This window comes from Nicotiana tomentosiformis, chromosome 2 (assembly GCF_000390325.3).
Source record: "Nicotiana tomentosiformis chromosome 2, ASM39032v3, whole genome shotgun sequence".
In the NCBI taxonomy this organism is placed as follows: Eukaryota; Viridiplantae; Streptophyta; class Magnoliopsida; order Solanales; family Solanaceae; genus Nicotiana; species Nicotiana tomentosiformis.
Window position 1 is genome coordinate 47,785,029 of NC_090813.1, and position 72,089 is coordinate 47,857,117.

The 72,089-nt window shown below is 39.3% G+C and overlaps 3 protein-coding genes across 6 annotated transcripts; 2 read left to right on the forward strand and 1 right to left on the reverse strand.

Moving 5' to 3' along the window:
* Nucleotides 1–894: 894 nt before the first annotated feature.
* On the forward strand, nucleotides 895–3,868 carry LOC104099768 (G-type lectin S-receptor-like serine/threonine-protein kinase CES101). 4 transcript variants are annotated; one of them, XM_009606865.4, is made up of 7 exons: nucleotides 895–2,075; nucleotides 2,166–2,273; nucleotides 2,364–2,560; nucleotides 2,651–2,861; nucleotides 2,942–3,179; nucleotides 3,273–3,423; nucleotides 3,502–3,868. In XM_009606865.4, exons 1-7 carry the CDS (start codon nucleotides 905–907, stop codon nucleotides 3,808–3,810), a joined length of 2,385 nt encoding a protein of 794 aa, XP_009605160.2. In that variant the 5' UTR covers nucleotides 895–904; the 3' UTR covers nucleotides 3,811–3,868. The 4 variants fall into 4 exon arrangements, with proteins under 4 accessions (XP_009605160.2, XP_018627502.2, XP_018627503.2 ...); XM_018771986.3 differs by having other exon boundaries at nucleotides 895–2,273; XM_018771987.3 differs by having other exon boundaries at nucleotides 895–2,273; nucleotides 3,273–3,360.
* A 3,134-nt stretch (nucleotides 3,869–7,002) lies between these two features.
* LOC138904739 (uncharacterized) lies at nucleotides 7,003–7,503 on the forward strand. The gene has a single exon (XM_070193244.1). The coding sequence runs from the start codon at nucleotides 7,003–7,005 to the stop codon at nucleotides 7,501–7,503; it is 501 nt and encodes a 166-aa protein (XP_070049345.1).
* Nucleotides 7,504–23,930: 16,427 nt separating this feature from the next.
* LOC138904740 (uncharacterized) lies at nucleotides 23,931–27,365 on the reverse strand. The gene is made up of 3 exons (XM_070193245.1): nucleotides 26,857–27,365; nucleotides 26,352–26,461; nucleotides 23,931–25,144 (listed from the first exon to the last, which is right to left on the reverse strand). Exons 1-3 carry the CDS (start codon nucleotides 27,363–27,365, stop codon nucleotides 23,931–23,933), a joined length of 1,833 nt encoding a protein of 610 aa, XP_070049346.1.
* Nucleotides 27,366–72,089: the final 44,724 nt, after the last annotated feature.

The following is a 72,089-nucleotide window of genomic DNA, read 5'->3' on the forward strand; positions in this document are numbered from 1 at the left end:
TTATAGATTTTTGTAGGGTTATGTAGGTTACTATAGCCTAACAAAGCAGTAGATTTTTATAGGTTACTATAGCCTAACAAAGCTATAAATTTGCCATAAAGCTTTGTGTTATGTGATGTTTTCTATCTTATACCATATTTGAAACTTATTTACTAAAATTATCCATAATTAGTATATTACCTGTCCTAAACAAGTTTTTCTTACAATTTATATACAATCCATTATTAACGCCTTAAATAGGGTATTTAGTTACACAATTTTCCTTATTTTTTTTTCTCGTCTCCCCTCAATTTCCCTAAAGAATATAAAACAAGTGTTTTCTTTGTATACACCTTCACTTTAAAGCTGGGCATTCATCAGATTAAGATTTGAGGTTTTTTGCATTTCTGGACTTATGTTAAACTACATTCATTAGAAAGCAACCTTAGGATTTTAAATCCTCGTCATTTATTGACTCTTGTCTGTTTTTAAAATTTGACCTTTTGCTTAATCATGGTACTACAGCTTAGGAGGTCTTGATCTAGTCTTCCCCCGCGAATTGTTTGTTCACTTTTTGGTGTTATCAATAAAAATCAACTACTTCCTGGTGGTTTTATTTGAAAAAGCAGGAAAGAATAAAATAAAATAGAAAAGTCGAAGAAAAAATAACAAGACACCAAATATAAATTGGTCAAAATTGTTGCTATGAAAAGTCATGATAGTCTCTTTCCACAAGCTTTCCTACAAGAAACATGTCCAGATATCATTTGTACTCAGAAAAAACTTTGAAAAAATCTTACTGAAAAATGTTTCAAATCATTGACTATTCTGAGTTGCACTTTTGGCTTTGAACAACCGAAAAGAGATGATCATACTATTATTATCTGCAGCAACTGTTTTTTTTTTTTGGTCTCTAGCTGCCAAAATGGAATCTTTAGCCAATTACATCTTCTTCCTCATCTTGACCTTATTCTGCCGCAAAAAATGTATCATTAACCTTTCATCTGTAGCTGCAATAACCTCAATGAAGCCTGGTGATGAACTCAATCACTCACAAGTACTTGATTCAGAAGGTGGAAAGTTCAAGTTAGGATTTTTCTCTATCCCACAAACGAATAAAAATTATCTTGGAATATGGTATGCAGGTGATCCACAAGATAAGAAATTATGGATAGCCAATCCGAATACACCTATATTGAACAACTCAGGATTGCTCACCATAGATTCTACAGGAATATTGAAAATCACCAGTGGAGGGAAGACAGTTGTGAATATTGCCCCTCCTTTATTGACAGGAAGTTTAATAGCTAGGCTTCAAGATTCTGGAAATTTTGTGCTTCAGGATGAAACTCGGAATAGTACTTTATGGCAAAGCTTTGATCATCCTACCGATTGTCTTTTGCCTGGTATGAAGCTTGGTTATAACCTTACAACAAAGCAGAATTGGACTTTAACTTCTTGGTTGAGTAGTTATATTCCGGCCTCGGGGGCTTTTACTTTAAGTTTGGAGTCCATTCAAGATGCATTTCAGTTGGTTATACGTCGAAGGGGCGGGGTTTATTGGACTAGTGGATCTTGGAGAAATCAAGGTTTTCCATTCTTAACTGCTTTGAATGATTCTTTTAACAGATATCAGTATAATCTCAGCTTGGTGTCTGAAAAAGATGGCGTGTTCTTCCAATTTGATGCTCCAGAAGGAAGTTTCCCAAGTCTTGAGTTCTCTTCAAATGGGGCTATTATTGGCGGTGGTGAAGACGGTCGTATATACGCGCTTTATAATGAATTCTGTTATGGTTATGAAAGTGACGATGGTTGTGTCTCTACTCAGTTGCCTGAGTGCCGAAAGGATGGAGATAAATTTGAGCAAAAGAGTGGAGACTTTATTGATAGATCTTATAATAACTATTATGATAATGCAAGCATTAGTCTTGGTGATTGTATGCAGAAGTGCTGGGAGGACTGCAGTTGTGTTGGCTTCACCACCAGCAGCGCTGAAACAGGATGCGTGATTTGGAGCGGAAATGGAGAGTTTCAAGTCGATGAGAGTGGTAACACAGTGAAAAAATATGTTCTGGTTTCATCAAAATCATCTAAAAGTAAATCTTTATATCAGGAATACACCTTATTTATTAACTTATATAGATTGTATTGGTCAAGGGTCAACCATATAACATTCAATAATGCAGGAAAACAAAAAACTTGGATATGGATAGTGATTGTTGTAGCTGTTGTTATCCCTTTGCTTATATCTGGTTTCATCTTCTACATTATAATGAGAAGACGCAAACTACAAGGTAAATCTCCAAAAAGTGATTTAGCAACTAGTATGTTGTTTATCAATTATGTGGATCATGTATTTAAATCTACAAACTTCTCTTTCACAGATGAGAAAGAAAAGGAGGAAGAGTATATACGTGAGTTGAAAGCGTCAGACAGCTTCAACAACACAAATTTGAGAGAAGAAGATGGAAGGGAAGTACATAATTTGAAGATATTTAGCTTTGGATTCATATTGGCAGCCACAAACAACTTCTCGATTGAAAACAAGCTCGGAGAGGGTGGTTTTGGACCTGTTTATAAGGTATATTTACACCATGTTATATGTGCCCGAAAAACTTTCTTAGTACCATCACTGCATAACTGAATTACCTTTAAAAAAAATCTATGACAGGGAAAATTTCCAGATGGGAGAGAGGTTGCAGTCAAGAGACTTTCAAGGACATCAGGTCAAGGGATTGAGGAGTTCAAGAATGAGCTTATACTAATTGCCAAAGTTCAGCACACAAATCTAGTTCGAGTTATAGGATGTTGTATTCACGGAGATGAAAAAATGTTGCTATATGAGTACATGCCCAACAAGAGCTTGGACTTCTTCCTCTTTGGTTTGTTATTATTCCAAAAAAAGACGAAATCATCAAGTAGTTTTCAAAAATTTTGATGAAATACTTTCTGTCGTTGGCAGATCCTGAAAGAAAGAAGCTACTGGATTGGCAGAAACGTTTTGACATTATTGAAGGAATTGCTCAAGGATTGCTCTATCTTCACAAATACTCAAGAATGAAAGTGATACATAGGGATCTTAAAGCTAGTAATGTGCTGTTGGATGAAAACATGAATCCCAAGATAGCTGATTTTGGTTTGGCAAGAATTTTCAAACAGAACGAGACGGAGGCAGTGACTCGCAGGGTTGTAGGAACATAGTGAGTTGAGCTTGTGTTATTTCTTGATATCAATTCACAAAACATGTAGAATATTCATACTGATTTGAGTAGGAAATTTCTGTCTTTACACAGTGGTTACATGGCTCCCGAGTTCGCCATGGAAGGAGCATTCTCAAGCAAGTCTGATGTCTTCAGTTTTGGAGTCTTAATGCTTGAAATTGTGAGTGGTCATAGAACTACTAGGTTAAAACAATTTGATCGCCCACTCAACTTAATAGGTTATGTAAGTTTTCTTGACACCCTTTTTAAGTTTTAAGTATTAAAATTACGAAATTTGAGATAATTGATCATTCTGGATTAGGCATGGGAACTATGGAAGGAAGGGTGTGCATTGGAATTGAAGGATCCAGCTCTTGGAGATCTGTGTGACACTAAACTGTTATTACGAGTTATTCATGTCGGACTGTTATGTGTACAAGAAGGTGCAACAGATAGGCCAACAATGTCTGATGTTATCTCAATGCTTGGTAATGAAAGTATGGCAATGCCTCCTGCGAAACAACCAGCATTTTTCACAGGAAGAAATGAAGCTGAATCAAATTCATCTGGAACCAAAGCAGAACAATGTTCGGTTAATGATTTGTCCATCATTGTCCTTGAAGCAAGATAAGACTTCTGACACATTCTGTTGCTGTAATTGGATTGCAGATAGATCATCACTTAAGTTTCATCTGCTCATTGTGCAGAGCACAGTAACTATACAAGAAAAACATGTGTCCTTGTGGTATGAATCAGTTAACTTTTATTGTTGTTTACACTTAAAATTGGATAACAATTAAATTTATAAGGAGGTTCTAAGGATACGCAATTTCACTTAATACCTATAGACAAATATGAAGATTAATAACAGAAATGAACTATAAAATAAAGCGAACCAGTATTGAAACGAAATTCAATCCTCTAGAGTGCCCTCGAACTGACTGATACCAAAATAGTTAAAAATAAAGCAAAATTGATGAACAATCGTATCAACAAGAAAGAAAATTGTATTGTTTTTTTATGTGAGAAATGTTTCTTACAAATGGTTAACACTCCCCTTTATATAGTAGATGAGTTCTACTTATGGTATAACTCTAATTACATAAGGAAATCCCATGATTAGCTAATTAACCGTTTCTGATTTGATTCATTCCGAGTTACGCCATGATCCTCGACCAGTCACCGAAATTTACGCCGTGATCCTCGACCAGTCACGGAGATTTACGCCGTGATCCTCGACTAGTCACAGATATCTCGCCTTTCTGTTATTGTGCTATCTTCGATCTTGCTCGATGTCTGTCTCGTTTGGCTTCGATCGCTACTAGCCTCGATCTTGAAAGGTACCTCGGTCCTGAACTCGGTACTCTATCCTCGTAATATGGCCTATTCTGTTACGAGGCCATCCTTCGATGCAATCTCCCGGTCTCGGTCAAATAGTAAAATCGGGTGGGCCCGATTTTAACCGTATACAAATAGTCCCCTCATTTTCTGGAGTATAACGACAAGGAACGAACTGAGTCTTCTATTCTCTAGCTTGACCTATCATGACGTCATCATTGTCACTCCTCTTAAATGACCGAAAAAATCCCGTCAGTACGGTTCCCCAAGTCATTAATGAGCGTCAGTTGGTGGTTGGCCACTAGTGCTTTTGAACCGTCGCTGTAAATCCCATAAATATGCCCTCTCTTCATTGACTCAAATTTTACTTTCACTTTCTTCTCCAAAGCCTTTACCTCTTTCGAGTTTCTCCATTTTGCGAAATCCTCAAGTTTTGTTGTTAACCTTTTCTCAAAAATACCAAGTCCTACTACTTCCTTCTTTCTTCAAACTCATACGAAAAATGGCAAAAACATCAAAACGGTACCACAAAAAGAAGCTGCTTCATCTTCTCAACCGGCCGACGGGAAAATGCCGGTGGAACCCCGTATTGAGGAGTGTATTCCCGGGGGGTGTGCGTTAAACTCCGATTTCAAAACCGATAAGGCTTCATCGGTTCCAGGTCGATGCGAGCCTGTGTCAAGATATTTATGCTCGATAACAGAGAAATACCTCGAGCAGGTAAAGAAAGACTGTAACTGGGGGGATAAAGAGGTGGTGATCTCGACCACAGAAGAAGACATAACTACCTATGTAGAAGGGTTTCTAAGTGTTTATACTTACCTTTTCATGCTGGCCCCCCTCGACCCCGTCGTCGTTGATTTTTGTCGTCAGTATCATATAACCCTAGGCCAAATCCATCCTTCCTTTTGGCGAATTGTTATTCTGCTCTGATTCTTCGTGAGCAAAGCCGAGGGGATGCCTTTCACCCTCGACCACCTCATCAGGTTATACAGCCCCCGCCTCGAACGCCGGGCCACCAAAGTGCTATTCTCGAGCATAAACGAGGACAAGGACCAAGGCTGGATGGGCCGGTTCGTTCGAGTGAGGAATTCCGACCTAATCCCGGCTGAGAAGATGCCATTTCCTAAGAGATGTAATATGAAGCGTAAGTATAATCCCACCGTTAGTTCTTATTTATTGTTTGGCCCATTTACTTCTTCTTATCGACATCCCTTTCCATGATGTAGCGGTTGCTTGGATGCATCGTGCAATTCCTAATCTCGAGAACTGGGTTCGGGACTTGGCTTCGACCTCTACGTACGCCGAGCGCTCATGGAGCGAATTATCAAAGGGCCGATGGGAGGCCAAAAATTATGGTAAGCCTCCTTTTCATATATCTGATGATTTGATCAAAATGTCTTTCTTATACTTAACCAATTTTCTTGCGTGTAGGCCTGGGCAAAGATGCGGTCATGAGGCCCCCGTTTGGCGAGGAAAATACTTCGGCCCCGGTTCCGAAACCGGCGAAGGACAACAAGAGAAAAAGGGCCTCGGCTTCCGAGGATCCAAAACTTAAGAAAAGGACGTCCCGTAAGCTGAGAAAGAACATCATCCCTCTGACCGAAGAATGTGTTCGGCATCTAAGGGATGAAGACGAAGAAGAAAACGATGGCTCCGTACTGGTGGCCTGAGTGAAGAAAACCATCGATGCCCCAAGGGCAGCTGGATCGATGGCGGTTGATGAGGCTCCGCCTCGAACTGAGGGGATATCGGAGAAGGACTCAGGAAAAGTCCCCGAGTCATTGGAGATCGAAGATGCCTCTCACCAAAGTGAACAAACGGTGGGTATATCTGAAGGGACCGACCCTGAAGCCCTTCGAACTGAGGAGAACGCCCCAAGTGATTCACTTGGGGCAATAGTAATCAGAGACTCGCCCACTCTCCCTGCTTTTTCCGAAGGGGCTATTTGGGAAGCCCGAGCTTTGGGGACCCTCGAGGTAGACAGAGCTCATGAGGGAGAGGACCCATTCCATGATTTGTTTATAGGTATCGAGGATGCTGCCGGCCCGAGTGATGCATCAAGTCTTTTCTAGGTCTCGATTCCCTTTGTTGATGTCATATTCTTCCATTTTCTTCCTAACTTTGTCTCTTTTTCATTTAGGCTTTAGCTCTTTATCAGGAGGCATTTTCCAAGTCTCGGGCAGAGCTGAGCCGATGTGAGGCTGACTTCCGAGGGCTTTCGGAGGAGAGAAATGCCCTCAAACTTCTTAGTGGGCAAAAAGAGAAAGAGATCGAGGATCTTCAAGCCGAGTTGGACAAGGCTCACCAAGATCAGACAGACCTGATCGGGCAGGTAATGACAATTTTAAAAACCCATGGGCTCGATTCAGGAACGGTGGCTAATATTTCAGTCTCTCAGCTGCAGCAGAAGATTGAGAGGATCGAGTAGTTCCGCGAGGAGATTAGTACGATAAAGGCGAAGTCCTTGGGGTGGAAAGAAGGTATGGACCGCCTTGCTGCAGAAAAAGATTCTGTTCGGGCCCAATTGTCATCGGCTGAAAGTCAGCTTCAAGGACTGAAGGAGAATAGTTCAGCTCAGGAAAAGAAGATAGGAGAGCTCGAGGCTCAGTTGGCTTCCGAACTTGCAAGGGCCAAAACTGAAGCCGAAAAAGCAAAGGCCGAGGCTGAGGCGATCGTGGCCGTCTACCGGGCTGATGCTGAAGCTGCTCAAGCCCAAGCGAGAGAGGATACTGAGATCGCTCAAACTCAAGCATATTGGATTGCTGAACTCGCCAAATACCAATCTCGGAGGGAAACCCTCGAGGAGATCCACGCTCGAGGTTTCGATCTTACCAATGAGATAGTAAAGGCTAGAGAGCATGAAGCCAAAGCTGGAGCGCTGGCCACTTCCGATGATGATGATGATGGCATCAAGAGCGGGTCCGAGAATGGGGAGCACCTCGATGGAGAAGAATCTGCCCCCGGAGGAGATCATGAACCTTAGGATTTTTTACTTTTTGATCTTTTGTATAGGATCCTGATCGGACCTTGTAAATATTCTCATATATATAAAGATCTCTTTCCTTTCCAACTTGTCTTTATTTCATTTATACCTTGTGAAAGTTTTATTTTATTTATGCTTTATGAAAGTTTTGTTCATAAGTTCGAGGCTTAGGAAATTTGATCGAAACTGAACTAGTGTAGTTTTTATAATTGAGTGAGTACTTGCTCGAACTCGGAGTAGGGTGACCCTTAGGTTTTAATTGAGTGAGGATGATTTCTTCGAACTCAAAATAAACTTTCCCTTTAGGCTCTTGAATTAGGTCGATACGACAATAGCAAAAATAATGGCTTTCTCCTACTTTTCGGCTTGAAACATTTATCGTTTAATCATATAAATTATGTTGTGTCTTAACACGAAATAAAGGATTTGCTCGAGAGTTCGAACGGTTCCGTACCCATTAGGATTTTCAAGGGTCGATATTATCGAGACCCTTTGTTTCGTAATGCCTTAGCATAAAATAAAGAATTTGTTCGAGAGTTCGAACGCCTTTGTATCAATTAGGGTTTTCGAGGGTCAATATTATCGAGACCCTTAGAAATTTAGCCGAGGGTAGTCTTTTTTAACCGGTTTGTGCAAAATATTCGAAGGCCTGTTTAATGATGGAAATCGGACGTCTCCGAACCGTGTTGATTTGGCCATAGCCTTTAACTTGGGATTCGCCTTTTGGGCTTGTTCCCCTGTTATACTTCGAACTTGTTTGAAGTATCAGTCCCTGAGTGGGGTGGCCGTGGCCTATATAGCCGAGGATTGCCTTTTTAAGGTCTTACGATCTCGAGGTTTAGTATTTCGATTGTGTCAAGTTTTTGGATGGCAGTCCCCGAGTATTAGGTAAATTGTTTGAATTTCAGTTGTGATCGGCCCTTAAGCCAGTTTTCACCATAGATCATAAGTATGAAATTGTAAAGTATAAATATTTCTAAAGCATGGAGCATCTGGTAAGGAAAAATACTTCTTCCAATAGATTATACATGCGTACATGTCTTGCCATTAGGGATCGAGTAATCTACATGGACATGTTTCATTTGACCGTTTGGTCCTCTACAAAATTTACCTATCGAGACCCTGTCGATATTAAGTATTTTCCTTATAACTATCTGAGAGTGATGCCCCCCAGTATTCGAGGTTGATTGTAAAGGAGCCTCAGATACTGTTGAATTGCTCTAAGTTAGCACGAACAATGGTTGCCTCATTAAAAACCTCGCCGGAAAAACCCATTTGGGATAAAATCCGGTCTAAGGGAAAAAGAGTGCAACGCGTGCTTTCAGACGTAAGGAATGCGTTTGAAGAATCCTTTGATGTCTTCGATTAAACACCTGCAAATGGTTAGTATAAATTATAAATGAAAATGGAGAAGGTCATACCTTAGCAGTAATATCGTTTGAGGAGTGATATATTCCAATTGTTTGGTAATTGTTTGTCGTTTGCCATGCCAAGTTTGTAGGATCCTTTTCCGATGATATCGAGGACCTGGTATGGTCCCTCCCAGTTTAGACCGAGTTTTCCTTCGTTTGGGTCTCGAGTATTGAGGGTGACCTTCCTCATAACCAAGTCCCCGATTTTGAAGTGTCGAAGATTGGCTCTTCGATTGTAGTATTTTTTGATCCGCTGTTTCTATGCGGCCATTCGAACGAAGGCGGCCTCCCATTTTTTATCTAGAAATTTGAAGCTTGTATTCATAGCCTCGTGATTTGACTCTTCCGTTGCATATCGAAACCTGATGCTGGGTTCCCCGACTTCAACCGGGATCAGAGCTTCGGCGCCATATGCTAAAGGAAATGGTGTTGCCCCAGTACTGATTTTTGACGTCATTCGATATGCCCAAAGGACTTCGGGCAATATTTCTCTCCATTTTCCCTTTGCGTCGTTCAATATTTTCTTTAGATTTTGAATGATGGTTTTATTTGTCGATTCAGCCTGTCCGTTCCCGCTAAGATGATATGGCGTCGACAGGATCCTCTTTATTTTGTGATCTTCGAGAAATTTGGTCACTTTGCCGCCGACGAATTGCTTTCCATTGTTGCATACGATCTCGGCAGACATCCCCAATCGGCATATAATGTGGTCCTAGATGAAGTCTATGACTTCTTTCTCTCTAATTTTCTCGAAAGCCTGCGCTTCAATCCACTTAGAGAAATAGTTAGTCATAAACAAAATAAATTTAGCTTTACCTGGGGCCGATGGCAGAGGGCCGACGATATTCATTCCCCACTTCATGAATGGCCATGGGGATAAGACTGAGTGGAGTTGCTCTCTGGGATGGTGAATCATCGGTGCATATCTTTGACATTTGTCGCATTTCGAACAAACTCTTTTGTATCCTTCTCCATATCGGCCCAATAGTATCCTGCTCTGATGACTTTGTGAACCAATGATTCGGCACCAGAATGATTTACGCAGGTGCCTTCGTGGATTTCTCGTAGGACGTAGTCGGTATCTCCTGGTCCCAAACATATTGCCAATGGTCCATCGAACATCCTTCTTTATAGGGTTCCATCTTCGTCCAACGTGAATTGTGCGGCCTTCGTACGTAGATTCCTCGATTTTTTAGGATCTGATGGAAGCTTACCGTTCTTTAGGTACTCGATATATTTGTCCCTCCAATCCCAAGTCAAACTTGTGGAGTTTATTTCGGCGTGGCCTTCTTCGATTACTGACCTTGAAAGTTGTACGACAGTCCCCGAGCTAATCTCGCCATCTTCGACTGATGACCCCAAAATTGCAAGGGCATCGGCCTCACTGTTTTGTTCTCGAGGCACATGATGTAAGGTCCATTCTTTAAATCGATGTAGAGTCACTTGTAATATGTCCAAGTACCTCTGCATTCGATCTTCTCGGACCTTGAAAGTTCTGTTGACTTGGTTTACCATGAGCAGGGAGTCACATTTGGCCTCGATGACTTCTGCTCCCAAACCTTTAGCTAGCTCGAGACCTGCAATCATGGCCTCATACTCGGCCTCATTGTTAGTTAACTTGGAAGTTTTGATAGCTTGCCTAATTGTATTACCCGTGGGCGGCTTCTAGCCTGGACCCCTTCACGTTCGAAGCACCATCAGTGAAGAGGGTCCACACCCCCGATGATGTACCCGATTTTAATAATAGTTCCTTTTCGACCTCGGGTACGAGGGTTGATGTAAAGTCGGCCACGAAGTCCGCTAAGATTTGAGACTTGATGGCCAGTCGGCCCAAAAATTCGGGTTTATGCAAAATATTGCGAAGAGGATAAGTAGTTACCACACAGATCGGGTGACACTGCAAATATGGTTTTAATTTCCTAGAGGTGCTTATTAGGGCCAGCGCTAATTTTTCTAAGTATGGGTACCGGGTTTCAGCCTCGCCTAGAGTTTGACTAACATAGTAAATAGGAAATTGCATACCTTTCTCTTCTCGAACTAGGACTCCACTTACTGCGATCTCCGAGACTGCTAAGTACAAGTAGAGTTGCTCGTCTGCTTTAGAGTTGCTCGTCTTCTTTAGAGTTGCTCGTCTGCTTTCGGAGTATAAAGCAGTGGCGAGCTCAAGAGGTACCACTTTAATTCTTCCAATGCTTGTTGGTATTCCGGGGTCCATGAAAAATTATTCTTCTTTTTGAGCAACGAGAAAAACTTGTGACTTCTATCTGAAGACCTTGAGATGAATTGGCCTAGGGTGGCTATGCGCCCTGTTAATTTTTGTACGACCTTAACATTATTCACGACTGTGATGTCTTTGATCGCCTTGATCTTATCGGAGTTGATTTTGATACCCCGATTTGATACCATAAAGCCGAGGAACTTGCCTGAGCCGACCCCGAATGCACATTTCTCCGGGTCGAGTTTCATGTTGTATTTCCTTAGTATATTGAAGGTCTCCTGGAAATGTGTCAAATGGTCCTCTGCTAGCAGGAAAATAACGAGCATATCGTCAATATAAACTTCCATTGACTTACCTATTTGTTCTTCAAACATTCAATTTACTAAGCGTTGATAAGTGGCACCCACATTTTTTAGTCCAAACGACATTACATTATAACAATAGGTGCCGTACTTAGTGATGAACGAAGTCTTTTCCTGATCCTCCGGGTTCATTTTTATTTGATTGTACCCAAAGTAGGCATCGAGAAAACTATGGATCTCGTGGCCGGCCATGGCATCGATCATGCGATCGATATTCGGCAGAGGAAAAGAGTCTTTAAGACATGCTTGTTTAAATCTTTGTAGTCTACGCACATTCTAAATTTATTTTCCTTTTTAGGGACTACGACTATGTTTGCTAACCATTCGGGATATTTTACCTCCCGAATGGATCCTATTTTGAGAAGTTTGGTTACCTCGTCCTTGATGAATGCATGTTTTACCTCAGACTAGGGTCTTCTCTTTTGTTTTATCGGGCGGAACTTCGGGTCCAAGCTCAGTCGATGTGTAGCAATTTTCGGCGGGATCCCTATCATATCTAAATGGGACCAAGCAAAACAATCCATATTATTGATAAGAAATTTAATGAGTTTGTCACTCCTCCTTTTTCCCGAAGGGGATAGGGATAAGGGAATTTTTCCAATAGAAGTGACATTAATCGAAATGAGATTATTTATTTAATTTCAGAGTTGCCACTTGGGATAATTTTATGGTGTCCCAAGTCACCGGTTTATTTTAAATCCCAACTCGAGGAACATGACTCTATTTTTGGTCCGCGAACACAGAAGACCACGTAAGGAATTCTGTTAACCCGGGAGAAGGTGTGAGGCACTCTCGGATTCTGTGATTTTAGCATGGTCGATTTTAATCATACCTGGCTTAATTGATTGAATTACTTATTTCAGAACCTTTTTTTATTTTTATATTTTTACCGCTTTTAATTATGTCGTTATGGATTTATCTTTGAAACAGATCACATGTGTGTAAATCCGTTTATTTGGGGCGCTAGAATCATGTCACGCGTACGTGTACACAATTAGTCCCGCTTTATTAATATTAAGATTGTTTGGCCAAAGTCGCGCAAACGCGTACTTTGATTTATTCTGGGTATCGTAATCATGTCACGCGAATGTGTACACAATTACAATAGTAGATTTAATGCGCGCCTAAAGCAAACTACAATATTCGAAGACTGTTTGTCCTAAAACTAGTTTAAGATTGTTGCAAGGCCAAGAGTTTACAAATATAGAATTTAACAAAAAAATGAAGCAAATCAGCTTGGCATAAGCTTCTAATATGAGAAAGCTCATCTCATAGATTCCTATATGAGTTTTCCTTTCATTGAGTGATTGAGTTGACTAGAGTATGATCGGTTATTCTATTAGATTAGTTTGATATTATTTCAGTCAATGAATGGTCTATGGGTGAGATCTCACACAAATCGGTTATGAGAAGACATGTGGTAAGCGTGAAGCTCATAACATTAAGCTTTATACATAACAAGGTTTGTCACTTAGCCAATAAGTAAAATACTGCACCGATGGATGATGTCCAAATGGGCTTTCATGTGAAGCCCAGTCATATTAGGCCTTCAGCTTTCTGATTTCCACTTGAAGTCTGGACCTTGCAGCTGTAGAGTCCAATTAATTAGAACCTTAGACAAAGGCTAGCTATGCCCATAACTAGTCACACAGATGAAAAGTATTTCAAACGAGTTTAACACCAGCTCAAATTGAATCACGTATACAATATCATACTTAAACTAACATTCATGTCTCCTCTTGTCAATAAACTATGAATAATAAAGCTATTTTGAGTAAGAGGGACTCGTGCTAAACTGTTGTACAATGGTATTCCATAATTTATATTTCTTGAACATTAACCATCAATCTACTGAATCTATATAACTACATTCACTGATAATGAACATGAGTTATTACAACTTTATATCAAGAATCATATTAATAACCATACTAACTGGGATTAGGTAATTACAATAGATGACCACTTTCAATTGATAAAGCTTTAAAATCTGGCCAAGCACTGGTCATATTTCTGAGCTCATCTCCAACATTTCTGACATCTCACTTCTTAGGCCACAAATCTAACAGGAAATTTCCAGAACTTCACATGTATGAACCCAACAACAGCAAACCAAATCTCAGCAGTCAAAAATCAGAGAATAGAACTGATAATTGTTTTATCACTCATGTTACCAACATGTATGAAGATTTATCCAACCATTTTTTCTTCAATTTAAACTCAAATTTGCAGTCAAACATAGAGAAATATCTAGTATACATGTAAACTAGCAAACAACAAAAATTTCAAAGCAATGTGGTATTCAAATAACAACTACATTATTTGAAGATATCAGCACATATCTCAACAGCAACAAAGAAAGCGAAGAAGAAAATAAATCTCTGAAATTGAGAAGTGCAGCAAGAACACAGCTTAACAGCAACAACAAATATCAGCAGATAAATAACACATGATATCTTTAATTTTCAACCCAGAAATCCTTGAAAACATTCCAGTAAAAGAAGCAGCAGAAGGTGAGGCTACCTCCTAAGTCTTCATTGTTTTTTTTATTATTATGTTTTTATCAAAAATGAAATCTTAGAGTGTTATTGGCAGAGAAGATCGGTATGGGAGTAAAAAATGGAAAAACTCTCGAGTGGATTTTGTGCCAAAATGAATCTCCCCCTAATGAATGAAAAAGGGTCATTTTGTAGAAGATTTCTAGGGCAACAAAACCTGATTTTCCTAATTTATTTACACCCTTTAAACTTTTGTTATTGACTCCTAGACCCTAAAATATGAGCTGTTTCTGTTTTCTTTTGCAGAGACCAGCCCTTTTCTTTCTTCTAGAAACTTCTTTTTGTTGTAACAGAAAAGACTCCTCAAGCTAAAGACCTAAACTAACCCCCTAATACCCCTGTATTTGCAATACCAACAACATGGGTCATCCGGCCAAAAAGGCCCAATACAGGCCCAGTCCAGCTTTAATAAAGAAAGATCCCAAAACACAACAAATACCATATTTTTGCATTCCAATTATAAACAGGGATTTTACTAAATATTTAACTTTTAATTAATCTAAATAAGTTTATAAGTTAAATTAATTGAGCATGCAATTAATAGTGAAATTTAATTAACTAACTGAAAAGAAAAGAAAGGGAGAAATAAAAACAGAGCAAGAACAAATGAGGAAAAAGAATACTAATTTAAAACCTAAAGAAATGAATGAACGAAACAAACCGCGAGCAACGAGAGTGGTGAACTCTGGCCGCGAACGAAGAGTAGACCGGACTCTGGTAGCTTCGAAATGGGTTGAAACTAACCTAAAATGATTGCTCTCATCAAGAGCACTCGATTCATGTGAGTCTCGAACCAAAACGAACAAAAATACCAAAGCGATTTGGAACAGGCCGGACTAGGGTTTTTCTGGAATTTTGGATCTAAAATTCGCTAAATTTGGTGGGATTTTGGGGAAAACTGATGGTCGATGATGTGAGGAGTGTGGGGTGTGCATTTGGGCGGATTTGGAGGTCTTTTGGTGGTGCTAGGGTGGCGGCCGCAGGTGGGGGTCTGTGAGAATTTGGGGCTGCTAGGGTTAGGGATTTGAGAGAGATAAAGAGAGTGAAAGGGGGGTAGGGCATCTCTAAGGGTCTTGGGGGGGGAGGGGGGTTCCGACACTTATAAGGGAAGGGGTGGGGGAGTTCGGAGCCGTTGGATGGGGAGGAGATCAACGGTTGAGATAGGGCATCACCAAAACGGCGTCGTTTGGTTATCTTAGTGAAGGGAACGAACTGGACGGGTAATTGGTGTGAGTTTAAAGGGAAATTGGGCCACTGAAATGGTTATGGCCCAATTCTGAACCAAACAACCTTTCATTCATTTGTTTTTTGAATTTTTAAATCCTAACAACATTAATTAAAAACCTAAGTTAAGTTCTAAAACAATCTAATTTGTGAAATTGAATTAATTATCTATTTCTAACATAAAAATAATTAATTAACTTAAAATTAATGAAAGAAAAATACTAATTTTAAAACTAAAAACTAAATTTGTAAAAATGACCATTTTTTGTGATTTTTATTTAATAATGCAATTAACTCACGTAATTAAATCCTAAATACAATTAAGGCCTAAAATGTTATGCAATGAATATTTTAGATATTTTTTGGTATTTGTCTATGATTTTAAAAATATTAAACATGCAAACAACAATTAACAGCAGATTCATAAAAATTCTATAAAAACTAGAATAATTAAAAAACATCTATTTTCGTGGATTTTTTAGGAGTATTTTAGTCGGCCAAAAATCACGAGCTCACAGCTGGCCCTCTTTGCTTGGAAAGATGAAGAGTTTTCGGGAAAATATAGAGTGAGCAAATATGAGCAATATTTGCCCGTTTGGATACTCCACGGGAAGCGTTTTAAAAAAGTTTGACCGAACCTTGCTTCGGAGGTTGCCTACATATCCCTGGCTATAAAGAAATCAGGTCGGTGTAGTTCTGGAAGTTTTGGTAGCTGGGACTACCGAGAAGCTGTGATATCACTGCTGTTGTTGCTGTTACTGCTGCTGAGCTCCTTATTACACCAAAGTCAAAATGAAAAAGACTAACTAAATCTATCAGCTACGAGTTACAAGACTCCTATCTATAAATATTCTGAAGTTTGATCTTGAATCTTGGCTGGTTCTTCATGCAGACTCTTATCTGAATCTTGATGCTTGCTAGTTACAGGTGCTAGTTCATTCTTCTTCAGCTTTTCAGATCAGTATGGGACAAGCTTGTGGAATGATTCATGTTTTGGGCGGTCCAGATCGTTTCTCTGCCTCTGCACTTTGGTTTTAACTCTTTTCTTTTCCTTCTTTTATTCTGGACTGAGACTTCTTATTTTGGTCGTCTCGAATCCTGTGCCTCGAGGTATAACCTGCTCAGGCATCAAAACAAACGAACGAATTTTTTCTACCCCTGTTTTCACTAGGAAAATTTCGTGAGTTATTATAATGAAATCCTATACTACTTCATTATTGAAAGCGATAAAAGGGCGGGAATGGTGTACCCGGAGGAAACGTAGGCTAGAGAGTGGAGACCCTATGTATAAAATAAAATCAACTAGGGATTGGAGACCCTATGCTGGCATCCGGTTATGCTGACATCAACTAGGGAGTGGAGACCCTACATTGGCATCAACTAGGGAGTGGAGACCCTATGTTAGCATCAGGTTATGCTGGCATCAACTAGGGAGTGGAAACCCTATATTGGTATCAACTAGGGAGTGTAGACCCTATGTTGGCATCAGGTTATGCTGGCATCAACTAGGGAGTAGAGACCCTATATTGGCATCAACTAGAGAGTGGAGACCCTATGTTGGCGTCAGGTTATGCTAGCATCAATTAGGGAGTGGAGACCCTATGTTGGCATCAACTAGGGAGTGTAGACCCTATGTTGGCGTCAGGTTATGCTGGCATCAACTAGGGAGTGGAGACCCTATATTGACATCACCGAGGGAGTGGAGACCCTATATTGGCATCAACTAGGGAGTGGAGACCCTATATTGGCATAAACTATGGAGTGGAGACCCTATGTTGGCGTCAAGTTATGCTGGCATCAACTAGGGAGTGGAGACCCTATATTAGAATTAGGTTATGCTGGCATCAACTAGGGAGTGGAGACCCTAAGTTGGAAAATCATCAACTAGGGAGTGAAGACCCTATGCTGACATCAGGTTATGCTGGCATCAACTAGGGAGTGGATACCCTACGTTGGAAAATCATCAACTAAGGAGTGGAGACCTTATGTTGGCATCAGGTTATGATGGAATCAACTAGGGATTGGATACCTTATATTGGCATCAACTAGGGAGTGGAGACCCTATACTGACATCAGGTTATGCTGGCATTAACTAAGGAGTGGAGACCCTACGTTGGAAAATCATCAACTAAGGAGTGGAGACCCTATGGTGGCATCAGGTTATGCTGGCATCAACTAGGGAGTGGAGACCCTATGTTGGCATCAACTAGAGAGTGGAGACCCTACATTAGCATCAGGTTATGCTGAAACCAACTAGGGAGTGGAGACCATACGTTGAAAAATCATCAACTAAGGATTGGAGACCCTATGTTGGCATCAGGTTATGCTGGCATCAACTAGGGAGTGAAGACCCTATATTGGCATCAACTAGGGAGTGGACACCCTATATTGGCATCAGGTTATGCTGGCATCAAGTAGGGAGTGAGGACCCTATATTGGCATTAACTAGGGAGTGAAGACCCTTTATTGACATCACGTTATGTTTGCATCAACTAGGAAGTGGAGACCCTACATTGGAAAATCATCAACTAAGGAGGGTAGACCCTATGTTGATATCAACTAGGGAGTATAGACCCTATATTGGCATCAACTAGGGAGTAGAGACCCTATATTGGCATCAGGTTATGCTGGAATCAACTAGGGAATGGAGATACTACGTTAGAAAATTATCAACTAAGGAGTGGAGACCCTATGGTGGCATCAGGTTATGCTGGCATCAACTAGGGAGTGGAGACCCTATGTTGGCATCAACTAGAGAGTGGAGACCCTACATTAGCATCAGGTTATGCTGACATCAACTAGGGAGTGGAGACCACACGTTGAAAAATCATCAACTAAGGATTGGAGACCCTATGTTGGCATCAGGTTATGCTGGCATCAACTAGGGAGTGAAGACCCTATATTGGCATCAACTAGGGAGTGGACACCCTATATTGGCATCAGGTTATGCTGGCATCAAGTAGGGAGTGAGGACCCTATATTGGCATCAACTAGGGAGTGAAGACCCTTTATTGACATCAGGTTATGTTGGCATCACCTAGGAAGTGGAGACCCTACGTTGGAAAATCATCAACTAAGGAGGGGAGACCCTATGTTGACATCAACTAGGGAGTGTAGACCCTATATTCGCATCAACTAGGGAGTAGAGACCCTATATTGGCATCAGGTTATGCTGGAATCAACTAGGGAGTGGAGATACTACGTTGGAAAATCATAAACTAAGGAGTGGAGACCCTATGTTGGCATCAGGTTATGCTGGCATCAACTAGGGGGTGGAGAAAATCATCAACTAAAGAGTGGAGACCCTATGTTGGCATCAGGTTATGCTGGCATTGACTAGGGAGTGAAGACCCTATATTGGCATCAACTAAGGAGTGGAGACCTATGTTGGCATTAACTAGGGAGTGGAGACCCTACATTGGAAAATCATCAACTAAGGAGTGGAGACCCTATGCTGGCATCAGGTTATGCTGGTATCAACTAGGGAGTAGAGACCCTATATTGGCATTAACTATGGAGTGGAGACCCTATATTAGCATCAGGTTATACTGGCATCAACTAGGGAGTGGAGATCCTATGTTGGAAAATCATTAACTAAGGAGTGGAGATCCTATGTTGGCATCAGGTTATGCTGGTATCAATTAGGGAGTGGAGACCCTATATTGGCATCAGGTTATGCTAGCATCAACTAGAGAGTGGAGATCCTGCGTTGGAAAATCATCAACTAAGGAGTGGAGACCCTATGTTGGCATTAGGTTATGCTGGCATCAACTAGGGAGTGGAGACCCTATATTGGCATTAGGTTATGTTGGCATCAACTAGAGAGTAGAGACCCTACATTGGAAAATCATCAACTAAGTAGTGGAGATCCTATGTTGGCATCAGGTTATGATGGCATCAACTGGGGGTGGAGACCCTATGTTGGAAAATTATCAACTAAGGAGTGGAGACCCTATGTTGGCATCAGGTTATGTTGGCATCAACTAGGGAGTGGAGACCCTATATTGGCATCGGTTATACTGGCATCAACTAGGGAGCGGAGACCCTACGTTGGAAAATCATCAACTAAAGAGTGGAGACCCTATGCTGGCATCAGGTTATGCTGGCATCAACTAGGGAGTGGAGACCCTATATTAGCATCAACTAAGGAGTGGAGACCTTATATTGGCATCAGGTTATGCTGGCATCAACTAGAGAGTGGAGACACTACGTTGGAAAATCATTAACTAAGGAGGGGAGACCCTATGTTGGCATCAGGTTATGCTGGCATCAACTAGGGAGTGGAGACCTTATATTGGCATCAACTAGGGAGTGGAGACCCTATATTGGCATCAGGTTATGATGGAATCAGCTAATGAGTGGAAATCCTACGTTGGAAAATCATCAACTAAGGAGTGAAGACCCTATGTTGGCATCAGGTTATGCTGACATCAACTAGGGGGTGGAGACCCTACGTTAGAAAACCATCAACTAAGGAGTGGAGACCCTATGTTGGCATCAGGTTATGCTGGCATCAACTCGGGAGTGGAGACCTTATATTGGCATCAACTAGGGAGTGAAGACCCTATGTTGGTGTCAGGTTATGCTTGCATCAACTAGGGAGTAGAGACCCTACGTTGGAACATCATTAACTAAGGATTGGAGACCCTATGTTGGCATCAGTTTATGCTGGTATCAACTAGGGAGTGGAGACCCTATTTTGGCATCAACTAGGGATTGGAGACCCTATATTGGCATCAGGTTATGCTGGCATCAACTATAGAGTGGAGATCCTACGTTGGAAAATCATCAACTAAGGAGTGGAGACCCTATGTTGGCATCAGGTTATGCTGGCATCAACTAGGGAGTGGAGACCTTTTATTGACATCAACTAGGGAGTGGAGACCTTATATTGGCATCAGGTTATGCTAGCATCAACTAGGGTGTGGAGACCCTACGTTAGAAATCATTAACTAAGGAGTGGAGATCCTATGTTGGCATCATGTTATGCTGGCATTAACTAGGGGTGGAGACCATACGTTGGAAAATGATCAACTAAGGAGTGGAGAACCTATGTTGGAATCAGGTTATGCTGGCATCAACTAGAGAGTGGAGACCCTATTTTGGCATCAACTATGGAGTGGAGACCCTATGTTGGCATCAGGTTATGCTGGCATCAACTAAAAGTGGAGATCCTACATTGGAAAATCATCAACTAAGGAGTGGAGACCCTATGTTGGCATTAAGTTATGCTGGCATCAACTAGGGAGTGTAGACCCTATATCGGCATCAACTAGGGAGTGGAGACCCAATGTTGGAGAATCATCAACTAAGGAGTGGAGATCCTATGTTGGCATCAAGTTATGCTGGCATCTACTGGGGTGGAGACCTTACGTTGGAAAATCATCAACTTAGGAGTGGAGACCCTATGTTGGCATCAGGTTATGCTGGTATCAACTAGGGAGTGGAGACCCTATATTGGCATCAGGTTATTCTGGCATCAACTAGGGAGTGGAGACCCTACGTTGGAAAATCATTAACTAAGGAGTGGAGACCCTATGCTGGCATCAGGTTAAACTGGTATCAACTAGGGAGTGGAGACCCTATATTGGCATCATCTAAGGAGTGGAGACCCTATATTGGCATCGGGTTATGCTGGCATCAACTCGAGATTGGAGACCCTACGTTGGAAAATCATCAACTAAGGAGGGGAGACCCTATGTTAGCATCAGGTTATGCTGGCATCAATTAGGTAGTGGAGACCCTATATTGTCATCAACTAGGGAGTGGAGACCTTATATTGGCATTAGGTTATGCTGGCATCAACTAGGGAGTGGAGATCCTACGTTGGAAAATCATCAACTAAGGAGTGGAGACCCTATGTTGGCATCAGGTTATGCTGACATCAACTAGGGGGTGGAGACCCTACGTTGGAAAATCATCAACTAAGGAGTGGAGAACCTATGTTGGTATCAGGTTATTTTGGCATTGAGTAGGTAGTGGAGACCCTATATTGACATCAACTAGGGAGTGGAGACCCTATATTGGCATCAACTAGGGAGTGGAGACCCTATGTTGGCGTCAGGTTATGCTGGCATCAACTAGGGAGTGAAGACCCTACGTCAGAAAATCATCAACTAAGGAGTGGAGACCCTATGTTGGCTTCAGGTTATGCTGTCATCAACTAGGGAGTAGAGTCCTTATATTGGCATCAATTAGGGAATGGAGACCCCATGTTGGAAAAAACGCAGTTAGGGATTGGAGACCCTATACTACCATGATTTTGAATTTTTTTTCCCATCATTTTCATCATCATTTCTTATTTCTTTTCTTTTTACTATTTCAAAGAATGGGTAAATGAATAGAATTTTGGAGAAAACCTCCCTTTTTGAGTTGTTGCTGTAAAGTTGTTTCTAACCCTTGCGCAGTTTCATTTTGGTTACACCTGCTTCTTGCAAGGTTGCTTTTGGATTGCACCTGTTTCCTGTTTTTCAAACAAAGAACAATTTGTTAGTTTGAAACAGTGGTTGGTTTTATGGCCTTGGGCGTTTCGGTCACTTGATCTCGGCCTGACTTCGTTGATGAAGATCTCAATTGCTTGCTTGTTCCCTGAGGACTGATTCATTCCTGGCCCTAGAGAACCTCTGGCTTTTCCATACTTTGCCATGACGGTTAATCACGTGGGACTTAAACTTTCAATTTTATTTTGCCTTTGTGGGCATTTGACTTTGATTTCCTTTATTTTTAGGAGTTTTTGGTTTTGAAACATCGGCCACCATGGGCAGACGAAGTCGACTTGATCCCCCTGCCGAGGCTGAGTGCCTTTTGAATATTTGCTTTACCATACAAAAGCCCTGTAAATCAATCTTGCCGTCATTTCTTTGTCTTGGTTTCAGAACAGAATTAGACCGAAAGGGATTCAAAGAAAAGCAAACAATGAAACAGACAAATGGATTTGGACGAGATGTATCCCTTTCGAGGAAAATGAAGAAGGACTTATCTGGAATGCATGCGGACTTCAATGAACATGACATGCCTCTTGGACTGGATGCTGATCTGTGTAAACCGTCCAGCTTTCAGAAATTCATCACAACTTTTGCCTCGAAACCGTGAAACCTTGCCCAGGACTATGTCGATGATTGTGAGAATCCTCTTTTGATCAATGGTGCCCTTTGCGGGTTTTCACCAGCCAACCTCTCTCATTTCTTTTCTCACCGTCATTTTATAGTGCTCTTTGCGAGTTTTCACTAACAAGACTCTATCATTTTCAATTTCTCTACTTATCATTGCCTTATAGTGCCCATGATGGTTTTCACCGACAATACTCTCTCATTTTATTTCTCTCATTTGGTGGCAACAGGTCCAAGTAAAATTCTCGCTGATTGATCAGAAGGACTTAAAAAGGATTTAGATAAAAGGTTTTGGATCGGGTTACAACTTCAGAACCTTCAGGCGGAACCATCGCCGAACCGTTATAACTTCAACCCAGTTTCAACTTTGGGGAAATGTGGATTTTTATTTTGGTATGACAAAACCCCAGGGAGAGGCTGCCTACGTATCCTTTCGGAATCAAGTCGAACGTAGTTCAAGGAAACTATTTTTTTTTTTGTATATGAGTTTCAGGTTCCGAAGACGGTGATCAAAGAAAAGTAAGCGGCTCAAAGGGTTTGCAAAGGGTTGATAGTGTTTGGGTAGCGAGAATGAAATCCTTCGTCATCCCAATCGGAGAGTATTAAGACCGCGAAAGGGGTTAAACATAATACCTTTTATTCGCATCCACAATGACAACTGTTTCGGGATCATTTCCTTCAATGTCTCCCAAGAACAATGCCCCTTTCAGCAACAAGTTTCTTATAATGTACAGACCTTTCCAATTTGGAGCGAACTTTCCTTTTGCTTCCTCATGATCCGGGAGAATACGCCTTAGAACGAGTTGCCCCACTTCAAAGTTTCTAGGCCGCACTTTCTTGTTGTAGGCGCGGACCATTCTTTGTTGGTACAACTGCCCGTGACAAACCGTGGCCATCCGCTTTTCATCAATCATAGTTAATTGTTCCAGCCGGGTCTTGACCCATTCATCATCGTCGATCTCTGCTTCAACAATGATTCGAAGAGAGGGAATTTCAACCTCTACAGGTATTACAGCTTCAGTGCCATAAGCCAATAAGTAAGGCATGACCCCAACTGATATGCGCACAGTTGTGCGATATCCCAATAATGCAAAAGGCAGCTTCTCATGCCACTGTCTAGAACTTTGAATCATTTTCCTGAGGATCTTCTTGATGTTCTTATTTGCCGTTTCAACAACGCCATTGGCTTTGGGCCGGTAAGGGGTAGAGTTGCGATGTGTAATTTTAAACTGTTCGCATACCTCCCTCGTCAAGTGACTATTCAGATTTGTAGCATTGTCTGTAATGATAGTGTTTGGAATACCAAAACGACAAATAATGTTGGAATGCACGAAGTCCACCACTGCTTTCTTGGTGACGGCTTTGAAAGTGACTGCTTCAACCCACTTTGTGAAATGATAAATGGCAACCAGGATGAATCTGTGCCCATTTGAAGCTTTCGGCTCGATTGGCCCAATGACATCCATACCCCAAGTGACAAACGACCAAGGTGCTGACATTGGATGCAACTCTGAAGGCGGTGCATGAATCAGGTTACTGTGTATCTAACACTGATGACACCTTCGGACAAAACTGAAGCAATCATTTTCCATGGTCATCCAGTAATACCCTGCCCGCAGGATTTTCTTTGCGAGGACATATCCGTTCATGTGGCCCCCACACATTCTTGAATGCACTTTGTTCATGATCTTTTCAGCTTCTTTGGCATCTACACACCTTAAAAGATTCAGATCTGGAGTTCTTTTGTACAAAACTTCTCCGCTTAGGAAGAAACTGTTGGCAAGCCTTCTGATGGTTCTCTTTTGGTCTTCGCTGGCTTGCTCGGGGTATTCCTTTATTTTTAAGAACTTTTTGATATCATGGTACCATGGTTGAACATCTGGTTCTATTTCAACTGCATTGCAATAACCATGTCTTTCTCGAATTTGGATCTCCAATGGGTTAATATGGACATTGCCCGGATACGACAGCATTGCAGCCAAGGTAGCTAGTGCATCAGCTAGCTCATTATGGAATCGAGGAATATACCTGAATTTAACGGACTTGAACCATTTGCTAAGATCTTCCACATGCTGCTTGTATGGGATAAGCTTGATGTCTCGAGTTTCCCACTCACCCTGGGCTTGCCGAATGATCAAATTAGAATCTCCCATGATCAATAATTCTTCCACATCCAGATCAACTGCCATGTTCATGCCCATAATGCACGCTTCATACTCGGCAGTGTTGTTCGTACAGAAGAACCGAAGCCGGGCTGTGGCCGGATAGTGCTGAACAGTGGGCGAAATCAAAATTGCACCAATCCCATCACCTTTTGCATTTACAGCTCCATCTAAGAACATTTTCCAAGCACTGGTGTGCTCAGGAATTATTTCAACTGAGTTTACTTTCTCATCCAGAAAGTATGTACTTAGGGGTTGGTATTCATCATTAACCGGGTTCTCAGCTAGATGATCTGCCAAGGCTTGAGCTTTCATCGTTGTGCGAGTGACATAGACAATGTCGAACTCAGTGAGCAGGATTTGCCATTTTGCAAACCTTCCCATAGGCATTGGTTTCTGGAATATGTACTTCAGAGGATCTATTCTGGTTATGAGATATGTGGTGTAGGTCAAAAGATAATGTCTGAGCTTCTGGGCGACCCAAGTTAGGGCGCAACAAGTTCTTTCCAACAAAGTATACTTGGCTTCATAACGGGTAAACATCTTGCTCAAGTAGTATATGGCCTGCTCTCTCTTCCCGGTCACTTTATGTTGCCCTAGGACACAGCCAAAAGAATTTTCCAGGACTGTCAGGTACAAAAACAAAGGTCTCCCGGGCTCGGGTGGAACCAACACTGGCGGATTTGACAGATATTCTTTGATCTTATCAAAAGCCTCTTGATATTCATCTGTCTATTTGATCGCTGCATCTTTCTTCAGCAACTTAAATATGGGCTCACACGTGGTAGTAAGCTAAGCAATGAACCTGCTAATGTAATTCAATCTTCCCAGTAGACTCATGACCTCTTTCTTGGTTCTCGAAGGTGAAAAATCCCGAATAGCCTTTATCTTTTTTGGATCTAGCTCGATACCCCTCCGGCTAACTATAAACCCCAGAAGTTTCCCAAATGGAACTCCGAATGCTCATTTAGCTGGATTCAATTTCAAGTCATACTCGCGCAGACGCTCAAAGAACTTTCTCAAATCCCGCACATGGTGTTCCTGCGTTTTGGACTTAATGATTATATCATCCATATATACCTAAATTTCCTGGTGCATCATGTCGTGGAAAATGGCAGTCATGGCTCTCATGTAGGTTGCCTCGGCATTTCAGACCAAATGGCATGACCCTGTAACAGTAAGTGTCCCAAGGTGTGGTGAAAGTCGTCTTTTTTGCCTCTTCTTCATCCATTAGAACCTGGTGATACCTAGCATAACAATCCATGAAAGACTGTATCTCATGTTTCGCACAGTTGTCAACAAGAATATGGATGTTTGGCAATGGGAAGTTGTCCTTAGGGCTTGCTTAGTTCAGATCCCGATAATCAACACACATTCAGGTTTTCCCGTCCTTCTTTGGCACTGGGACCATATTAGCCAACCATGTGGTGTATCAGACCACTCGGATTACACCAACTTTCAATTGTTTAGTGACTTCTTCTTTGATCTTATCACTGATGTCTATTTTAAATTTTCTTTGCTTTTGTTTGACGGGTGGGTAACCGGGATAAGTTGGCAATTTATGTACCACCAAATCGACACTCAGCCCTGGCATATCATCATAGGACCGTGTGAACAAGTCTTTGAATTCAAACAAAACTTGGATCAATGCATCTCTAGTTCTTTCATCGGCATGAATGCTTATCATGGTTTTCCGGACCTCTTATGAACTGCCTAGAATAAATGGCTTGGTTTCATTTAAGTTTAGCTTAGGCTTATTCTCGAATTGTTCCAATTCTTGATTTATTTTCCTAAAAGCCTCACCTTCATCATATTCTGGTTCTTGATTCATTATTTCACAGTTAGACATCATTTTAGGATCTGGGCATGAAGTCCGCAAGCATGTCATGTTATTTAAGTCCGCATTATTAGAACTGAAAAGAAAAAGATAAGAAAATAGAAAAAATCAGAAAGAATAAAAAAGATTCATAGACGATGAAATATTGATTTCATTTCATTGAATTTGAAGATAGGAGGGTTTGCAATGAAATGAAAAGACAACAAGATAAAAACATTCGAGTTACACCCTGAAATAACTCGGAATACAGAAAAGATAGCAAGACTGAACTACGGGGATTCCCGCCTGACAGGGAATGGAGTAGCCTTCAATTTTTGAAGTTTAGCATTTGGCCATATGTACTTCACCTCATCAGTGCTTGAGCCTTCCCCCGGTTTGACCATGTGAACCTCGTACAACATTTGTCTCATTGCCTCACAAATGTCCTCAATTTCTTCGGCTGTGAAGGCCTCTTATTCTTCTTCTATATACTTTGGCTTAACAAATGACTTGGCGAGATGCGGGACTGGCTGAGGCAAGACCCATCCATTTTTCTTACGCTTATCGGCCCATTTTATGTCGGCATTGCTACCTTGGAAACCTTTGCCAAAGAACTTCTCATTGGCAGTCAAAGTGACGGGCTCTGTGATTCCTTGTAAGGATACCCCGAGCCCTTTACCGGGCTTGTACCCATGTTTGATCATTTTATTGGTCACCATGATTGATGCATTTGATAAGCAGGGTTGAGGAAACGGGGTTCCTTCTTCGCACTGGTCAGCAACCATAATTTCAAAGGCTTGATAGACAATGTGCTCACTTCCCTCTCTACCCTCGAGACACGAGACTGACGGGTCCCTATAAATAGACTGTTCATCCTCCCCGTGGATGATAATTTCTTGGTTTTCATGTTCAAACTTGACCATTTGATGGAGAGTAGACGGCACAGCTCTTGCGGTATGGATCCATGGTCTTCCTAGGAGAGAGTTATATGAAGTATCCATGTCCAAAACTTGGAACATTACTTCAAAGTCCACATGGGCCAATGGTTAGAATCAAGTCAATTTCCCCTATCGTATCTCTCTTGATGCCATCAAAAGAGCGCACACAGACATTGTTTGGTCTAATCCTTTCTGTCCCGATTTCCATCCTCTGTAGCGTTGAGAGAGGGCAAATGCCGACTTCGGACCCACCGTCTAGCACAACCCTATTCACATAATATCCTTCACACTTGATAGTCAAATGAAGGGCTTTGTTGTGAGAGGCTCCCTCTGGAGGCAAGTCATTGCGGCTGAAGGAGATCCAGTTGAATTCAAAAAATCGCTCAGCCATTCTTTCCAATTATTCAACTGAAGTTTCAATCGGGACATATGCCTCATTCAATGTTTTTAGAATCACCTTCTGATGTTCATTTGAGCTCATCAGCAAGGATAAAAGTGAAACCTGGGAAGGAGTCTTCCTAAGTTGATCAATTATGGCATATTCCGAAGTTTTCATCCTTCGAAAAACCTCCTCCGCTTCTTCAGCACTCACCAGCTTCTTGAGTGGAAACCGCTTCTCCTTATTTAGCTTTGATTTGTTCAATTCTTTTGGGTTGTGATACTTCCCAGATTGGTTCATTTCATTTACTTCTCCCATGACTTCCTTTCCTTTGTATGTGACCACTGTCTTATTGTAGTTCCAAGGGATGGCAGTGGGGTCTCTCGGGGGATTCTGCGGTGCGCGGCTGATGACCAAAGGCTCATCCAGCCTGGGTGGGATTATTGGCCTCTGCGCCACATAAGTCCCTTTTGGTACATACACCTTTGGCACATTTAGGGTGGCTTTCCTCTGTTTAAATCTTTTTAGAGGTCTCAACATGAGTTGTTCCTTCCTGGAGGCCCTAGGAACGTAGAGAATGGCATCTTTAGCAGGTGCTGCCCCTGTCTTTGTTTCCACAACCTTTTTTGTATCTTGGGGAGTGGAATTGATCTTCTTCTCATCTCCAGCTTGTTTTGCCACCGCTTTGGGTTTCTTTTCTGAGTCGGCGATGGCAATGATAGCTTTCAAAGCTGGGTTGAATTCTTTGTCCTCACAGATCATCCCAAGGACCGGCCCGTTATTGTGAGCCGGTAAAAGGTTGTTAGTTACATTAGGGACTTCCTCGTCCCTCAACACTACTCGCTTCTGTTCTATCATATTCTCAACTTCCCTCTTAAGAGTCCAATAATCTTCAGTGTCATGCCCTTCTGCCCCTAAGTGATAAGAACACCTGGTACCGGGACGGTATGATGGAGATTCTGGATTCTGCCGGTTTGGACGCACAGGTTGCAATAGACCCATTTGGACTAACTTCGGGAACAGGCTAGAGTAAGACTCACCAATAGGGGTGAAGTCGCTTTTCCTGGGGGGCTCCCGGGGGCGTGTGTTATGTTAGTAGTTGTTCTGTGGTGGACGGGGATTATACGAAGCTTGGTAAGGATGGTTATTTCTTGGAGGTGGAGCTCTGTTTTGGCTGTAATGCTGTTGTGGCCGTGTGTAAGGTTGGGCATTCATCACCGCATAGGAAGGCGATGCCACGGCATATGCTGCCTCTTGATGGGGGTAGTAATGTTGCGGGGTTCTGGAAGGCGGACAAGAAAAATCACGGGGTCGGCGAGAGTTTCTCGAACTTGAAGCCATCATGGCTCTTTCTTCTCTCTTCTTCCGATTTGCTAAACCCCCCGAGCCATTCTGGATGGCTTAGGAAGTGTCTCTTAAAGAGGATTGACTTATGATGCGGCCTGGTTTCAGGCCGTTTTCTACCATTTCTCTAATTTTTATGGCCTCCACGAATGGTTTGCCCATGATAGACATCATGTTTTGGAAGTAATCGGCCTCTTGGGCCTGTAAGAAGATATTGACCATCTCGGCCTCATCCATCGGTGGTTTTACCTTGGCTGCTTATTCACGCCATTTGATAGCGTATTATCGGAAACTTTCTGAGGCTTTCTTTTTGAGGTTGGTCAGGGAACTCATGTCCGGGGCTATATCAACATTGTATTGGAATTGCCTTACACAATCTCGGGCCAAGTCATCCCATATATGCCAATGGGAGATGTCCTGGTCCATATAACACTCAGAAGCGATTTCGGTGAGGCTTTCTTCGAAATAGGCCATTAGAAACTCCTTTTTTCCACCATCAGCCCTCAACTGGTTACAATATCGCTTAAAGTGGGTGATCGGGACTCCGTGCCCGTCATCTCTTTCAAATTTTGGCGTTTTAAAGTCAACGGGCAAATGTACGTGAGGGAACATGCACAGATCAGCATAAGAAACGCTCTTTTGGCCACTCAAGCCTTGCATGTTCTTGAGGCTCTGCTCGATGCTTTTTCATCTTCCGATCTATCTCTTCTTCTTCAGGGTTCCTCACGGCTCTTTCATGTTCTATGGGAGACTCATATTGTGGGTGCTGAGGATAGAAGTTTGGGGTAACACGGGCAGTGTCCAGTTGAAATTGGGGTGCTTGAAAAGTGAAAGTTGATGGTTCAAAGCATGGTCGAGGCACTGTTGGTTGTGTCGTAGTAGAGGCTGGTGGTGCTGTAAACACTGTAAATGTTATTCCTGAAGACGGTGCCTGGGGAACCTCGGAAGGCATATCAGTGAAGTTGGCTGACATGGTGGGGGTACCCAAACGGGATGAATGGGTTGGTCACTGGGATAGGGACATTGGTGGTTCCTCCCGTCCTGGGGAGCAATTCAGGGAATCCAGGGATAGTATTGGGTGGTTCCCTGCCGTTGGACCATGCGTCCCATATTTCTAGCATACGACATCGTAGCCTTCTATTTTCCTCAGCAGTTGCTGACTCTGACTGCTGGATAGTCGATACCGGGCTATCCTCGGGCTCAATGATGGGTAGATGACTTTCTGAGGCCATGGCGATACTTCCCTTAGATCTCGTGAAGTAAGGATGTGAAGCCAGATTACCACAAAAACCAACCACCTAAAAATAGGACCCGTTCTTAAAGCATACACAACAACCTGGTTAGTTTGAGATATTTAACGCATAGGGAATCACATATTGGGGATGCAATGCACCTAAACAGTTAAACGTTTTCTAAATGTTTTTGCAACGGCTGTGTGTTTCATCCCAGCTTTGTTATCTCCCCTTTTACTTTCTCACTTTCCTTTTCTCTTCATTCTTCTTCTTTTTTTAAAATTTTTTTATTTCATGGCTATGATTGAATCCTACGTTGATTGCCGACGTATCATAATGCCGCATGAATCAGATCATTACGTAGTTCAGGGGATAAGTGTGAAATAACAAAAACCACACACATTTTTCATTTCATTTTTCATTAACAAAGATATCTTTTTTTTATTGATTTTCTATTACAAGGAATTAAAGTACTGGCGACTATATAGGAAAACAATACAGACTCAAAATAAACAACGACACAACCTTGAACAAAATTCGAAAAAGTAAAGTACAAACTCGAAAAAAAAGACTAAAAACTCAAAAGTACATAAGAGCCTCTACTAGTACTCTGGAGACTGTAGGGCATTAGTTGGTCTTTGTGCGGACCTTCGTGCAATATCTTCTTGAAGATGGTCTAAGTCATCCATTACCTAGTGAACGAAGGTCATCATGGAAGCGAAAAACATGGACCTAGTCATGTCTTCACATTTCATCACAACATAGTCAGCTATCTCCTTAATCTTTGTTCTGATAATTCCTTTTTCTTGAAGCAGCCACCCAATTTGCTGTGCCCGGGCTTCCAACACTTGTGCGCCTGTGTTGTTTTGGTCTTGTAGCTGTTGCACGCTTTCTTCTAGTCGGTAAATTAATGCATAGCATGCTCTTTTTCTTTCTTAAAATCTTTTGTTTGTTGGACCATTTCATTCTCAAGGACAAATAACTTTTTCTTTAGAACTGTTATTTCTTTGTCGTATTTCTACTTCAAACGATGTGCATGTTCTTCTGCTCCTTTGGCCAACTTTGTTTGAGGATTTATCAAATCTTTTTCGGTCTTTATCAAGTCAGTTGCATAGTCGTGTACCTTCATTCTTATGTTTTTGATGATTTTTTCATCTCTCTCGCTCCTTACAGGCGTTTCAGCGGCTATCCTCATGTCCCGGAGTTGGGATCAGAGCGCCTCGTTCTCTTGGGTCAATTTTCTCTTTTCACCTTCGGCTACTTGTGCCTGTAAGTCATTATCAAATGCGAGGTTCCTAAAATTTTACTCTAAGGTATGGATGGTGGCTTGATATTTCTTTTCCTTTTCTCCCAGGCCAAATGCTCTCGGACTTCGTCATCAAAAGTTTGAATATTTTGGCGGGCCTTTCAGGCTCGGGCTCTGGCTCATCATTAATGCAATTTCTTCTTTCGAACCATGTGGCATAGCCCAGATCTACTTCACCTCTTGCAAGATTGGGTGCTTGGGTATCCTCTTTCAAGTATCGGCAACCATTCCAGATTTGTTGGATTAAAGCCTTGGGAAGTGGGGCTTCGGGGTGTAGCTCAATAACTTGGACACTCAAATCTTCATCCTCAAGCACCACTTGATATCTTCCCAATTGTCTTAGAATCCTTTGCGGTGCATATGGTTGGACACTTCTCAAGTCCATCAATAGCAAATAGTTCTCTGTGGCTGTCATGTGTATGACTTCCCTCACTGGGAGCCATCCTAAAGTCCACTCAATCTGATTCGCCTTTAAAGTTCTCAAGTGGGCGATCCAAGCTTCAACCCCTTTTGGAGAGTTGTAATCTTTTACCCTCTCCTCATAACTCTCAATGAAATTGCTCTTGCTTGGGTCGTAGCATATAAATTTCGGATGATGGTGAAGATATTCAATTAGCCACATTTGTAGAAGGATATTGCAACCTTCAAAGTGTCACCCCAGACTTACACCGTGTCAATGCCCAATAGATATCCGACAATATAAGTGGAGCAAGTGTGTGATCTTCTTTGGCAGTTAGGACTTGTGCAATTCTAGCCATACAGATATTAATTGTCCCTTTTTCATTTGGGAAGACCATGATGCCCAGGAATGCCACTATGAAAGAAAAACGACGATGAATTTTCCAAGTATCTTTGCTTTGCTTGTTGTTCAATCCCTTTTCATGCGTTTCAAACCCATTTGGATGCCCATACCTGGAGAACAGGAAGTAGAAAGAGCAACATCCATCGTTTACATTGTTCTTCCTTATTTGTTTACTGATGTTCAAGATATCAAAGGACCGCCGCACAGAGGGAGGCCTTGGGAATATAAGTTGCTGATTTCTCAAGTCACTGACCGAAACCAGTATATCCGGCTATTTTCTCCAGGGTGGGAGTGAGCTCAAAGTCCGAGAAGCGGAAGACATTGTGAACGGGATCCCAGAAGGGCACTAAATCCTTAATCAGATCATTTCGGGGCTTGACTTTCATAATATCCGTGAGAGCACCCAAATGTTATACTACCCAGTCATGACCATCTTTACCCAAGTCATACCACCACATTTGAAGCTGCAGTGGAGCATGCTCTACAACATTTAATGGCAGGTTCTGGACAGTGTTCATTTTGTATATGTGAATGGTTAGGGTTGACTCTAGTTCGAAAGACAGACCAGCGGACTCTTTTGCAAAAACCAGTTTTCAATTTTTCAAAGGGAAATCACCTGAAGGTGGCTATTTGTGCAGCATTGGCCAAAATGGTCATCTTTGCAATAATGGCCCATTCTTACTTTCGAATAAAGTTTTGAGGCCAAGGTAAGGCATTTTATGGGAAAGTGATGCCTTATTGACAGACATGTCCGTTCTTAGCGAGAATATCCCTTCGACAATTTAAAGGTATTCTAAGGCTATTCCGGCTAAAACGACGCAAGACGCAACCGAAGCTGGGTCGGTTTACTCTCTTGACCAAAATAAATGGACATATTATTTATTTACATTATTTTTTGGAAAAATTGGGGTCGGTACCGACGAGGTTTGCCTACGTATCTCACATCCGGTAAGAATCAGACCCGCGTAGTTCGGTCAGTTTTGACATAACTGGAAAAAAAAATTGAAATACATTTTCTTTTTCTCTTTTTTTTTTCAAAAACTTTGGCAGAGTTTCGAGGCATTTTCAAATATCGAGGTTTTCGAACTGGGTGAATTTTCTATCCTACCTCACTCTTGGTTTTTCTATTGATTTTCTTTCCTTAACTGGTCAACAAACAAGTCGAAACAAATAAATGCACACATAGCATGTAAGATGCATGAGGATGGTCTTTTTCTTTAGGTACACCTGTTCTAGACGGACCCAACCCCTGTGTTGAGTCCCCTAAGTCAAATGCACGTGATGCAAACAAACGTACCTACTAGGGATCTGACGTGAGGCTATGTTATTCTAGGTTTAAACCTGAGAGTGTGTTCTAGACATGTCTTACCCAAGCAAACAGCTTGAACCGAGGTGGGAGCGACGTACCGGGAGCACGAAAGTCTACCCGGCCTAGTGGCTGATCCATCCTCGTTCTATTTGGTATGCCCTCTAACATAAAAGTGGGTCACGCGTACATGTGCATCATATTTTTAGAAGACTTAGAAGGGAGGCGTAAGAAGACAGTTTAATACAGTTCAAATAATATTAAAGCGGTAAATGAGCGGCAATTAGCACATTAGGCCCACAAAATACAATAATATCAACAATCAATAAAGCCAAGTAAAAATCACAATAACAAGCTCGAGTTCTTGAACCCCGAACCAGAGATTCTGGGTTCGATCCCCAGCAGAGTCGCCAAAGCTGTCATACCTCCTTTTTTCCGAAGGGGATAGGGATAAGGGAGTTTTTCCAATTAAAGTGACATTAATCGAAATGAGATTATTTATTTAATTTCAAAGTCGCCACTTGGGATAATTTTATGGTGTCGCAAGTCACCGGTTTAATTTAAATCCCAACTCGAGAAACATGACTCTATTTTTGGTCCGCTAACACAGAAGACCGGGTAAGAAATTTCGTTAACCCGGGAGAAGGTGTGAGGCACTCCCGAATTCCGTAGTTTTAGCACGATCGCTTTTAATCATACCTGGTTTAATTGATTGAATTACTTATTTTAGAACCTATGTTCATTTTTACCGCTTTTAATTATGGAATTATGGATTTATCTTTGAAACGGATCACATGTGTGTAAATCCGTTTATTTGGGCGCTAGAATCATGTCACGCGTACGTGTACACAATTAGTCCCGTTTTATTAATATTACGATTGTTTGGCCAAAGTCGCGCGAACGCGTACTTTGATTTATTCTGGGAATCGTAATCATATCACGCGAACGTGTACACAATTACGATAGTAGATTAAATGCGCGCCTAAAGAAAACTACAATATTCAAAGACCGTATGTCCTAAAACTAGTGTAAGATTATTGCAAGGCCAAGAGTTTACAAATATGGAATTTAACAAAAAATGAAGCAAATCAGCTTGGCATAAGCTTCTAATATGAGAAAGCTCATCTCATAGATTCCTATATGATTTTTCCTTTCATTGAGTGATAGAGTTGACTAGAGTATGATCGGTTATTTTATTAGATTAGTTTGATATTATTTCAGTCAATGAATGGGATATGGGTGAGATCTCACGCAAGTCGGTTATGAGCAGACATGGGCTAAGCGTGAAGCTCATAACATTAAGCTTTATACATAACAAGGTTTGTCAATTAGCCTATAAGTAAAATACTACAAAGATGAATGATGTCCAAATGGGATTTCATGTTAAGCCCAATCATATTAGGCTTTTCGCTTTCTGACTTTCACTTGAAGTCTGGACCTTGCAGCTATAGAGTCCAATTAATTACAACCTTAGACAAAGGCCAGCTATGCCCATAACTAGTCACACAGACGAAAAGTATTTCAAATGAGTTTAACACCAGCTCAAATTGAATCACTTATACAATATCATTCTTTAACTAACATTCATGTCTCCTCTTGTCAATAAACTACGAATAATGAAGCTATTTCGAGCAAGAGGGACTCGTGCTAAACTGTTGTACAATGGCATTCCATAATTTATATTTCTTGAACATTAACCATCAATCTACTGAATCTATATAACTACATTTACTGATAATGAACATGAGTTATTGCAAATTTATATCAAGAATCATATTAATAACCATACTAATTAGGATTCAATAATTACAATAGATGACCACTTTCAATTGATAAAGCTTTAAAATCAGGCCAATCACTGGTCATATTTCCGAGCTCATCTCCAACATTTCTGACATCTCACTTCTTAGGCCACAAATGTAACAGGAAATTTCCAGAACTTCACATGTATGAACCCAACAACACCAAACCAAATCTCAGCAGTCAAAAATCAGATTATAGAACTAATAACTGTTTTATCACTCAGGTTACCAACATGTATGAAGATTTATCCAACCATTTTTTCTTCAATTTAAACTCAAATTTGCAGTCAAACACAGAGGAACATCTAGCATATACGTAAACTAGCAAACAACAAAAATTTCAAAGCAATGTGGTATTCAAATAGCAACTATATTATTTGAAGCTATCAGCATATACCTCAACAACAACAAAGAAAGAGAAGAAGAAAATAAGTCTTTGGAATTGAGAAGTGCAGCAAGAACACAGCTTAACAGCAACAACAAATATCAGCAAATAAATAACACATGATAGCTTCAAACTTCAACCCAGAAATCCTTAAAAAAATCCCAGTAAAAGAAGCAGCAGAAGCTTAGGCTAGCTCCTAAGTCTTCATTTTTTTTATTTTTTTATTTTTTTATTTTTTTTTATCAAAAATAAAATCTCAGAGTGTTCTTGGGGAGAGAAGATCGGTATGAGAGTAAAAAATAGAAAAAATCTCGAGTGAATTCTGTGCCAAAAAAAAATCTCTCCCTAATGAATGAAAAAGGATCCTTTTATAGAGGATTTCTAGGGCAACAAAATCTGATTTTTCTAATTCATTTACACCCTTTAAACTTTTGTTATTGACTCCTAGACCCCAAAATATGAGTTGTTTCTGTTTTCTTTTGCAGAGACCAGCCCTTTTCTTTCTTCTAGAAACTTCTTTTTGTTGTAACAGAAAAGATTCCTCAAGTTAAAGACCTAAACTAACCCCCTAATACCCCTATATTTGCAGTACCAACAACATGGGTCATTCGGCCAAAAAGGCCCAATACATGCCAGTCCAGCTTTAATAAAGAAAGAACCCAAAACACAACAAATACCATATTTTTGCATTCCAATTATAAACATGGATTTTACTAAATATTTAACTTTTAATTAATCTAAATTAGTTTATACGTTAAACTAATTGAGCATGCAATTAACAGTGAAGTTTAATTAACTAACTGAAAAGAAGAGAAAGGGAGAAAGAAAAACAGAGCAAGAACAAATAAGGAAAAGCAATACTAATTTAAACCCTAAAGAAATGAATGAACGAAACAAACCGCGAGCAACGGGAGTGGTGAACTATGGCCGCGAACGAAGAATAGACCGGACTCCGGTAACTTCAAAATGGGACGAAACTAACCTAAAATGATTGCTCTTATCAAGAGCACTCGATTCATGTGAGTCTCGAACCAAAACGAATAAAAATACCAAAGCAATTTGAAACAGGTCGGACTAGGGTTTTTCTGGAATTTTGGATTTAAAATTCGCTAAATTTGGTGGGGTTTTGGGGAAACATGATGGTCGATTAAAGACGAGGATGATGTGAGGAGTGTGGGGTGTGAATTTGGGTGAATTTGGAGTTCTTTTGGTGGTGCTAGGGTGGCGGCCGTCGGTGGGGGTCTGTGAGAATTTGGGGCGGCTAGGGTTAGGGATTTGAGAGAGATGAAGAGAGTGAAGGGGGGTAAGGCGTCTCTAAGGGTCTTTTTTGGGGGGAGGGGGGTTCTGGCATTTATAAAAGAAGGGGTGGGGTAGTTCGGAGCCGTTGGATGGGGAGGAGATCAACGGTTGAGATAGGGCATCACCAAAACGGCATCGTTTGGTTATCTTAGTGAAGGGAACGGACTGGGCGGGTAATTGGTGTGGGTTTAAAGGGAAATTGGGCCACTGAAATGATTTTGGCCCAATTCGGAACCAAACAAAGCCTTTCATTCATTTTGTTTTGAATTTTTAAATCCTAACAATATTAATTAAAAACCTAAGTTAAGTTCTAAAACAATATAATTTGTGAAATTGAATTAATTATCTATTTCTAATATAAAAATAATTAATTAACTTAAAATTAATGAAATGAAAATACTAATTTTAAAACTAAAAACTAAATATGTAAAAACGACCATTTTTTGTGATTTTTATTTAATAATACAATTTACTCACGTAATTAAATCCTAAATACAATTAAGACCTAAAATGTTATACAATGAATATTTTAGATATTCTTTGGTATTTTTCTATAATTTTAAAAATATTAAACATGCAAAAAACAATTAATAGTAGATTCATAAAAGTTCTATAAAATTAGAATAATTAAAAAAAATCTATTTTCGTGGATTATTTAGGAGTATTTTAGTCGGGCAAAAATTACGTGCTCACAGAGTTTTTCCTTGAGCTCGGGGGTTAACCCCGTTCCCATGTATACCTTTCGATCGGGTAGATGCTCGATCAATACGACTTGCTCCAGCTCCTCGACCGTCGATTTGGTGGCGTCGAAATCCTCGGGGATTATGAAGGATCGAGGGATCCAATAGTCATCGTCCTCATCCGTTACCTACTTCTCCGATTGAGTTGAGGTTTGCAACTGTGGTTGCTATTTAGCTTCCTGTTTTCCTTTGGATTTCGATCCTTTTATTGACGAAAGTGCCGATACCGGTATCACTTCGTCGACCGCGAAAATCTCTTTGGCAGCATGTTGTTCCCCATACACCATTTTTACTCTATCCGGTGTTGGGAACTTCAGCATTTGGTGAAGGGTTGAGGGGACCGCCCTCATATTGTGAATCCAGGGTCTTCCGAGGAGTGCGTTGTATCTCATATCGCCTTCGATCATATGGAACTTTGTTTCTTGAATAATTTCGGCTACATTTACTGTTAGGATGATTTCACCTTTAGTTATTTCGCTTGCCATGTTAAAGCCATTGAGAATCCGAGCTGCGGGTATGATCTGATCTTGTAGGTCGAGCTGCTCCACGACCCTCGATCGAATAATATTGGCCGAACTTCCTGGATCAATTAAAACACGTTTAACTTGAATTTTATTCATAAGGATAGAGATTACCAAAGCATCATTGTGGGGTTGTGAAATCTCTTCTGCTTCCTCATCATTGAATGATAAAGCACCTTCTGGCACATAGTCTCGAGTTCGTTTTTCTTTGGTGATTGATACTTTAGTGCGCTTGAACACGGGCCCTTGTGGAATATTGACCCCACCAACGATCATGTGAATCACGTGTTGTGGTTCTTCCTACTCGTTTTTCCTGTTTGCGTCTCTGTCTCTAAAATGGTTTTTAGCTCGATCGCTCAAGAATTCTCTAAGTTGACCCTCGTTGAATAAACGGGCCACCTCCTCCCTTAGTTGTCTGTGGTCTTCAATTTTATAACCATGTGTACCATGGTATTTGCATGTTTGATTGGGGTTCCTTTGGGTTGGATCGGTTTGTAGGGGTCTGGGCCATCTAGTATCTTTGATTCTCCCAATGGCTGAAACAATACCTGATGGGTCGATGCTGAAGTTGTATTCTGACAATCGTGGTGCTTCCGCGGGATTGGCATGCTTATCGAAGCTACTTTAGCTCATGAGCTCTCGAGATCTTGGTCTTCGATCATTCCTTCGATCATTTCGGATGAGATTGCATCCTGGGCCGCTGTTTCTATGATCTACATTGTATGGTAGATACCGATCTCTGCTCGACCGGGGTTCTCTGTCGATATCCCTTTGAGTTCTGCCGATGGACCTGTTTGGATAAGCGGAATCAGAAGGGGTCCCCAATTGATCATCCCCGACCCTGATCTTCAACTGGTACCGATTATGTACATCGGCCCAGGTTACCGCTGCATATTTAATTAAATTCTGCTTTAGCTGTCGTGCTGCCACCGAACTTCGTTCGTTCAAACCTTGAGTAAAGGCCTGAACAGCCCAATCGTCTGTAACCAGTGGTAGTTCCATACGTTCCATCTGAAACCGAGATACGAATTCCCTCAACATTTCGTTGTCTTTCTGTTTTACCTTGAAGAGGTCCGATTTTCTAGTCGCAATCATTATTGCTCCGGCATGTGCCTTTACGAAGGAGTCTGCAAGCATGGTGAAGGAATTGATGGAATTAGGCGGCAAATTGTGGTACCATATCATTGCTCATTTCGACAAGGTTTCTCCAATTTTTTCAGTAGAATAGATTCAATCTCATCGTCTTCTAAGTCATTTCCCTTTACTGCGCATGTATAAGAAGTGACATGCTCATTAAGGTCAGTGGTCCCATTGTACTTAGGAATTTCTGGCATTCGAAATTTCTTCAGAATGTGTTTCGGTGCCGCACTTGGAGGGAAAGGCTTTTGTACAAATTTCTTCGAATCCATACCTTTTAGAATCGGCGGCGCCCCCGGTATTTGGTCAACCCAGGAGTTGTATGTCTCTACTTTCTTGTCATTTGCCTCGATTTTCTTTTCTCCCGATTCAATCCGTTTAGTGAGCTCCTCGAACATTTTCATAATAGCGGGGTCAGTCCCCGATTCGTTGGCATTCGACCTTTCCGGCACAGGCTCGGTCCTTGGAATGACTTCTGGTTCGATCCTACTCGGTGTCTGGTGTTGATTCTGTAGTTGTGCTATAGCGGCCTGTTGATCATGTAACATTTCGAATATCAATTGGAGGCTAACTCCACCATCTTCTCCGCCCTGCGTACCTCGACCACCTGATCGAACTTCCCTGTGTATACTACCTTCGGGCTCAACACCCAAATTTGAATTTAGGGCGACATATGAACTGACATCGACGGGATTTGCAATTGGTGCTCCCTCGAGGTCAGCCTGAGGCACCTCGATTCCTGGGGCGGCTATGTTGTCGTTTCCCCCGTGAAATCCAAGGTTGTTGTTACCATGCGTAGGTGCTGCTTGTGAGTTTGACATGTTTGTCCTGAAAACAAAGATTCTTATGAGAACAAGTGTACAACAGTGTGTGTTATTGTAATTAGTATTAAGCAATCACTATTATCCTTAGCCCCACGGTGAGCGCCAAACTGTTTACCCTTAAAATTGGATAACAATTAAATTTATAAGGAGGTTCTAAGGATACGCAATTTCACTTAATACCTATAGACAAATATGAAGATTAATAACAGAAATAAACTATAAAATAAAGCGAACCAGTATTGAAACGGAATTCAACCCTCTAGGGTGCCCTCGAACTGATTGATACCAAAATAGTTGAAAATAAAGCAAAATTGATGAACAATCGTATCAATAAGAAAGAAAATTGTATTGCTTTTTTATGTGAGAAATATTTCTTACAAATGGTTAATACTCCCCTTTACATAGTAGAAGAGTTTTACTTATGGTATAACTCTAATTAGAGAAGAAAATCTCATGATTAACTAATTAACCATTTCTGATTTGATCCGTTCCGAGATTTACGCTATGATCCTCGACCAGTCACTGAGATTTACGTCGTGATCCTCGACCAGTCACGTATATCTCGCCTTTCTGTTATTGTGCTATCTTCGATCTTACTCGATGTCTGTCTTGTTTGGCTTCGATCGCTACTAGCCTCGATCTTGACAGGTACCTCGGTTCTGAACTCGGTACCCTATCCTCGTAATATGACCTATTCCGTTACGAGGCCATCCTTCGATGCAAACTCCCGGTCTCGGTCAAATAGTAAAATCGGATGGGCCCGATTTTAACCATATACAATTGTAAAATGACCTGCATCTATAATCCATCTGCATTGACAATAATCAAATCAATTGCAGAAAAGTTAATACATAGGTCATTCTATATGTTAATGGTGCCATGTGTAGAAATTTAATGATATTCACAGAAGCACTAGGATTTGAAACTTAAACATCTGAAAGACATGCTGGTTTTATCCTGTGCTAGTTAAATTTGAAAGTTAATGACATTAGTCAACTTTTATACTATCTATTTTGAAGGTCTAAAAGCTAATTCAATCTGCTTCTGAAATATTAGGACTTGGGCATAACAAGGTTGGCTCCATGCGTCGATCAACTTAGCTTCTCATTCTTTGCTTATGCTCCTTTAAATTCTCGAATGATGTTCCTCGAATCCTCATTAATCACTAAAAGATTGATCAGAAAAACAAATACAACCTGCAGTTTAGATCAGATTTATAATCGGATAACTAAATTGGTAGGATTCTGATGTTTGTGGTGTTAGGAGGTAAAAATTGGTGGTGAGTGTATCACCAATGCAGTGGGTTCAGTCCTAGTGACTGCATCATAGGCTAAACCTCTTTTTCAACTTTAGTACTCAGGTAATAGTAGCTCAAGTTTTCTAAGTTTTTAGTTACTGAAATCAGATTAGGTTCAGATGAGAACTTAAAGACAAAATGAGCTACTCATAGCAGTAGAGATACTTCGGATATTTTTAGAATGAGACTGTTGAGCTATAGTTTGATATAAAAATAAAGAGTCGAGAGCTTTGGTATGATATGCTAGCCACTTTATATTTGCGTACTATAGCTTTTCGATCAGAAAGATTCAATTAAACCTCTTTGCTTCACCCAACTCCCCTGATCGTATAAGTGCAGGGTTTGATATTCTGAATTCTGATAAAGTTCTTTTTATTTCTCCTTTCTCCATCCTGGGTTTTTCAGCTCTCAAATTCTTTAAAAAATGAAACACAACAGAAAGAATAAAAACAGGTGACTACACTTCCATTAATTCATTTACTTTAGCAAAATTATTGTACTAAGTGGTGTCTTGTACAATAAATAAATTATGTTTGGTAAGGTGTAAATTATCTTTCGAAAATTATTTTTCAAAATATAAGTAATTTTTTGGTGTGTGATTGCTGGAAAATATTTTTCAAAGAGAACATTATCATCAAATTTTACATCCTAAATTGATTTATTTTCAACAAAATTGAATAGCCTAATCAGTACATATCTTATTTATACCAAACAATCGTTCTACTGAATGTGGAGTGAAGTGGTCCTCTTTAAAGCATGATGATAGTTGACTTAAAAAGTTTATGGATTTAATAAACTAATTATTTGCGGCTTTATGCTATCATGAGAAAGATCAACTATCCCCACCAAAGCAAAAGGTATTGTTTTTATTATTAGAGAAAAGAAATACGTAGAAGAAAAAAGACAAATGACGGGTTAATTTCACTAATGGTCATCCAACTTATCATTTATTTCACAAAAGTCACTTATCTATTTTTCATCACTTAAAAATCACTCAACTTTACATTTGTAACTTAAAACTCATTCTAGTTCAAAACCTATAAAATATCCTATAAAAATATGACATGACATTAAATTTAATTAAAAAATCTAATTATAGTGTCACATAAGCTTAGATGGACCATACCCAATTTAGATCCATTTCATCCACAATTTAATTTGACCCATAACCCAAATGGGTTTTAATATTTTGAACATTAGAAGGAAATGATTTGACCCATAACCCAAATGGGTTTTAATATTTTGAACATTAGAAGGAAAAGAAGAGAACAATTATTTTGTACTAAAAATATCTTACTTTATTTGTTACGTAATAACTTTAATACCACCGCCTATAATTTCATTAAAAATATGAACAGAACTATCACAACATCAGTTTTTGCATCCTTCATATCATTTTATAATTTTTCATGAAATTAAAATACTACCATATCAATCTCACATAACATATAAATGTACCATAAACAGACAAAAACAACAAGCTAATAAGAACCTATTTTCACAAATTACTATTCCATTAAAGTCAAAATATTGCTTATTAAGCAATACTAACAGACAAAAATACTGCTTAGTAAGAAACACCCACAATAAAATTACACAGTAAAAGTTGTCAATATACACTGCAATCGTACACAACTGTCACGACCCAATTTCACCTATAGGTCGTGATGGCGCCCAACACTACAGCTAGGCAAGCCCAGTTAATAAATTAAGCATATATTGACAAAATTTAAAACCAAAAAAAATAATAAAGCCCAAATTCTACCAATGTGTGTGCCAAGACCTGGTGTCACAAGTGTATGAGCATCTAGTAGATTATACAAAACCTCAATTACTGTCTGAAATAAAATAGACAGAATAAAAAGATACAAGGAGAGACACTAGTAGCTGCAGAACGGCTCAGAAAGACAGCTCACCACTATGCTCCTGGATAGCGTGAGTGTAAGACGATAGGTCCCCCACTAGTACTTGCCTCAGTTCTTGCACAAAAAGTACAACAAGTGTAGTATGAGTACGTAAACAACGTGTACCCAGTAAGTATCAAGCCTAATCTCGAAGTGGTAGAGACGAGATGACCGACTTTGACACTCACTATGGGTCAATAATAATAATTGAAATACAATTAGGATATTTAAATCAGCATGATTTATAGAATTTAAAATAATTTATTTAATCAACGGAAATAATCAAATTCATTCAAATGCAACAATTCTCAATATATTAATTAAATTCCTTCAATTTAAATAATTTCTAATTTATCAATTAAATGTCATTTACAGGAATAACAATTAATTCTTTAACAAGCAAGAATAATAATTCATTAAATTCCAAGGATTTTTTAATTTATCAATTAGCTCTGCAAGCTGAAATAAATTATTAAAGTATAGTGTAATTATTATTATTAATCATGATTTCTGCTGAGGACGTACGACCCGATCCAGAGTGCCGAGGGACGTGCGTCGCGATCCATAGATGCATCTATCCTGCTGAGGCGTTCGACCCACTCCACAAGAAAGGAGGACATTTTTTAATGTACCTCCGAAAGGAGAGTATATTTATTATAAGATAAATTCTAAATTCGGGAGGAAGAACAATTTCTCTTAACAATTAATTAATTTAAATAGAAAATCAAGTATATGAGATTTTCATCCTTTAATATTTTTATCTAACAATTCACAATATATGTATATATCAAATAATATTAATTAAACAAAGAATACGAGCTTTGAGTTCTAAACTACCCGCACTTTAGCATAAATAGTAGCTACGCACGAACTCTCGTCACCTCGTGCGTACGTAGCCCCCATAATTAGGAACAATTATTTAATTTTAATCACCTATGAAGTAATTTCCCCCTCACAAAATTAGACAAGAGACTTACCTCGTCTTGCTCCAATTTAATCCACTATAAGGCATTTTTCACGATTATCCAACTCTGTCTGGCTCGAATCTAGCCAAAAATAATCGATACAATCACTAAAAATTATAGGAATCAATTCTATAAGAAAATACAACATTTTCAATAAAAATTCTGAAATTAATTAAAAATTCGTCCGTGGGACCCACATCTCGGAATCCGGCGAAAGTTACAAAATATGAACACTCATTTAACCACGAGTCTACCCATACCAAAATCACTAAATTCCGATAACAATTCGGCCCTCAAATCCTCAAATCTATCCAAGAGGGTTTTCAAACTTTTCCAACTCAATTCACCAATTAAATAATAAAAATAGTGATGGATTCGGGTAATTTAACCAATATTGAGTTAGGAACACTTACCCCGTTGTTTTCTCTGAAAATATCCCAAAAATCGCCTAAATTCGAGCTCCAAATCGTTAAAAATAAAAAATGGGACGAAATCCAATTTTCATAACTTAAACTCTCTACCCAGTGATTTCTTCTACGCGATCGCGTAGCACAAATTTTCTGCCCAAACATTAACCCTACGCGATCGCATCAAGTCCCACGCGATCGCGAAGGTTCTGACTCTACACGATCGCATCCCTCTTTACGCGATCGCGTAGCACAAACGCGTGGCCCAGCTTCCTCTCGATCGCAAACAATTACACGCGATCGCGATACACACACTAGCCAATCCTACGCGATCGCGGACGTATCCACGCGATCGCAATGAATAAATTTCCAGCTGCCTAAATTAACCCTACGCGATCGCAACCCCATTCACGCGATCGCGTAGAACAAATCCACCTCTGTCTAAATTACTCTACGCGATCGCAGACCAACTTACGCGATCGCGTATAAGGATAGCAGAAGAAAATACCAGCAGCTCTCAGCAGTGTTCCAAAGGCCAAAAGTGATCTGTTAATCGTCTGAAATTCACTCGAGCCCTTCGGGACCTCAACCATTATACCAACAAGTCCCAAAACATCATACGAACTTAGTCGAGCCCTCAAATCACACCAAACAACGCTAAAACCACGAATCATCCCTCAATTCAAGCATAATGAAACTTAAGATTTCTAATTTCTACATTATGTACCGAAACCTATCAATTCAAGTCTGATTGACCTCAAATTTTGCACACAAATCATAAATGACATAACGGAGTTATGAAAATTTTCAGAACTGGACTACGACTCCGATATAAAAAAGTCAACACCCCGGTCAAACTTCCAAACTTAAATTCTTATTTTAGTCATTTCAAGCCTAATTTAACTACGGACCTTCAAATAAAATTTCGAACACGCTCCTAAGTCTAAAATCATCATACGGAGCTGTTGGAATCGTCAAAATTCTATTCCGGTGTCGTTTTCTCAAAATGTTGACCGAAGTCAAATTTAGCACTTTAAGGCCAACTTAAGGAACCAAGTGTTCCGGTTTCAACCCAAACACTTCCAAATCCCGAACCAACCATCCCCGCAAGTCATAAATCATTAAAAGCACATACGAAAAGTTTTATTGTAGAAAACGGGATTCTAAAAGTTAAAATGACCGGTTGGGTCATTACAACAACCTATAACGATAGTTTGGACAAAAGAAAAGACAACGTATTGTGTCATTGACCGTAAATGTACAACCAAAACTTAAAGATAAATTCAAAAGACCTAATTTTTCTTAAATTTCTTAGACTTCTTTTTCTACAAATTAACCACAAAATCAAAGTGCTAGTCCACTTAATTGTTCATATATTAATAACCCATTTTGGTTATAGGTCAAATCGGGAAGAAATGGGTCTAACTTAGATATGATCTATTTAAGCTTATGTGGCATTATTGTTAGATTTTTTTAATTAAATATAATGCCATGTCATATTTTTTATTGGATATTTTATAGGTCCATGCCATGTCTAATGTTCAAAATATTAAAACCCATTTGGGTTATGTGTCAAATCAAATTGTGGATGAAATGAGTCTAAATTGGGTATGGTCCATTTAGGCTTATGTGGCACTATAATTAGATTTTTTAATTAAATTTAATGTCATGTCATATTTTTATAGGATATTTTATAAGTTTTGAACTAGAATGACTTTTAAATTACAAAGGTAAAGTTGAGTGACTTTTAAGTGATGAAAAATAGATAAGTGACTTTTGTGAAATAAATAATAAGTTGGATTACCATTAACCTCATAATTGAATCACGTTATGAAAGATAGAATCTTGTAACTTAGTTTGGTCACGATCACGAGTGTGCTATTATGAGATGTTAAAACTAACTAATTACTCTTTCTTATGTGTTCATATAACTGGTCCAAGTTTGGAATATTGTCGGGATTATAAGGTGAGAAATCGATCCTTTACTAACAACATGAAAGTTCTATAATCCATCAAAATTGAGTTATTAATATTTTCCATACGACCCCAAAACATTCTCTAGAGCCCAAATCTCCATTTCTCCTATGAATTTCCCCCCCTATTTGATTCTTCATCTAAGCCGATTGTTGTATGCCAAGTGTATAATGTCCACTGAAAGGCCTATAGATTTTATCTTATTTTATGTTCAACTTGATGAATTAAGTTTTAGATGTAAGGCTTTCCTATTATAACGGTTGTTCAAAAACATTTCATGTCCTTCCATCAAATATTTTGCTATTTGACCAATTTGAAATATCAAGAAACAACATTCTAAATTTCTTTCATCCATAGTGAATTCTTGGCCTATTTTTATATTCTTTCTAGATTCAAAAACTATTCACAAATAGCTCGTGTGTAAAAAATATTCGATCACCCTCAGTTAATCTAGAAGAAATTAAAACTTGTGTATGTTAATTATAAATAAACATATATTATCTATACCATTATATAAAGCACGAAACTCCAATACAAAATATTGATATACTTTTTCTATTATTTATAAGTATATTATATGTTCGATAGAGCTATCATTACAATTTATTATTAACACTTTATTTTTTTTATTTTTTTGTATTCATTATTAGGCCTATTTATTTAATCAAAATTATTTACCATAAGAAAATAATTCTCTTTGTTAAAAAGTGACAATTAATTTTTAAAAACTATATTATTTTCTTGCGTGATCATAACATTAGGAATATATTAAATTTTCTTCCAAATTTTATGTTACTTATTATTTTAACTTTTCAAGTCTTAACTTTATCTAGTATTTTAGAACTTTAGATCAAACTACCCCAATTTGGATATTTGCTAATAAATCTTTGGACAATAAGAACCAAGTAGTATATTGATATAAATGACTAATTTGAATGAAACAAATGACCGGCTCACTTATAGTACGTTATTTTATATAACTAATATCTATGAACGTGCGTTGCACGTTAATAATGACACGTGATGATTTAAATATTTATTTATATGAAGAAACAATAAAATTTAATTAATGGGAGAAATTTTATGTTTAATAATATAACAATCATCTAAATGCCAAAAAATATTCTTACACTAGCATAATACATGAATTTAAAATAAAAGAACATCATCAAAACTTACACAAATGATCAATTTTGTCATGTTAGTTAGATTATTATGTATTATAGTTTAAAAGTATTTAATGTGATGGAATCTTAAAGAACACTTCTTCGTGGACAATTTTTTTTGTGTGTATGTTTCCTCCTAATGCTTTGGTTGTTCTACCTTAACCAGAATTCTTATTGTCGATCTTGATATCCCTCTTGAAGGTGCAACATACAGTTGTTCGTGCAAAGAAAATATATTGCGATAAATATAGTCAAATATTTAGGATGTTTGCCCTTGTACTTTATTTATTATATTTGCAAAACACAAACATACTAAAAATTATTTTCACACAAATTTAAAAGAATATTCCTTAGTTTCGGAAGACGAAAGTTGAATTCAGGGATAAGAATATACTTAGAAGTACATTGACCAATATCATAATTTTTGCATGTATGACGTTATTGTCAAAACTTCTATATACCATCTGTGTGCTATTACATAAGCTATTCGGCATATCTAAGTTTTTCAGTAGTATGATTGGCATATTTTTCTTCAAAATTAACCTATATACAATGGAAGATCAATTTTAACTTAGTCAATTATATATACGGTGACACTAACATACGTAAGAAATAATAAACTTGACAACAAACATGTATAGTAGAAGGTCATTTGGTATTAAAGTATTTAAATATTCTTTTTTGATAGTAATTATTGGAAGAACATAGTTGTTGAAATAAGAAAAGTAGATTGAAAAGCATAGAACAGGAACAATACAGAGAGGAGAAAGAAAATAGAATAGAATAAAGAGAGTGTAGGAAGAAACACAGTTGTAGAAAGTATAGATAGAAACTGTTGGTTTTTTTAATCGGTGTTTTTGACTACTGTTGTTTTTTATGTGGCCAGAATGAAAGGAGAAGGCAAAAAATTGTGATAAATGATAAATGCAATTCCTCAATAAAGAGGCTTGCCATGTCACCGGCTCTTGTCCCGGTACTATATATATACTAGTTAAGTTGTCCGCGCTTCGCGTGGTTAATAAAAAAAGTGAATTTACGATACTATCTTATGGTAAATTTAATCAAGATATATAATAGATGAAATTTTCATGCATGTACTTCATCTATAGACTGCAGGGAAAAAAATAAAGAGCAAATATCACTTTATTGAATCTTTAAAATAGAAGAAGATTATCATCTAATTCCCAACTACTTCTCGAAAAAGGTTAAAGACATATAGACAAAGATCGGCATCACGAAGCTTAGCCTTAATTTTCAGCAGGAAAAGTCTTTGCTCAGACTAATATATTCCTACCCTAATCACTTATAGAATTCACTTGTTGGAAGAATTGCAAATTTTTAATTCAATTGATAAGAAAAAACCATGTGACATAAATTGAATACTTTGAAAAATGCATAGTTCTCAATGTGACAAATTTCTATATATGAACAATGAAAAATATATACAATACTTCTTTGGAATAAAGGCATACTACAATACGATACCACTTCATATTTCAAAGAAACTCAACATCCCAAATCCAGAATGTTTTCTCACTTTCCTAATACTTAATATGCCAAAGTTTAACGAACTTATATATTACTACTATTATCACTATGCATGCAAAATTTCAAGTTTGATGCTAGTACATCCAAGAATACCGATATCAGAAGTTAAAAGAAATAGTCAATGACCACTAAGCCACAATTTAAAGTAAAATGACTCTTCTATATCAAGAATTCCAGATGGAACAAAAAATAATACGGGTAAATATTTGGAGGACCTACATTTTCAGTTCTTCCATATTAATAACATGACGTATTATGCAAAACAAAAAACAAAACACAAAAAAACCTAAACTGATCCATAAAAATGATAACATAAATATTTTTGCTCCTGCCTTTTTTTCTTCATATTGCATATGATTATCATATTAAGAAAATCTGTAAAAACTGAATAAAAACAGAGAAAATCGCAAAACGAAGGAGTAGTATTATTAATGAAACAATTTATCCCTCAAATAGAATTACTTTTTCTTTGAGTAATTACTTTTTAATTCCGTTATTGAAATCACCATCCTTAATTTGGGTCTACTTTTTAAAAGCTTTTAAAACTTCTATAAAAATAACGAAATCTTCTTTATTTCATAAGTGTGGTTATTTCTCAAAGTAGTTCCAAAAGTACTGCATTGTTACGTAAACTGGCTAAAATATTTATTATCACAGAACCATGTAAAATGGTACTTACGTATATATCTTTCGAGATTAATAGCTAGAATCAAACTGGCCAACAAAAGAACTAAAAGATGAAAACTTTCTTGGTGCAATCACCTATAATCAAACAGGAGTCTAGAATACTGAATGAAGAATAATGTATATAGGATATCCCATCATGTACATTGAGCAGAAAAAATAATATCGTCATTTTAAGAAAAAAGAATTTAGGAGAACTTAGTAGTAAACTATATGAACAGAAAATTTGCATTTAAGGGTTCAAAGAAATTTTGCAATATCATGATGTCGAACTGGATATGCGTATAGCAACGGCAATAGTGTTATAAGTGCTTATGAAAAACGTAGTTAAGAAGAAAAAGAAAAGGAGATCAGCTGGGACATATATCACAAATTCACAATGCATCGACATTTGATTGAGCAATTGCTTAATCTTCAATAAAAGCAGCAATAAAGTAGAGAAATAATTTTTGACTTTCTAATGTAAAATTACCCAGTGAAAAACAATATTCTGGAAGAAAAACAACTTCTTGATAAAAAGAACAGGCATTAGAGATGAGTTACAATTGAAATTAAGACATTAAAAAGCCACGACAGTTGGAAGAGACGTTTTTTTGCTACTTGTATAATTGCCCAATTGGTGATGTTAATTTTTTAGACGGTTACTCTGTTAGAGAGATTTAAAAAGGTGACTTTTGAAATTCTTAAACCGGAAGAGTCACTAATAGTCAACAGGAAAAATGAAAATGAAAATAAATGTTAAAAAAAGGAGAAAAAAGATAAATAGCATGCTTGGCCAAAGAGAGACGCCAAATCACCCTGCTTATCCTCTCCTTTATATATATATATATATATATATATATATATATATAGATGTTAGGAACAACACTCACTCATACAAAAGATATTTTTAAAAAAATATTGTAACGATCTGGCCAATCGTTTTGAATATTATAACCCCATTTTCTCATTTACTGTTCAATTTATGTCTTGCAATTGATTTATGACTTAACGGGTTAGTTGGTTTGGATCCGGCAGGAACTCGGAGTGAAATGAGACACTTAGTCTCATAATTAAAAAATTAAGTTAGAAAAGTGGACCGGATATTGACCTATGTGTAAACGACCTCGGATTCGAATTATGATAATTCCAATAGCTCCGTATGGTAATTTTGGGCTTAGTACCGTGTCCGGAATATTATTTCGAGGTCCGTAGAGGAATTAGGCTTGAAATGCCGAAAGTTTAATTTTTGAGAAGTTTGACCGGGGGGTTGACTTTTTGATATCGGGGTCGGAATCCGATTCTGAAAATTGAAATACCACTGTTATGTCATTTATGACTTGTGTGCAAAATTTGAGGTCAATCAGACGTGATTTGATAGGTTCCGGAGTCGTTTGTAGAAATTAAAAATTTCAAAGTTTATTAGGCTTGAATTGGGGTGTAATTCATGGCTTTAGCGTTGTTTAAGGTGATTTGAGGGTTCGACTAAGTCCGTATGATATTTTAGGACTTGTTGGTATATTTGGTTGAGCTACCGAGGGGCTCGGGTGAGTTTCAGATGGTTAACGGGTTGAATTTATGGACTTGGAACTGTGCTGGATTTTTTCTGATGCACCATCTGGTTTCCTTCATCGCGTTCGCGAGTAGAGCCTCGCGTTCGCGAAGAGGAACTGAGAGGCTGGCAATATTTGTTCTTCGCGTTCGCGAAGAGAATAACGTATTCGCGAAGGGTGGACTGGGTGTTCATCACGAACGCGAGAGGTGTTACGCGTTCGCGAAGAAGAGAGGAAGCAGCTAAGGACCTCCAGGCAATTGGTCTACGCGTTCGCGTAGTGAGGGGGGACGAAGCATCGCGTTCACGATGGGTTAAACGCGTTCGCGTAGAAGGCATTGAGGCAAAGGCATTTTGTGCTTCGTGAACGCGAGGGTGATGTCGCGTTCGCAAAGGAGGAATTTGGACGGAAGCTATTTTGTGCTTCGCGAACGCGAGGCACTGACCGCGTTCGCGAAGAAGAAAAGTCTGGGCAGTGAGTTTAAGTTCTGAAAATGGGAATTTGTCCCATTTTCAGTTTTTGACGATTTGGAATTCGGATTGAGGCGATATTTGGGTGATTTTCAGAGAAAACAACGGGGTAAGTATTCTTAACTCAATATTGGTTAAATTACCCGAATCCATGGTTGTTTTTATCATTTAATGGGTAAATTGAGTTGGAAAAATTTGAAAACCCTCTTAGTTTAAATTGAAGATTTGAGGGTCGAGTTGGGGTCGGATTTTGATAAAATTGGTATGGTTAGACTTGTGGTTGAATGGGCTTCCGAATTTTGTAACTTTTGTCGAGTTCCGAGACGTGGGCCCCACAAGCGATGTTTGAGCTAATTTTCGGAGTTTTATGGAAAATCATTATTTCCTTATGGAATTAATTCCAATGAATTTTGTTGACTGAAACGAATTATTTATGACCAGATTCGAGGCGTTTGGAGACCAATTCACGAGGAAAGGACATTGCAGAATAAGAATTTCACGGCTTGAAGTAAGTAACAATTTTAAATCTTGTCCTGAGGGTATGAAACCCCGGATTTTGTATCATATGATTATTTTGGAGGTGATGCACATGCTAGGTGATGGGCGTGTGGGCGTGCACCGAGGGGATTGTGACTTGGTCTGTCCCGGAAAACTATAAAGTCGAATAATTTATTGTTAGCTATATGCTCTCTATGTGTTGATAAAATTTAACTGTAAATCATGTTAGGAATCATGCTTAGGCTATGTGATAGTATTGTTGGGACCCACAGAGGTCGCGTACTTATTGAATTATCTGCTTAAATTGTTGTCTTGTACTCTGTCACAGTTTACATGATTAATTTGTCTCAGTCTCTATTGTTCATTATTGATGTGTCATATCATTATTGTTTTGGCTGATTTCATGATTATTGAGAGCGTGAGAGACTGGAGAGATTTATGACTGAGTGAGGCCGGGGGCCTGATTATGAGATATTGATACTATAGCACGTGAGTTGTCCGTGCAGCACGTGATTTGGCCGTGCATATCCTTATATTATACTATAGCACGTGAGTTGGCCGTGCGGATCCTTATATTATACTATAGTACGTGAGTTGGCCATGCAACACGTGAGTTGGCCGTGCAGATCCAGGTATTTATATTATGGCATGTGAGTTGTCCGTACAACACATGAGTTGTCCGTGCAACACATGAGTTGTCCGTGCAGATTATAGCGCTTGGGCTGTAGGAGCCCCTCCGGAGTCTGTACACCCCCAGTGAGCGCGGGTACCCATTGAGAGAGTGATGAGAGCTGGGAGCCCAGGGATTGATGAGGGCTGGGAGCCCAGTGAGTGATTGTTGTCCTAAGATGTTGTACTTGATTTCCATTGTTGTTGCACTTAGTTGCTATCTGTCATTGTTGTGAAATCTCTGAAAGATTGTTGATATACGGATTACAGGAACTGTATAAAAATTTATTTGACATTAATCTGCCAGATTTGATAGCATGTCTATTCTTTGCTGGAATTACTCGAAATGAACCATAACTGTGTAGCTCGTTACTATCTTCAGTTCCTTATTTATTATTATTACTTGCTGAGTTGGTTGTACTCATACTACACCCTGCACTTCATTTGCAGATCCAGGTGTTCCCGGACATAGCGGGTGTTGATCCTTTCGCGCGGTTGATATTCAGGAGATTTTGAGGTAGCTGCCATTTCCGCAGACCTTATCTCTCCTTCTCTATCTCTTTGTATACCGTATTTGGTCTCAGACTATTATAGTATGAGTATTTCCAGAATTGTATTCATATTAGATGCTCATGTACTCAGTGACACCAAGTTTTGAGGAGTGTTTGTATTGTATTTAAATATTATATTTTCAATCTTGAGAGAAATTGTGGTTTATTGAGATTTTCGGCTTGCCTAGTATTGAGATAGGCGCCATCACGACGGGTGAGATTTTGGGTCGTGACAAATATACCCATATTGTTTAGTAATTCGTTTACCCCAAATAAAAATGAAATAAAAGTATATGATTTTTGACATATCAACACAGTTTAATACTATGTTGTAGTATAGTCAGAGGCGGACCCAAGATTTTATCTTAATTTTGGGTTTGAAAGTTTAGGAAAATTTCACTTTCTTGTATTTTGTCGTGCGAATTTGTTGATTCTAGAAACTAAAATTCTGCTATTCTATTCTCTCACAGATGGTGAAGACACGTACCACCAGATCAGACGGTCAGCCACCAGTGCCACCAGTTAGGGCCGTGGTAGAGGCTGGGGCCGAGGTAGAGGTCGAGGTGTAGCTCGTACCACAGTTGGAACAAAACCTGTAGTACCACCAGTTATTCTAGCTCAGGAGCTGATTCCAAATATAGTTGAGCCGACAGAATCAGCTCAGGCACCAACTATGCCCATTGAGATTGCAAGCATTCAGGAGACTTTGGCCCAGATATTGGCAGCCTGCACTGGTCTTGCTCAGGTGGTTTCGGCTCAGGCCGCACCTGCCACTTCTCAGGCTGGGGGAGGTACTCACACCTCTGTTGCCCGTACTCCAGACCAGGTAGTACATGGACTTCAGATACCGGGAGTGCTACCAGCCCAGCCAGCTGTAGCTGCTCAGGCCCCGGTAGTTCCTGTTATGGCAGATGATGAGCAGAGGAGGCTTGAGAGATTTGAGAGGCTTCGACCTCCACCATTTAGCAGTACTGAGTTAGATGATGCATAGGATTTTCTGGATAGGTGTCAATGGATACTTCAAAAAATGGGTATTCTGGAGACCAGTAGGGTCTCATTCACTACTTTTCAGTTTTCTGGGTCTGCACTCAGATGGTGGGAGACTTACGAGAGTCGTAGGCCTGTTGGCGCAGCACCCCTTACTTGGCATCAGTTCTCCGTGGTCTTTTTGGAGAAGTTCGTACCTCAGTCCCGCAGAGAAGAGCTGCGCAGACAGTTTGAGCAGCTTCGCCAGGGTGATATGTCCGTGATGCGGTACGAGATGAGATTTTTTAAGTTGGCTCGTCACGCAGTCTGGTTCGTTCCCACTGATAGGGAGAGGATTAGGAGGTTCATTGATGGCCTCACATATCAGCTGCGGTTACTTATGACTAGGGAGAGAGTATCTGGTGCTACTTTTGATGAGGTAGTGGACATTGCTCGGCAGATAGAGATGGTTCATAGCCAGGAATGTGGAGAGAGAGAGGCTAAGAGGCCTCGTGGTCCGGGTGATTACAACGGTGTTCCTTCAGGGGGTCAGTTTTACCGTGGTAGGGGCCGTTCTTACAGACACGCTCAGACGAGTCGTCCAGCTTATCGTGGTGCATAAGCTAGCCATGGTTCTTATAGTGCTCACTCAGGCCAGTCTTCATTCAGTGCACTACCAGCGTAGAGTTCTCATCATGCCTCGTCTGCACAGGCTTTTGCAGGTCATCCCTTGGGTTATCAGGAGCAGCAGTTCTGTCAGAGGAAGGGTTGTTTCGAGTGCGGAGAATTTGGTCATTTCAAGAGAGAGTGTCCTAGGCTGTTGAGTGGGGTTTCACAGCAGAGTTCTCGACCGACGACACCAGTACCAGCAGTTACACCACCCGTCCTGTCAACTCGGGGTGGGGGTCAGGCAGCTAGGGGTCGCCCAAGAGGGGGAGGTCGATCAGGAGGCGGGCATGCTCGATTCTATGCTTTTCCTGCCAGGCCAGATATTGTTGCTTCAGATGCAGTGATCACATGTATTATTTCAGTGTGCCACAGGGAGGCTTCTATATTATTTAACCCTGGTTCCACTTATTCATATGTATCATCATATTTTGCTCATTACCTGGATATGCCCTGTGAGTCCTTAGTTTTACCTGTTTGTGTATCTACACCGGTGGGCGATATTATTACTGTGAATCGTGTGTATCGGTCGTGTGTGGTAACTATTGGGGAACTGGAGACTAGAGTTGATCTCTTATTACTCGGTATGGTTGATTTAGATGTAATCCTGGGTATGGATTAGTTGTCTCCATGTCATGCTATTCTGGACTGTCACACAAAAATCGTGACGTTGACAATGCCAGGGTTGCCAAAGGTTGAATGGAAGGGTTCTCTAGATCTTGTTCCTAGCAGGGTAATTTATTATTTGAAGGCCTAACGTATGGTTGGAAAGGGATGCTTGTCATATTTGGCCTTTGTGAGAGATGTTGATGCAGATGCTCCTGTTATTGATTTAGTACCGGTCGTGCGAGACTTTCCGGATATATTTTCTGCAGACCTGCCGGGTATGCCACCCGACAAGGATATTGATTTCGGTATTGACTTGATGCAGGGCACTCAGCCCATTTCTATTCCTCCATATCGTATGACACCAGATGGGTTAAAAGAATTGAAAGAGCAACTTCAGGAACTCCTTGAAAAGGGGTTTATTAGGCCTAGTGTGTCACCTTGGGGTGCATCGGTTCTCTTTGTGAAAAAGAAAGGCGGTACTATGCGGATGTGCATTGATTATAGGCAGTTAAACAAAGTTACAATCAAGAATAAATATCCATTGACGCGTATTGATGATTTATTTGACCAGCTTCAGGGTGCGAGGGTGTTCTCCAAAATTGATTTGAGGTCTGGGTATCACCAATTAAAAATTCGGGATTCGGATATTCTAAAAACGGAATTCAGGACTCGTTATGGCCACTATGAATTTCTTGTGATGTCTTTTGGGCTAACCAATGCCCCAACAACATTTATGCATTTGATGAATAGTGTATTTCAGCCATATCTTGATTTATTTGTCGTGGTATTCATTGATGATATTCTGGTGTACTCACGTAGCCAGGAGGAGCATGCACAACACTTGGGTATTGTATTACAGAGGCTGAGAGAGGAGAAACTTTATGCCAAATTCTCTAAGTGTGAGTTCTGGCTTAGTTCGGTGGCATTCTTGGAACATATAATGTCCAGTGAAGGTATTAAGGTGGATCCGAAGAAAATAGAGGCAGTTCAGAATTGGCCCAGACCATCCTCAGTTACTGAGATTTGGATTTTTCTCGGCTTGGCCGGTTATTATCATCGTTTCGTTGAGGGTTTCTTGTCTATTGCATCGCCTATGACTAAATTGACCCAAAAAGGTGCTTCGTTGAGGTGGTCGGATGAATGTGAAGAAAGCTTTCAAAAGCTCAAGACATCGTTGACTACAGCTCCAGTATTGGTGTTGCCTACAGGTTCAAAGTCTTATATTGTGTATTATGACGCCTCGCAGATTGGTCTCGGCGCAGTACTTATGCAAGATGATAGGGTGATTGTCTATGCGTCCAGGCAGTTAAAGGTACATGAGAAGAATTATCCAGTCCATGACCTTGAGTTAGCAGCTATTGTTCATGCCTTAAAAATTTGGCGGCATTACTTGTACGGTGTCCAGTGTGAGATATATACAGATCATCGGAGTCTACAACATTTGTTTAAACAGAAGGATCTTAATTTGCGGCAGCGAAGGTGGTTAGAGTTGCCTAAGGATTATGATATTACTATTCTCTATCACCCCGGAAAGGCCAATGTGGTGGCCGATGCTTGAGTCGTAAGGCAGAGAGTTTGGGAAGCTTAGCATACTTACCGGTAACAGAGAGGCCTTTAGCCTTGGAGGTTCAGGCCTTGGATAATCAGTTTGTTAGATTGGATGTTTCCGAGCCGAATCGAGTTTTGACCCATGTGGTTTCTCGGTCTTTTTTATATGATCGCATCAGAGAGCGCCAGCATGATGATCCACATCTGCTTGTCCTTAAGGACACGGTTCAGCACGGTGATGCCAAGGAAGTCACTATTAGAGATGACGGTGTATTACGGATGTAGGGAAGGCTTTGTGTGCCTAATGTAGATTGTTTGCGTGAGCTGATTCTCCAGGAAGCTCACAGTTCGCGGTACTCTATTAATCTAGGCGCCGCGAAGATGTATTAGGATTTGAGGCAGCACTATTGGTGGAGGTGAATGAAGAAAGATATAGTTGGGTTTGTATCTCGGTGTTTAAATTGTCAACACGTAAAGTACGATCATCAGAGACCGGGCGGATTGCTACAGAGACTTGAAATTCCGGAGTAGAAGTGAGAGCGTATTACTATGGACTTTGTAGTTGGACTCCCACGGACTTTGAGAAAGATTAATGCTGTTTGGATGATAGTAGATCGGTTGACCAAATTTGCGCATTTTATTCCAGTCGGTACTAATTATTCTTCGGAGCGGTTGGCGGGGATTTATATTCGCGAGATTGTTCGCCTACACGGTGTGCCGGTGTCCATTATTTCAGATCGGGGTACGCAGTTTACATCACAGTTTTCGAGGGCAGTGCAGCGAGAATTGGGCACACAAGTTCAGTTGAGTATAGCATTTCACCCTCAGACAGACGGACAGTCCGAGCGCACTATTCAGATATTGGAGGATATACTACGTGCTTGTGTCATTGATTTTGGGGGTTCTTGGGATTAATTTCTGCCACTCGCAGAGTTTGCTTACAATAATAGCTATCAATCAAGCATTCAGATGGCTCCGTATGAAGCTTTATATGGGAGACGGTGTGGGTCTCCGGTGGGTTAGTTTGAGCCTGGTGAGGTTAGACTATTGGGTACTGACTTGGTTCAGGATGCTTTAGAGAAGGTCAAAGTAATTCAGGAACGGATTCACACGGCACAGTCTAGACAGAAGAGTTATGCTGACAGGAAGGTTCGTGATGTTGTTCACATGGTTAGGGAGAAGGTTCTGCTCAAGATTTCACCCATGAAGGGTGTGTTGAGGTTCGGGAAAAAGGGCAAGTTGAGCTCTCGGTATATTGGGCCTTTTGAGATGCTTAAGAAAATTGGGGAGGTGGCTTATGAGCTTGCTTTTCCACCTAGTCTATCAGGTGTTCATCCAGTGTTCCATGTATCCATGCTCCGAAAGTATGTCGAGGATCCGTCTCACATTCTAGATTTCAGTACAGTACAGCTGGACGGTAATTTGACTTATGATGTGGAGCCAGTGGCTATTTTAGACCGGCAGGTTTGAAAGCTGAGGTCAAAGAACATAGCATCAGTAAAGGTGCATGGAGAGGCCAGCCAGTCAGAGAAGCTACTTGGGAGACTGACTAGAAGATACGGAACAAATATCCGCACTTATTTGAGACTCCAGATATTATTCTAAACCCGTTCGAGGACGAACGTTTGTTTAAGAGGGGGAGAATGTAACGACCCGGCCGGTCGTTTTGAATATTATAACCTCGTTCCCCCATTTACCGCTCAATTTATGTCTTGCAATTGATTTATGACTTATCGTGTTAGTTGGTTCGGGTCCGGAAGGAACTCGGAGTGAAATGAGACACTTAGTCTCATAATTGAAAAATTAAGTTAGAAAAGTGGACTGGATATGGACCTATGTGTAAACGACCTCGGATTTGAATTCTGATAATTCCAATAGCTCCGTATGGTGATTTTGGGCTTAGGAGCGTGTCCGGAATATTATTTGGAGGTCCGTAGAGGAATTATGCTTGAAATGCCGAACGTTTAATTTTTGAGAAGTTTGACCAGGGGGTTGACTTTTTGATATCGGGGTCGGAATCCGATTCTGAAAATTTAAATATTTCTGTTATGTCATTTATGACTTGTGTGCAAAATTTGAGGTCAATCAGACGTGACTTGATAGGTTCCGGAGTCGTTTGTAAAAATTAAAAATTTCAAAGTTCATTAGGCTTGAATTGGGGTGTAATTCATGGTTTTAGCATTGTTTGAGGTGATTTGAGGGTTCGACTAAGTCCGTATGATGTTTTAAGACTTGTTGGTATATTTGGTTGAGGTCCCGAGGGGCTCGGGTGAGTTTCGGATGGTTAACGGGTTGGATTATGGACTTGGAACTGTGCTGGAATTGTTCTGATGCACCATCTGGTTTCCTTCATCACGTTCACGAGTGGAGCCTCGCGTTCGCGAAGAGGAACTGAGAGGCTGGCAATATTTGTTCTTCGCGTCCGCGAAGAGAATAATGCGTTCGCGAAGGCTGGACTGGGTGTGCATTGCAAACGCGAGAGGTGTTACGCGTTCGCGAAGAAGAGAGGAAGTAGCTGAGGACCCCAGGCAATTGGTCAACGCGTTCGCGTAAGGGGCGTCGCGTTCGCGTAGTGAGGGGGGGACGAAGCATCCCGTTCGCGATGGGTTAAACGCGTTCGCGTAGAAGGTATTGAGGCAGAGGCATTTTGTGCTTCGCGAACGTGAGGGTGATGCCGCGTTTGCGAAGGAGGAATTTGGACGGAAGCTATTTTGTGCTTCGCGAACGCGAGGCACTGACCGCGTTCGCGAAGAAGAAAAGTCTGGTCAGTGAGTTTAAGTTCTGAAAATGGGACTTTGTCCCATTTTCAGTTTTTGACGATTTAGGGCTCGGATTGAGGCGATATTTGGGTGATTTTCAGAGGAAACAATGGGGTAAGTGTTCTTAACTCAATATTGGTTCAATTACCCGAATCCATGGTTGTTTTTATCATTTAATGTGTGAATTGAGTTGGGAAAATTTGAAAACCCTCTTGGTTTAAATTAAAGATTTGAGGGTCGAGTTTGGGGTCGGATTTTGATAAAATTGATATGGTTAGACTCGTGGTTAAATGGGCTTCCGGATTTTGTAACTTTTGTTGAATTTCGAGACGTGGGCCCCACGGGCGATTTTTAAGCTAATTTTTGGATTTTTATGGAAAATCAGTATTTTCTTATGAAATTAATTCCAATGAATTTTATTGACTGAAATGAATTATTTATGACAAGATTCGAGGCATTTGGAGACCAATTCATGAGGAAAGGACATTGCAGAATATGAATTTCACGGCTTGAAGTAAGTAATAGTTTTAAATATGGTCCCGAGGGTATGAAATCCCGGATTTTGTATCATGTGATTATTTGGGAGGTGACGCACATGCTAGGTGACAGGCGTGTGGGCATGCACCGAGGGGATTGTGACTTGGTCCGTCCCGGGAAACTGTAAAGTCGAATAATTTGTTGTTAGCTATATGCTCTCTATGTGTTGATAAACTTTAACTGTAAATCATGTTAGAAATAATGCTTAGGCTATGTGATAATACTGTTGGGACCCAAAGAGGTCGCGTACTTGTTGAATTATCTGCTTAAATTGTTGTCTTGTATCGAGTCACAGTTTACTTGATTAATTTGTCTCAGTCTCTATTGTTCATTATTGATGTGTCATATCATTGTTGTTTGGACTGATTTCATGATTATTGAGAGCCCGAGAGACGTGAGTTGGACGTGCAGCACGTGAGTTGGCCGTGCAGATCCAGATATTTATATTATGGCACGTGAGTTGTCCATGCAGCACGTGAGTTGTCCGTGCATATTATAGCGCTTGGGCTGTAGGAGCCCCTCCGGAGTCTGTACACCCCCAGTGAGTGCGGGTACCCATTGAGGGAGTGATAAGGGCTGGGAGCCCAGGGAGTGATGATGGCTGGGAGCCCAGGGAGTGATAAGGGCTGGGAGCCTAGTGAGTGATTGTTGTCCTAAGAGGTTGTACTTGATTTCTATTGTTGTTGCACTTAGTTGTTGTCTATTATTGTTGTGAAATCTCTGAAAGATTGTTGATATGCGAATTACATGAACAGGAACTGTATAAATGTGATGACCCAAAATGTCATCTTTAAATTTAATAAGTAATTATGTGTTCTGAGACCTTGAAAAAGCACCATTTATTATTTTTCGACTTGCGTGTGCAGTCCGTAAAATTTTCCGGAAAGTTTTCATGTGAAAAATGGATTAAAATGGGAAATAGAGCTTTAAAACTCAACTAAGTTGACTTTGATCAATATTTTGAGCAAACGGATCCGGATCAGTGTTTTGAAAATTCCGGTAGGTCCGTATCGTGATTTGTGACTTGGGCGTATGCCCGGAATTTAATTTGGAGGTCCCTAGCTCAAGTTATGACCATTTAACGGAATTAGCAATTTAAAGGCTAAATATTCCAAGTTTGACCACGGGGTTGACTTTTTGATATCGGAGCCGGAATCCGATTCTGGAAATTTGAACAGCTCCGTTATGTCATTTATGACTTGTGTGCCAAATTTGAAGTCATTCCAGATTCATTTAATATGTTTTGGCACGAGATTTGTAAATTAAAAGTTTAAAACTCAAAGTTCGAATCGGGGTGTGAATTGTAATTTCAGTGTTGTTTGACGTGATTTTAGACCCCGAGTCAGTTCGTATTATGTTACGGGACTTGTTGGTATATTCGAGCGGGGTCCCGAGTACCCCGAGAGTGAAACGGATCGAAATCAGAACAAGAATTGGACTTTAGCAAAATCTGAAATTTTGAGTTCTGGTGTAATCGCACCTGCGAAATTTTGACTGCAGGTGCGAGCTCGCAGAAGCGAGACTTCCATCGCAGATGCGGTCAGGTGCGGCCCTTTTGCGCAGAAACGGACGTCGCATGTGCGACATTTTGTCCGCAGGTGCGGAACCTCGCCTGGCAGCCCTACTTCGCAAATGCGAGACCGCAAGTGCGAAAATATAGCCCGCAAATGCGAAAATGCTGGGCAGAATACATAAAATCGGGTCTTAGCCATTTTTACTCATTTTTGAGTTTTAAGTCTCGGATTTGGGCGATTTCAAGGGGGATTTTCATGACTTTGAACTGGGTAAGTGTTCTTTATCATGTAGTGATTGTATTTCACAAATCCATGTCTATATTCATCATTTATTTCGGATTTAGATGGAAGAAATTAGAATTTTTGTAAAACTTTTCAAAAAACAAAAAAATTAAGATTTGAAGGTCCATTTGATATCGAAATTGGACAAATTTGGTATGGTTGAACTCGTATCAGAATGGGTGTTCGGATTTCGCGAGTTTTTCCGAGATTTGAGACGTGGATCCCACTGCTGAATATCTTAATGAATTTTAAATTTTTATCCGAAAAATTTGTAAATTCATATGGAATTAATTCCTATGATTCGTATTGAATATATTGAATTGTTTGTGAATAGATTTGATGCTTTCGGAGGCAAATTTAAAAGTTAAAGCTGTGGTTGAATAATTGATTGGAATTTGCAAAGCGAGGTAAGTGTCAGGATTAACTGTGACTTGAGGGAATAGAACCCTTAAATTGTTTGTTATGTGAATTGCATGTAAACGACATATAGGCGAGATGATGAGTGTCTATACGTCGTCAAATTAATTGTTTGCCTGCTTACTTGAAAAATCATAAATTATTTTTAATCATAAATTAATTATTATAATAATTGTTTCTCTCTTATTCTTTGCAAATATAAATTCTTGAATTCCTGCATTAATTGTTACATGCTATTTGAATTATGTGCCTTAATTGTTATTTGACATTTAGCATATTAAATATTAAACTGCCTATTTGCTCCCTGATTTCCATAATAATTTGCTATTTGTCATTGTTTGCTTCATAATTAAACTATAATTATTGTATGCTTGTTGTCTTGAAATTCTATATTAATTGTTACATTTATTAGAAAATTTTTTTCTATAAGAATTGATAAATGAAAATGTTGGAGGAGCGGGTTGCACGCCGCAACATGATTGATTATAATGAATATATTGGAGGATCGGGTTGCACGCCGCAACAGACTTATTAAAAGTCTATATTGGAGGATCGGGTTGCACGCGCAACAGACTTATTAAAAGTCAATATTGGAGGATCGGGTTGAACGCCGCAACAGACTTATTAAAAGTCAATATTGAAGGATCGGGTTGCAAGCAACAGACTTATTAAAAGTCAATATTGGAGGATTGGGTTGCATGCCACAACAGACTTATTAAAAGTCAATATTGGAGGATCGGGTTGCACGCCGCAACAGACTTGTTAAAAAGTTAATATTGGAGGATCGGGTTGCACGCCGCAACAGACTTGATTAAAATGAATATGTTGGAGGAGCGGGTTGCACGCCGCAATAGAACTGAATGTGGATATATTGTGAGAGCGGGTTGCACGCTGCAACAGAAATAATAGAAATGATAATTGGTTATGACTGCTGAGTTGCCTTCAATTATTATAAATGAACTACTTGATTTATTCCTATTATTGTTGTTGTTACTAATATTGCGTACATGTTAATGTAAGTGAACCGCCTTAGCCTCGTCACTACTTCGTCGAGGTTAGGCTCAGCACTTACCAGTACATGGGGTCGGTTGTACTGATACTACACTCTGCACTTCTTGTGCAGATTTTAGAGTTGGTCCCAGCGGCGTACCATAGACTTGCTCGGATTTCAGCTACTCGGAGGAGACTTGAGGTATAACTGCATGGCGTCCGCAGTTCTGAAGTCCCCGTCTATTTCACTTTAGCTGTGTGTTTATTTTCAGACAGCCTTACTTTATTCAGACCTTTATTTGTATTTATTCTAGAAGTTCATGCACTTGTGACACCAATTCTGGGATGATATTTAGACATCGTTATTATTATGAATTATTTTAAAATTGCTTCCGCATTTGCTTCCTTGTTATTAATAAATTTAAAAATTATTTTAAAAATGGATAATGTTATTCTAACGTTGGCTTGCCTAGCAAGTAAAATGTTAGGCGCCATCACGGTCCGGAGGTGGGAATTTCGGGTCGTGACAATAAAATTTGATTTCACATTAATCTGTCAGATTTGATAGCATGTCTATTCTTTGCTGGAATTACTCGAAATGACTGTGTAGCTCGTTACTATCTTTAGTTCCTTATTTATTGTTGTTACTTGCTAAGTTGGTTGTACTCATACTACACCCTGCATTTCGTGTGCAGATCCAGGTGTCTCCGGACATAGTGGGTGTTGATCCTTTCGCGCGGTTGATTTTCAGGAGATTTTGAGGTAGCTTCCGTTTCCGCAGACCGTGTCTCTCCTTCTCTATCTCTTTGTTTACCGTATTTGGCCTCAAACTATTATAGTATGAGTATTTTCTAGACTTGTATTCATATTAGATACTCATGTACTCAGTGACACCAGGTTTTGAGAAGTGTTTGTATTGTATTTAAATATTATATTTTTAATCTTGAGAGAAATTGTGGTTTATTGAGATTTTTGGCTTGCCTAGTATTGAGATAGGCGTCATCACGACGGGTGAGATTTTAGGTCGTGACAAATATACCCATATTTTTTAGTAATTCGTATACCCCTTATAAAAAAAAAAGCATATGATTTTTGACATATCAACACAGTTTAATACTATGTTGTAGTATAGTGAGAGGCGGACCCAAGATTTTATCTTAACTTTGGGTTTGAAAGTTTAGAATGATGACTTTAAGTGCTAATAATTGGATTCTAAATTTAATATTTGTACATATTTAATGAATATTCTAATATAAATATACTGTTTGAGCAAAACCTATTGGGTTCGGCCGAATTCATATCCGGGCTTCTAGCTCCGCCCTGAGTATAGTAGTTGTTATTTTTATCAAATTACATCAAGTAATACTTAATGTATAAATTTATCTATGATTAATTTATAAATGGCTTAATTAAGGACCTTTTTATATAAATACTAGTTAATTGGCCGCGCTTCGTGCTGTCAAACATCTTTGTTTTATATTAGTTGATTCAAAGGAAATAAATTTCTTACACTGCCAAAAATAAAACATATTATATAATGCAAGATGTAACATAAAAAATAATTTATGAAAAAAATCAAACAGAAAATCTAATTAAAATAAATAAAGCATCCACTACTTATTTAGCTTTAAAAGTACATAATTCTCGAGGAACACCTCTTTCAATCTAAGAGGTGAAGTTAAATGCTCATTTTATAGTAAAAAGCTTATCATACAACACGGATAAGTGTTATGGTTGTTAATATAGTTCTAATTGTTAATTTTATCGGAAACTAAAATGGGATGCTAAATCCATTTCAGTGTAAATATTCTATAAAATTAAGAGGCAACGTATAAATATTAATCTGGTCATTTGTTTTTAGTTATTGTGTTTTCTTTGAAGTCTAAGAGACCAAAAGATTTAAGGGAAGATAAATGTTGCTAAACATCTCTCTCTCTCTATATATATATATATATATATAAGTGGGCATAGACAAGATGATGTGGCATGCCTCTTTGGCCAAGAAACACATTTATCATTTACCTCATTTTTTTGCTTTTTCCCTCTTATTGTTTTTCTTCTTCTATTTTTATGTGCCTTATTTGATAACAGTAAATGACTCAATAATTACTACTTTACTCTAATTTCTCTTTATTACACATTCATCTCTTCCTCTTCTTTTCCCCATCTCTTCAGTTTCTTCCTAATAATTATAACGTTTGAAGGTAGTAAGAACTCAACAAAATGCTAGAGGCTTTAGACACAAGATTCTGGCAGCTTCCCAACAAGCTTAGTGAAAACTCATTATGTTCCATCAGGTAATTTTAAATTTCATATTTTCGCCACCTTTTGTTGGATAATCTTTAATTAACAAATTGTTTTACATGCATCAAATTGGTCTTGCCAATACGGGAAATCCTGCAACTGCAAATATTATTATACCAAACAAAACTTTCAAACTGTGAATGCTCCTGGTATAGTTCCAGATATCTTTTTTGAAAAACTCATATATATATATATATATATATATATATATATATATATATATATATAAGATATTCATATTCAATTTTTTACCGTGAATAAATTTAGAACATTATTTAGTATCATGCTAACTAAATAGTCTTTGGATGTAAGCAATACAAATTTAGTCAGTTGCTCCCCCACCAACTTATTTTGTCATTCCTTTGGAATCTTCTTTTTCTGGTAGGTTCTTTATCTGTTTGTAATTGTAGGCCTAGATCAATATCACCTTGGATGTAACTCCATTTATCATAATTTTTTATTTTTGGTAATTCATTGATGTTTTATTTTGCCTTACAATAAATGTTCCCAAGTGTTGTTTGTTCTATTTTATTTCTCTTATATGGTGGATGTCATTTTATTTATCATGTTTTTGCTTTTTGGTAATTCATTGATGTGTTATTTTTGACAGGTAATTATGATTTTCAATTGATGTTGTTCTTTATTGTTTCATTCTTTTTTGGGATCTAGAAGTGAACTTCCTATTTGATTTCTACTGGTATGAATTTTCTTGAAGTGAGCACGTTTTCATTGTATTATAATTTTTTATATCAATTATCTTCTATTTCTTTTTTTGAAATTATTAATACTTCTCATTTCCTCTATTTTGGAATATATATAATTGTATTATAATTGTAGTCAAATGGTTTTGTGGGTCATCACAAATTTATCTTTTACACCTAAGAGATCTATCTTTTACAGATAAGAGATCTAAAAATAATAATTTCTTAATTACAACTAAAAAAAGCCATGAAGGCCCATTTCATCTATTTTATTAAAGAGTGTAAGCAGAAACTTAGCTTGAATATAGTGGAGATGGAACTAAGAGGTAAAGGTGCCGTTATGTTCCTTTGGTTAAATTGGAAGTGACTGAGAGTGATGTGAGAAAAATTCTTGGATTTACTACTAATTAGTTGTTTCTGGGAAGATTGTGAAGGAAATGTGTTATAAGCAGGCAATGTACGTATTATGTTCTTTTCCCCCAATTTTTAGTTTCATTGATTTTCGTTTTATTTTCTTTTATTTGAATAGAAGACAAGTTCATCAAACAAAAGTTTTAATATCTAACAAAATTGAAAAACATCATGTCCTTAGATCATGTATTATGAAATATATAAGACTAAGAGAATCCTGTATTAACCTCTCTCCACAAAAAATATATGATTTTTTTTCTTAAAAGTTCTTTTTCATTTTAAAGAATATTTGATAATAAAAATGTAGTTTTCTAAGCTCTAATTCTACAAAAACATTTATCTTGTGATTTTTTTCATCAATATATAAAATTAGTTTTTTTAGTCATACAGTTGAAAAATTCTATCTTTAATTCTTAATAAAATTATAAATAAAATCCTTTCAAAATGTGCTGCTTAATAAATTAAACTTTTATATGAGATGGTCATACATCTATATATTCTATATATAAAAGAGAGCAATAGAAAAGTGAGGTGGCATGTAACGACCCGGTCGATCGTTTTGAGTATTACAACCATGTTTCCCCATTTACTTCTCAAATTGTACTTTACAGTTGTTGTGTGAATTGCCGGGGTAATTAGTTCGGGTCCAGTGAGGTTTTTGAAGGAATTGGAACACTTAGTTTTAATGTTTAAAGCTTAAGTTAAAATAGTGACCGGATACGGATTTATGTGTAAACGACCCCGGATTCGAATTTTTGATGATTCCAATAACTCCGTATGGTGATTTTGGACTTAGGAGCGTATCCGAAAAATTATTTGGAGGTCCGTAGTGGAATTTGGCTTTAATTGCCGAAAGTTAAATTTTTGAAAAGTTCACCGGGGGTTTGACTTTTTGATATCAGGGTCGGAATCCGATTCCGAAAATTTGAATAGGTCTGTAGTGTGAAATGTGACTTGTGTGCAAAATTTGAGGTCAATCAGACGTGATTTGATAAGTTTCGGCGTCGTTTGTAGAATTCAAAAATTTGAAAATTTATTAGGCTTGAATCCGTGTGTAGTTCGTATTTTTGAGGTTGTTAGGTATGATTTGAGGCCTCGAGTAGGTCCGTGTTATGTTATGAAACTTGTTGGTATGTTCGGACGGGGACCCGAGGGCCTCGGGTGAGTATCGGATGGTTAACGGATTGACTTTTTTGAATTTGGAAGACTGTTGGAACTAAAGCCTTCTGGTGTAATCGCACCAGCGGAAAAGTGGTCGCAGCTGCGAGCTCGCAAGTACGAGCAGGGGTGCGCTGAAGAGATGCGCGCATGTGCGGAAGGAGCTTAGCAGTTGCGCAATCGCACCTGCGTGAGAAGGAGCACAGATGCGGGCAGAGGGTTGTGAGGCATTGGTCGCAGGTGTGAGGGAAAATTCCGCACCTGCGTGAGCGCATATGCGGAAGGATGCGCGCAGAAGCGGAAACTGGGCAGGCGAGTGGAGTCCGCAAATGCGACGTTTTGCTCGCACAAGCGGATGCGCATGTGTGCAAATATTATCTGCAGATGCGGAAATCGCTGGGGCAGAACCTTAAATTCGAGGGTTCAACATTTTCAACCATTTTCGGATTTTGGAGCTCGGGTTGGGCGATTTTGGAGAGGAAACTTTTCACACAACTTGGGATAAGTGTTCTTAACTCCCTTGTAATTATATTCCATGAATTAATCTTCATTTTTGGTGTAAGATTATTTAATTTTCAAGAGAAATAGAAGGAAATTTCTCTAATCTCACAAAATGAATTTTTCAAGTTTGAATACCGATTTGGAGTCAGATTTGAGTAAAATTAGTATGGTTGAACTTCTAATTGGATGAGTTATCGTATTTTATGAGTTTCGTCGGATTTCGAGACGTGGGCGCCACGGGTGATTTTTGGGGCATAATTTCGAATTTTTTGGAAAATATTTTTTATATTTTGATATGGAATTAATTCATATAATTTTTGTGGGCTGAATCAAATTATTTTGACTAGATTTGAGCCATTTGGAAGTTGATACGCGCAGAATGGAATTTCTGGAGCATTGCTTAGCTTGCTCGACATTGGATTTGGCCTGTTCGAGGTACTCTTCTAATCTTGGAGTTGAGGGTATGAACCCTGAATATATGCATTATGTGAATTGTTGGAAGGTGATGCACATGCTAGGTGACGGGCGTGTGGGCGTGCACTAAAGAAATTGTGACATAATTATTTCTGTGGAATTTTGTAGTTAAATAATCTTGGCATTTTCCATGCGATTTTATGAGTTAAAGAAATTGAACTGAAAAGCATATTAAAAATCATGTTGAGGCTATGTGTTAGTATTACTGGGACCCACATAGGTCATATTGCTGTGAATTATTGGTTATGTTGAAAATTCATACTCAGTCATATTCATTTCAATGCATATCATATCTCAGTCTCTGTTGTTATTTATTGATATATCATATCATCATTTTTGGGCTATTCTCATGACATTATGAGCCCATGAGAGAGAGACTGGAGAGATCGATGACTGAGGGAGGCCGAGGGCCTGATTGTGTGAATATGTTTTGGATCGAGCTGCACGCCGCAGCAGGCCATGTTGGCTTTATATATATATATATATATATATATATATATATATATATATATATATATATATATATATATATATATATATTATATTATTGCATGTGAGTTGGCCATTCAGCACGTGAGTTGGCCGTGCTGATCTATATATTATACTATTGCACGTGAGTTGGCCGTGCAGATCCTTATATTATTATTGCACGTGAGTTGGCAGTGCGGATCCAGATATTTATATTATGGCGCGTGAGTTGTCCGTGCAGCACGTGAGTTGTCCGTGCTTATAGCGCTTGGGCTGTAGGAGCCCCTCATGAGTCTATATACACCCCCAGTGAGCGCAGTCGACTATGAACAGGGAACGGGCTGCACGTCGCAGCAGGTATTGTATAGCGCTGAGTGATTGAGTGTGCTGAGCACAGTGAGAGAGAATGCGAGACAATGAAATTGAATACTGTGAGAAAGTGTGAGTACATGAGTGCAATCTCTGAGATATATTGCATTGACATGCACACATGACATATATGCATAGAGATGTGTTTTCCTCATGCTGTACGGTATCATATTATTCATGATTTCTCACACACGTTGACAAATGGTCATAGTGATGCATTTGTTTTACATCGGTTATCTGGGAAAGAAAATGAGATATTTTATTTATTATTGAAAGGATTTTGGAATTTTTTTTTACTGTTTTCAAACTTATTCATATTTTTGGTAACTTCGGTAAACGATTCGGGTTTTCATTGATGTACTTGAAAGGCAGAACTATTTTCAGAAGTCATGATTAAACTGAGCATTTATTCTTTGAGTTACTTCTGGCATTACTTGTTTAATATTTTTATGAACTATTGTTGGTTATGGAAGTTGGACTCTGACCTTAGTAGAAGCTCGTCACTACTTTTAACCTACGACTAGGTTTGTTACTTACTCAGTACATGGGGTCGCTTGTAGTGATACTACACTTCTTCACATTGCGTGCAGATGTTGACTGTTGTTGTTGCTGTGCTCGATGGTTGCGGGTGTCACGACCCAAAATTTCCCACCGACGGGACCGTGATGGCACCTAATATTTCACTTGCCAGGCAAGCCAACGTTAGAGAATCATTAAACTAATTCCTTATTTCTATTCAGTAAGTAACAATAATTAACTAAGATGAAATATAATAAGTGTGGAATATCATAAAACTGTATTAATTACTACAACCTGGATCTGGAGTCACAATTCGCGAGCATTCTAGAATTTGCTACCAGTAATAGTCAGAAAAAAATACAATTGTATGAATGAAAGAAACAGTAAAACAGAAAAGATAGACGGGGACTTCAAGGTCTGTGCACGCCGACAGATCTACCTTGAGTCTCCGGACAGCGGACCAATAGCAAAATCTCGATCAACCCGAGCCGGTATCAAAATCTGCACAAAAAGTGCAGAGTGCAGTATCAGTACAACCGACCCCATTTACTAGTAAGTGTCGAGCCTAACCTCGACGAAGTAGTGACGAGGCTAAGGCAAGACACCTACAAATCAACCTGTACAATTTAACAGTGTATATGCAAATAACAGAAATGAAGAACTAAATAGAAAATTTCGGGAGGGGAACATACTGAGGGGAATACAAGATAAAGAACTACAATAAAATGATCACCGGAGCAGTCAATATACCATGAATCAACATGAATAGTGAATACAGTAAGGAAAAATGCACGGCATCACTCTTCGTGCATTAACTCTCATATCATGGAACGACATCACCCTTCGTGCATT

Bases quoted from the DNA above. Each gene is read 5' to 3' on its own strand.
- LOC138904740 (XM_070193245.1), bottom strand. From the start codon at position 27,365: ATGGATACTTCATATAACTCTCTCCTAGGAAGACCATGGATCCATACC. The intron at 26,462-26,856 runs GTATATAGAAGA...TTTTCTTTTCAG, and splicing joins AAGTCATTTGTTAAGCCAAA to TTCTAATAATGCGGACTTAA. The intron at 25,145-26,351 runs GTGAGGCTTTTA...GCTGTGTCCTAG, and splicing joins AGAACCAGAATATGATGAAG to GGCAACATAAAGTGACCGGG.
- LOC138904739 (XM_070193244.1), top strand. From the start codon at position 7,003: ATGGACCGCCTTGCTGCAGAAAAAGATTCTGTTCGGGCCCAATTGTCA.
- LOC104099768 (XM_018771986.3), top strand. From the start codon at position 905: ATGGAATCTTTAGCCAATTACATCTTCTTCCTCATCTTGACCTTATTC. The intron at 2,274-2,363 runs GTAAATCTCCAA...TCTCTTTCACAG, and splicing joins GAGAAGACGCAAACTACAAG to ATGAGAAAGAAAAGGAGGAA. The intron at 2,862-2,941 runs GTTTGTTATTAT...TGTCGTTGGCAG, and splicing joins CTTGGACTTCTTCCTCTTTG to ATCCTGAAAGAAAGAAGCTA.